General features: G+C 32.5%; 10 protein-coding genes and 1 long non-coding RNA gene across 14 annotated transcripts in view; 6 read left to right on the top strand and 5 right to left on the bottom strand.

Annotated features, from left to right (window-relative positions):
• Window positions 1-5,533, top strand: part of LOC18611691 (Ras-related small GTP-binding family protein) — a 5,564-nt gene extending 31 nt beyond the window's left edge. Inside the window, exons 1-7 of the mRNA XM_018114109.2 lie at window positions 1-682; window positions 1,769-1,860; window positions 1,945-2,086; window positions 2,841-3,145; window positions 4,663-4,716; window positions 4,812-4,942; window positions 5,070-5,533. The exon at window positions 1-682 is cut by the window's left edge and continues 31 nt beyond it. Coding sequence (XP_017969598.1) covers window positions 592-682; window positions 1,769-1,860; window positions 1,945-2,086; window positions 2,841-3,145; window positions 4,663-4,716; window positions 4,812-4,942; window positions 5,070-5,265 — 1,011 coding nt within the window. The 5' untranslated portion in view covers window positions 1-591 and the 3' untranslated portion in view covers window positions 5,266-5,533. The remainder of the gene's footprint in view (window positions 683-1,768; window positions 1,861-1,944; window positions 2,087-2,840; window positions 3,146-4,662; window positions 4,717-4,811; window positions 4,943-5,069) is intronic.
• A 2,505-nt stretch (window positions 5,534-8,038) lies between these two features.
• LOC18611689 (thionin-like protein) lies at window positions 8,039-9,913 on the top strand. 2 transcript variants are annotated; one of them, XM_007048078.3, is made up of 2 exons: window positions 8,039-8,158; window positions 9,262-9,913. In XM_007048078.3, the coding sequence occupies exon 2, from the start codon at window positions 9,316-9,318 to the stop codon at window positions 9,694-9,696; it is 381 nt and encodes a 126-aa protein (XP_007048140.1). In that variant the 5' UTR covers window positions 8,039-8,158; window positions 9,262-9,315; the 3' UTR covers window positions 9,697-9,913. The 2 variants fall into 2 exon arrangements, with proteins under 2 accessions (XP_007048140.1, XP_017984463.1); XM_018128974.2 differs by having other exon boundaries at window positions 8,046-8,158; window positions 9,269-9,913.
• Window positions 9,914-10,595: 682 nt separating this feature from the next.
• LOC18611688 (uncharacterized) lies at window positions 10,596-11,347 on the bottom strand. Its single transcript, XM_007048076.3, has 2 exons — window positions 11,075-11,347; window positions 10,596-10,975 (listed from the first exon to the last, which is right to left on the bottom strand). Exons 1-2 carry the CDS (start codon window positions 11,308-11,310, stop codon window positions 10,762-10,764), a joined length of 450 nt encoding a protein of 149 aa, XP_007048138.3. The 5' UTR covers window positions 11,311-11,347; the 3' UTR covers window positions 10,596-10,761.
• Window positions 11,348-29,123: 17,776 nt separating this feature from the next.
• On the top strand, window positions 29,124-31,159 carry LOC18611687 (alkane hydroxylase MAH1-like). The gene has a single exon (XM_018114128.2). The coding sequence runs from the start codon at window positions 29,227-29,229 to the stop codon at window positions 30,754-30,756; it is 1,530 nt and encodes a 509-aa protein (XP_017969617.2). The 5' UTR covers window positions 29,124-29,226; the 3' UTR covers window positions 30,757-31,159.
• Window positions 31,160-32,589: 1,430 nt separating this feature from the next.
• NRPB4 (RNA polymerase II, Rpb4, core protein) lies at window positions 32,590-35,284 on the top strand. The gene is made up of 7 exons (XM_018126659.2): window positions 32,590-32,721; window positions 32,799-32,869; window positions 32,973-33,081; window positions 33,747-33,824; window positions 34,194-34,227; window positions 34,321-34,389; window positions 34,889-35,284. The coding sequence occupies exons 2-7, from the start codon at window positions 32,821-32,823 to the stop codon at window positions 34,964-34,966; spliced, it is 417 nt and encodes a 138-aa protein (XP_017982148.1). The 5' UTR covers window positions 32,590-32,721; window positions 32,799-32,820; the 3' UTR covers window positions 34,967-35,284.
• Window positions 35,285-35,710: 426 nt separating this feature from the next.
• Window positions 35,711-39,465, bottom strand: LOC18611685 (programmed cell death 2 C-terminal domain-containing protein). Its single transcript, XM_007048072.3, has 9 exons — window positions 39,208-39,465; window positions 39,003-39,100; window positions 38,820-38,903; window positions 38,598-38,695; window positions 38,159-38,463; window positions 37,587-37,821; window positions 36,940-37,144; window positions 36,608-36,739; window positions 35,711-36,018 (listed from the first exon to the last, which is right to left on the bottom strand). The coding sequence occupies exons 2-8, from the start codon at window positions 39,093-39,095 to the stop codon at window positions 36,617-36,619; spliced, it is 1,143 nt and encodes a 380-aa protein (XP_007048134.2). The 5' UTR covers window positions 39,096-39,100; window positions 39,208-39,465; the 3' UTR covers window positions 35,711-36,018; window positions 36,608-36,616.
• Window positions 39,466-40,926: 1,461 nt separating this feature from the next.
• ABCF5 (general control non-repressible 5) lies at window positions 40,927-46,139 on the bottom strand. Its single transcript, XM_018126582.2, has 9 exons — window positions 45,180-46,139; window positions 44,372-44,713; window positions 43,216-43,356; window positions 42,954-43,133; window positions 42,668-42,823; window positions 41,938-42,039; window positions 41,699-41,827; window positions 41,304-41,408; window positions 40,927-41,197 (listed from the first exon to the last, which is right to left on the bottom strand). The coding sequence occupies exons 1-9, from the start codon at window positions 45,999-46,001 to the stop codon at window positions 41,102-41,104; spliced, it is 2,073 nt and encodes a 690-aa protein (XP_017982071.2). The 5' UTR covers window positions 46,002-46,139; the 3' UTR covers window positions 40,927-41,101.
• A 6,254-nt stretch (window positions 46,140-52,393) lies between these two features.
• On the top strand, window positions 52,394-55,668 carry LOC18611682 (sorbin/SH3 domain protein). Of its 2 annotated transcripts, none has more exons than XM_018128516.2 (3): window positions 52,394-52,645; window positions 53,973-54,209; window positions 55,040-55,280. In XM_018128516.2, exons 1-3 carry the CDS (start codon window positions 52,628-52,630, stop codon window positions 55,073-55,075), a joined length of 291 nt encoding a protein of 96 aa, XP_017984005.1. In that variant the 5' UTR covers window positions 52,394-52,627; the 3' UTR covers window positions 55,076-55,280. The 2 variants fall into 2 exon arrangements, with proteins under 2 accessions (XP_017984005.1, XP_007048129.2); XM_007048067.3 differs by lacking the exon at window positions 55,040-55,280 and adding an exon at window positions 55,320-55,668 and having other exon boundaries at window positions 52,397-52,645.
• LOC148764471 (uncharacterized) lies at window positions 55,651-56,125 on the bottom strand. Its single transcript, XR_016024149.1, has 2 exons — window positions 56,052-56,125; window positions 55,651-55,964 (listed from the first exon to the last, which is right to left on the bottom strand). It is a non-coding gene; the product is annotated as an uncharacterized LOC148764471 (long non-coding RNA).
• A 354-nt stretch (window positions 56,126-56,479) lies between these two features.
• LOC18611681 (GTP-binding protein-like protein) lies at window positions 56,480-62,592 on the bottom strand. 2 transcript variants are annotated; one of them, XR_016024237.1, is made up of 11 exons: window positions 62,423-62,592; window positions 61,792-61,845; window positions 61,453-61,626; window positions 60,908-60,979; window positions 60,282-60,341; window positions 59,650-59,759; window positions 58,564-58,863; window positions 57,748-57,939; window positions 57,087-57,160; window positions 56,921-56,972; window positions 56,676-56,763 (listed from the first exon to the last, which is right to left on the bottom strand). XR_016024237.1 is itself a non-coding variant. In XM_007048063.3 (10 exons), exons 1-10 carry the CDS (start codon window positions 62,462-62,464, stop codon window positions 56,713-56,715), a joined length of 1,107 nt encoding a protein of 368 aa, XP_007048125.3. In that variant the 5' UTR covers window positions 62,465-62,590; the 3' UTR covers window positions 56,480-56,712. The 2 variants fall into 2 exon arrangements, 1 of the variants encoding a protein (XP_007048125.3); XM_007048063.3 differs by lacking the exon at window positions 57,087-57,160 and having other exon boundaries at window positions 56,480-56,763; window positions 62,423-62,590.
• Window positions 62,593-66,750: 4,158 nt separating this feature from the next.
• LOC18611680 (uncharacterized) lies at window positions 66,751-67,722 on the top strand. The gene is made up of 2 exons (XM_018114721.2): window positions 66,751-67,023; window positions 67,178-67,722. Exons 1-2 carry the CDS (start codon window positions 66,901-66,903, stop codon window positions 67,433-67,435), a joined length of 381 nt encoding a protein of 126 aa, XP_017970210.2. The 5' UTR covers window positions 66,751-66,900; the 3' UTR covers window positions 67,436-67,722.
• The last annotated feature ends 900 nt before the right edge of the window (window positions 67,723-68,622 follow it).

Here is a 68,622-nt window from a genome sequence, read left to right as displayed (position 1 = left end):
ACCTATGAACCTGACGCGCATCTTAGAGCGTGACCGACAATTCCATCCAACTTCAAGTTTCTCTGTTTAATCACATCCGTATCAGCACATGAAAGAAGAACCATATTCAATCCATCAGAAAACTAATTTTGAATGCTTTAACCTTTTTTTTTTTATCTGATTGATTTCCCCTTTTTTCTAACTATCTTATAAACCCCACTTAAAGCATTGATTTTTTTCTTTGTTTTTTTTTTTTTAAATATAGTTTGAACCAAAGTTTATTCGATTGAGATTTGGAAGCTCTAAACAGAAATTTAGATAGATACCCACTTCTTGTATTTCCATTTCAAAGATACCCATTTGGAGTACTCTTCTTGTTAGATCCAATTTCATTTAGAACTGATTAGTCTTGGGGTCATGGATTTGGGTATAGATCTTGGGTGGATTTTGGTGTGAGATGGATTTTGGATGGAAATTTTGGATACGCATTTCGAGAAATTGTACCTGTTTGACGGGACTTGATTAGTCTTCTTATTGCTTGTATAAGTGTTGGGTTATTTTTTGGAATAGATTTTTTCCTTTTTGGTTTGAGAGAGGAAAAGAGAAACAAAAATGTTTTGGAGGGAACGTGAGAGGGAGAACAAAGAGCTTAACGGAGGACCTCCTTGTGGGCAGGTTAGAGTTCTTGTTGTTGGTGATTCAGGTATTGGATTTTACTCTTTTTCTTAAAAAAAATTATAGAATTTTTTTATTCATCTATAATGTTTGCCTTTGTAATTTTGTTTGCTTTTTGCTGTATGCTTTTTTTTGTATGTAATAACTGTTTTGGGTGTTTAGTGGGATTATATGCTATGAAGTTGGATTATTGTTGTAACTATATCAGAAGGAACTTACTTGATAAATATATTGGTCTACAAAATTATTGTTTAGTTGTTGCTGATTTTGGATTGGTTAAATTTATGAATTTTCTGTTTAAGATTCCTGAAGTGTAACTCTGGTGGACAAAGAAGAGCGTTGGTTTACCTGCCAAAATGTAAGGATAAAAGGACTTAAAGTAACAAATGATTTTGTTTTTGCATCAAAAAACTGAGAAATTGATTAATGGTCGATCGTAATATCAATGCTAGAAATGAGGGATGAAGCATGGTGTGAAATAATTGCCTGATTAGCTAATTTTTTGGTTGAGATCTAGTGTGTGATATTTATGTGCAAGGAACAAATTTGGAGCTGTTGGAGAAAGATTGCAGATGATGTATTAAGATTTGAAAGACATGGGAAGGTAGAGTTTTAAGTAGGTTTATTACATAAACCATTAATCTTAAGAGCTAACTTGGTACACTTTTCTTTTTGGGTACAAGAGGGAGCATTACGGTTTGAATCTAAGATCTCTACCCATATCTCCTCCCACCCTTACCACTTGAACTAATGGTACCCTTTAATTTACTTTTAAGGGAAAATATGCATGGCCTGGGTGAGGACACTTAAGTAATTCATCAATGACTGTTTTATTACTTTCTCTATCAAGAGAAGAAATCTTTACGAAGGAGTCATTGGTTTCATGTTCCTTTGCTTTTTCCTTTGGATGTTATTGATTTGTTTTTGACTGCCTGAGTGTTTCTGACACTGTGTTGCGCCATCATTGAGCAATAAGCAGGCTCTTGATCTGCTGTTCTGATTTGTTTACTTCTCATGCTCAAAAATTAATATCCTGCTCCAAGAAAATATTCATTTTACAACTTCAAATATATTAAATGCCGAACTTTAGCTTTAAATCATAGTCATTTGGCAGGTGTCGGGAAAACTTCTCTTGCTCATTTGATTGTGAAAGGTTCTTCTGCTGCTCGCCCTCCTCAAACAATTGGATGTACTGTTGGTGTGAAGGTAAGACTTGGTCCTCCTTTGTTGCTTTAAATAAAGTTATTGTTGATGTTTTTACACCAAGTAGTCACAACTATCTCTACACAGCATACTACATATAGTAGTCCTGGTAGCTCTTCAAGTAGCGTTAAAGGGGATGCTGAAAGAGATTTCTTCATTGAACTCTGGGATGTGTCAGGACATGAGCGATATAAAGATTGTCGGTCTCTTTTTTATTCACAAATTAATGGTGAGTACTAATCCTCTTTGCTTGAGCAAATGTCCTTTAAGTTCTTGATAATTGTTGGTAGGCAAATTTTCTGATGCTTAATTTGTAAGTCTAGTAATCCGCAATCTTTATTGTGCTTTTGATAAGTATTGGATGCCTTGCTGTGGCCATGCGCAATTTAGTTCTATTAGAAATTGAGTTTTCGATTGCATGATTAACAAAATCATGGCTATTTCTTGGTCGAAATTATTCCAACCACTGCCCTGTTGCATTTACATGCATAAATATGAAGTGATGGTTACTGTCATTACTTGTTCTATTATCAGCTTTTCCATATAGGATATGCGGTTATTTAATCAAACAGAGATAGTGGCAGCTACAAACTTCCCTCAAATTTGTTATTAGCCTAAATGTGTATAATTTGTAGGCTGCCCTTGGTTCTGCAGGGCAGTAGATGTAAAAGATGGTTTATATGATTGTTGTTTCTTCTCTATAGTATCCCTGCAAGTTTGTAACTGGGATGCAAATTTGCGAAATACCAAAATGAATGAATTTATTCCTTGTAGATCTTTGCAATATAAACTGATTGTTCATATTACATTTTTAACTTAATGATCTTAAATATTATCAGCATGCGATCATTAACATCCTAATGATATGCTCCTAATCATCAACATGTGGAAGGTTTTTCCTGCTTATTTTCCCATAATAGCCTTTTTAGTTACTGGAAGCTCTGTGATTTTCACTCATGATTCTGCTTTGAAATCTTGTGCAGGTGTTATTTTTGTTCATGATCTTTCCCAAAGGAGAACAAAAACAAGCTTGCAGAAGTGGGCAGCTGAGATTGCAGCAACTGGGACATTTTCAGCTCCTCTAGGTTCTGGAGGTCCTGGGGGACTCCCTGTGCCATATATTGTTATTGGTAACAAAGCTGATGTTGCTGCTAAAGAGGGTACAAAGGGTAGCAGTGGCAATCTTGTTGATGTAGCTCGTCAGTGGGTTGAGAAGCAGGGTTTGCTTCCATCTAGTGAGGAGCTTCCACTGACTGAGAGTTTTCCTGGTAGTGGAGGCCTTATTGCTGTAAGGATTTTAACTTATGCATTGACTTGCTTATATGTCAGTTCGAGTAAGAATAATTTTTTTTTTATTCTTTCCTCATTATATCCTTGCTGAAATTTTTGGGGGAAACTTGGGTGTTTCATTGTAATTGATCTATTTCATTGTAGAATTGTAGTTGCAATTGGATTAGAATGCTGTAGGCAACATTTTGGTTTAAAATAAGGGAAATGGTACATTTCAGTTCATATTTTGACAAATTCAAGTCTAATAGGATTGTTTTGCTTTTACATTAATTTATGTCTCAAATTGCTGTGTGAAGAAGGATGAAGTGTGAAAGTTTTTATCAGTTGTCCACAATTTTCTTGCACTTTAATTTGTGAATATTTCAATGTTTCTCTCACATCTTTACACATGTGCCTTGAATTTATGGTTTAGTTGACTGATAAAGCCTCGTGATTTAGAAATTTTACTGTGGTAGTTGTCCATTTCCTATTGTTACTGGTGTTGTTATTTCCAGATTTGCTTCTTTAGTTTGTTCAATGCTTTGCTTTGTACTTCTTGATTATTTTACTTAGATGCCTACCTATGTGTACATGACAACTTATAGAAACTCTCAAAGTCTTTACATGAAATGTTTGCCATTCTATTGTTAATTTTCCTTTTGTTTGAACTCGACGTGTGGGACTATTTTAGATGTCATTATGGATGCCGTTGTTATTTTTTATGCTTTGTTATTAATAAGGATATTTGCATTCAAAATTAGTAAATTCTGGCCTTGTTTTGGTAGACACACAAAGCAAAAACAAAGCAAAGTTAGGAACCCTCACTTGTATGTCAGAACCTTCTCTGACTCATTACCTCCCTCACGTCATTAAGTCAGCCCTTTCCATGCGGTCCACAAAGATCTCAAATCGATCTATATATTTTCTTCCTTGACAGATGCCAGTTTCTGTCTCTGGTGAGCAGATCTCTCTTCCTTTCCCCCTTCTTTTTCTTTTCTTCCTTTTGTCTTTTTTCTCCCCTGTGCTTCTCTTACTTCTCTCTCTCTCTCCCCCCGTCCATTCTAAAACTAACAGTTTCAAACCTTTGTCAACACTAATATCAAATCTCAACCCAAATGGTCTCCAATTTGCATACAAATACTGTGATGTTTGGTTGATTATGTAAGATCTCTGGATGTTTCTGGTGGCTGGTTGTTGGTGCTGTGGATGGGGTTAGTTTTGGTTCTGAATCGGCATCCTTGCAGTGGCAGGAAAAGGGCAAACCTCTTGGTTTTTGGCATGCACACAGAGCAAATAAATGTTATCACTGATTGTTTATGAAATCTGTGTTTGAGGTTGGGAATGGTGAATTGAGGTCAGAGTTAATTGAGTTTTGAGTAAATGGATTTGGTTCTTCTGAGGGAAGTTATGTTCAGTGCAAGTTTGAGTTGCAGAGGGTGGTTGCAAAGGAAAATTTTTCTTTGGATAAAATGTCTATTAAAGTTAATTTTGGCTTTGATAAGTGAAGATGTCTAACATTTTGCTTGATGTTTACAGGCTGCCAAAGATGCAAGATATGACAAGGAAGGTGTAATGAAGTTTTTTCGCATGGTATTATTGTCCTCTTTGCTTCTTTTGTATGGTATTTAGCCTCTCAAATTTTAGTGGGTTTAGCTGTTGTTAAACTTATATTGTACTTGTTTCAGTTGATCAGGAGAAGATATTTTTCAGATGACTTACCAGCTCAAAATACATGGTCCATATCTCCTGTTCAGAGACCTTCTCGACGTTTAGATGAAAATTCCAGTGATGATGATCAGTTGTACAAGCGTACGAGGTAAGTCAGGCAAAGGAGTTACCTTAGGAAACTTTATGTGAGGAATACCATTGTTCTTCTCTCTCCCCTTGTTTGTGGTGCCCTATTTGAAAGGACGCTTCCTAATTAATTCTTCTGTTGATTGCAGTTTGAGTGGCGATCCTTACAAGTACAACATGCTTCCTCCCTTACCAGCTCAGCGAAATCTGACTCCACCTCCCACGCTTTACCCGCAGCAGCCAGTTTCAGTGACTGAGAATTACAACCTCCCAAGATTCTCCTTTACTGGCTCCCAAGAAATCAGCAGCACCACCAGATCGAAGCGCGCAGATATTAATGTCTGATGTAATATGGTTTCCAATGTTAGCTACACAGTCACCATTGCTGGGGAGGGAAAATGTTGTGTTGGCTGTATGATTCTTTGCTCCATTCTTTTTTTCTTTACCCCTTTTTCGTTTTGCTTGTAAAACTGGCATGCCAATTCTTTTATATCCGATGGCCCTCTGGTTGTAAGGGGTTTCTGGGTTTTACAGTTTTACCGGATGTATAATTATTGATTGTTTATCCCCAAAATATAGGCAATTCTTTTCAATCAAAACCACTTTTCTTTAACACTTCCCCCCCTGATTGTATTTCTATTCGAGTCATGGGAAATAAGAACTTCCAATGATCAGTAAGGAAAATTGGTGTATCTTAATTTTCAACCAGATGGGGAAAAAATGTAAAACAAAACAATTTATCTTCCATAAATCCTTCATACTTTTTCATCCTATCTCATCAAATGTGAATTTTATCCATTGTGTCAGTACACGTATTAAGCTTTGAATAACAATTTAGGATAATTAATTTGGGAAGCATGACTGATGGATTAACAAATAGCCGGGAGAAAAAAATGATGAGAATGGGGACTATTTTCCATTGGCAACCAACACCTAGTAGCATTGCACACCTCTGCCTTTTTGATGAATGATGACTGCCCTGACCCTGACAACCATTCATGGGAATGGTAGGAATCCAAGTCTCTCTACCAAAAACAATCAAACTGTTGGATACTTCAACATTTTTTTGCAATACAACCCAACTCAGTACATAAACAACCTTAGAACACGTAGGATTAGGAAATTGTGTTCATAACTATGCTACCAAATCATTATCAAGGCATATCTCTATATACTTGTACAACTCATTTTCTTAGAGATAGATTTTGACATTGGACAACTTACAGCATAACTGAGTTAAATGTAAATATTATAAACCAAGTTTCCTTTGTTTTAGATTTAAGTTTATCCGTACTTGTATATACATATAATACTTGTACTGTTAATGATTGAATGAAAATTGGTTACTTGAGAGTTGGATTGAGTGTTTTTTTCACATAATTAACACACCTTTTCTTTATTAATTTTTTTTAAATTAAAGAAAATGATGTATTTGGTTAATTGGGATTGCTTAGCATGATTGTCCAACTCAAAATTAATGCAAAAAAAAAAAAAAAAAGAAGGAAAAGAGAGAAACATGGTGTTCAACTGTTCATTCATATATATAACCTTCCTATTGGAGCATGAACCATCATAAAAAATGAATGTCACTTTCTAGTTCCTACTCTTTTAATTTCTGGATTATTAATAGTATAATATACTAAACGTATTTCATTGATATTTATGTATATTTCAAAATCTAGCAGTCTCTTACCACCTTTAGGAGGGAATTGTGGAGTTGAGCCTTCATCGACTCCTCGTCGCCTCCCCATTCCTCTTTGATGGCTCAACTACGTCGTTGGATGATGGTGAAGAATAGGTGCTACCAGGCCATATTTCTTGGAAAGCCTTAAGCCGTCTAGACTCGTAGGAGGTAAAGCGTGCGTCCATCGTCGCCTGCTCAGCTCTTGATGGCTCGGGTAGCCCGTCCATAGGTGGTGACCAGGTTGAAGCATTGTCTGTCGTTGGCTTGGTTCCGCTCATCTTAGCTTGCTTGCCCATTCTTGTTAATTTTTGTCTCGTCTCATATATCTGTTCATGGATATTGTATGTCACAAATCTTGAATAAGGTTACTGAGTTTATACGAAAACCATAATGCGATCATTACTGTCATATGTTCTTATCGAGATGCTTAATTATATGTGCCTAGATAAGGTTTTTCAAGGACTGGTTTTAGCTTAAACTCCGAAACTTGTACATGGTTGAGTCCTTTCATCAATCGCACTTGCAATTCATTAAAGAATACAGAAAACAAGGCTTAACGTACGTTAATACTTGTAACTCAATGATAAATAACTAATTTGACGATAGGGTAGAAAATTGTACACAAAATTTATAAAAAGAAAGAATCAAGAGGGGTTTAACGTACCTGCAACTTATAGCTTTAAAGAAGAAGAGGATGGGCGAGAATAGGGTTCTTTGGTGTGTCGTATAAATAGTGTTGAGATTAGCACATACGTGGGGGGTTATTAAGTTAATGTGAAATTCTGATTAATTGAAGGTAAAGAAAAAATAAAAAAATAAGGAGGGGAGAGGAGAGGACTGAAGTTTATAATTTTTAAGTTGTTTTGACTGTGAATCTCTCGTTTTATTTGAATCGAGACGTATTTCACAGAATAATTATAGTCCAATTTTATATATTTTCTGTGGATCGTAATAAAAAAAAAAGAAAAAGAAACTACAACATTAAAGTTTAGTGGTCCTTGATTTCTTGACTTTGTGCTTTTCCATCCTTTGGTTCTCCATTGCCATTGAGATCTTGTCTTAGTCATAAAGGAGAAAATTTTAAAATTTTGAAAATTTAAATATAAGATTCTTCGTATGTGAATTTAATTCAATTTGATATTAGATTTAATTTTATTTGTTAATTTATTTATTGGTTCATTTGTTTGTTAGATTATTGATTTTTTATATGAGATATAATACTTGATAATTATAATTTTATTTGTATTTGTATATTAGCTTTATAAAAAAAGAAAATATTTTAACATAAAAGAGGATATATTAGAAATTCAATAATTAAAATAGGTTAAAAACTTAAAATGTGATAATCAAGTTTATAATAATATAATTTTTTGTTAACACGTTAATTTCTTTTAATTAAAAATTTGTTTCTCCCATATCTTAAACACTAAAAACAAACAAGCCCTCTTTTAATTTTTTTTTTAGAGTCCAAAATTATTTAACTCACGTTTTACGAAAGCGAACGCATATCGGCGCTGCTCGCTTTGCTGAATTTCCCTAAAACCCTGCCAGAAGGTCAGCCCTTTCTTTCTTTCATTTCTCTAAAACCCTAAGCTTTTTTTTCTCTTTTTTCGTATCCTTATCTTTTTGTTTGTACAAATTAAACCTGAAATATTAGCTGCAGCATTCGGCATATCTTCTTTGTAATTTGATCTGTAACTTGTAATCTAGATACATTTTTTTTTCTATTTATCTCACTATTATGAACTTTAATTTATTTTGGGGCTTTTCATTTCTGTTTATTTTAATTTTTCTTATACATAATTACATCGTTCCATAATGGGTTTATGTTATTGCATTTTGCGATGCTTTTGTTCTTTTTATGAAATGGGTAATTAGCTAAACTATCGTTATTGAAAGAAAAGAAAAGAATAGTTGTTAAAATTCAAAGCTTTTTGGCATTTTACTCACTCTGAATTTTTTTTTTTTTTGGTTTTTGAAGAACTAAAGATTGATTTTGGGCATTGAAATATGTGATGGTTAAGAAAGCTGTGGTTTTTTGTTCGCGGAAATAGGAATGTGGTTTGCACTAAACTGATATTTGGAATTAGCCATTTGTGTTTTATGTAAAAGAAATCATAAAAATTGGGGTTCTGAGATTGCTGTTGGTTGTGGTAATTCTTTCCCTTTGGTTTAAACTCTTTGGGTATTAGACTGTTAGCTTTAATTTGTTGTTTGGAAAATCAATCTGTGGAAAATTGGGAGGTTAAATGTGTAGGTTTTTAAGCCTGATAGCGGCAGCATTATGAAGATGCTCTTCTTGATTGCATCTCTCTGATGTTCACAGTTGAGATTGTGATAGTGGCTCTTGTTGGGGAGTCTGAAGTGCTACTTATAATAATGCTAAGTTGAACTCATAATGTTTTATTGTTTTGAATGCTAGACCTACTGGAATTTTATACGGTAGGCAGCCTAAAATCCTGCCTTCTAGCAGCAGATTGTAAATATTTTGTTGTTTATTTACCTTTAAAGTGTTTTTTATTTTCCTTTTCAGCTTTTAGTTGTAAGACATAGAACTGATCACCTTTGCCACTTAAAAATTTAAATTAACTGCTATCTGTTCAGTGAAGAAATATATAAAATTACTTCAGCTGCTGTTTTTTGTTCTTTCATTGAAGAGTGCAGATAAGGAAGTAAGGGAAGAAGAAAGAGCTTGCCTACTGCAATTTGTGATGGTGGAAGTTTGGTGGTCCCTTCTTGGGGCTGCCATCCCAGCAGTTATTGCAGGGCAAGCTTTTAGAATGAAGAAGAGGCGTGCTGAAGAACAAAGAATTAAGAGTGCCAGGGGAAGGGAGAAATCATCGGATGATATTTTTGTCTGTGAGAGAGTCTGCACATCAAAGAGAATGTTGAAGAAGGTTGGGGCATTTTCAAAAGATCCAATTCGCGACACTTGTGTAACTGTATGTGGTGTGTCTGAGCTTGATGCTTGCTCTGATGCTTGTGCTCGTACTGTTTGTGTCAACCAACATCAAGTACCCAACTGGAATGACATTTGCCTTCGAAGGTGTCAGAGTGAATGTCTTAGACTCTCTGCTTCCCATTCTTCTTAGTATAATTTTCTTCAGGTTCGAAGGTGATACTTTTAGTGGTCAATTATAAGCCGATTGTCAGAATGGATCCTTGTTTGGCAAGTGGTGATTGAAGGTTGCTTGACCTTTTTTTGTACATTGTTCTGCCTTTTTCTGGTCTTCTGTGCTGGGATGGTTGATCTGCCATGTCCTGAATTGTATTAGTCCTTGCAATTTTTGTTCCTTGCGACATGCTTAATACTGTGATGGTCTCTCTCTCACTCTGCCTTTATTCTTGTGTTGAATCGAGTGACTTTATGATCTTTCAACCAAACGTCTTCAATCGTACTTAAGGAGATGGGATACAAAAATATTTTAGCTATAGGCTTTGAAACTCACAATATGAAACATGGATTTGTGCTGTTTCCTTGAGCTTTTAATTTTGAACTAAGAAGTCTTCTGAGTTGTTTTTTCATTGAACAAATTCAGATCAATCAAATCTGTTGCTCCGATTTAATTGATGTTACCTCTTTGCTCTCTGATTGCTTTAGCATGTGCAAACGGATGGGTTTCTTAATGGTACACAGCATTGTCAAGCTGCCTCTTCACGCATAATTTTGTCAATGACTCTTACCAGCAGACTTGTCTGCAAGTGGAAAAGAAAACTATGCTTATTTCATTGGTTTTTCCATGCAAAGTTCTTGCAGTTTTGGAGATTGGACAGAGTTAAACGAGGAAAACTAATGCTTTGGTTTTCCTTTTAATTTGTTCTACTTGGTAGGTATGACACCATTTCATGGAGAGCTTTTGCTCGGAGATTGTTTTGCATGATACTTCGTAACCGAGATCTGAGTAATAAAAAGCGACTTGGGTCTACATTTTCACAGGCATTATAATAGTTCAGAATCCAAAGTTTGCAGAACAATTGAAAGTGGATTTGGAAACAATTCCTGCTATGAATTCTTTAACCAGTAACGTAAGCCAATAAAAATTAAGTACATCAGAGATTGAGAAAGAGTGCGTAATCATTAACAAGTTCATATAACAAAAGTTGACTTACAAGCAACACACTAAATTGCTCACACTAATATAGTTTCCGGATTTAGTTCAAAGCTCATCTTGAGATTCTTCTTTATCAGAGACAATCTCTTTCACCTTCTCTTTAGTCTTGTGGACAGCTCCTTCAGCAATTTCTGCAGCAGATTTGGCAGTTTCTTCAACCGTTACTTTACTTGTTCCGATGCTTTTCTTAACTGCTTCTTTCATATTCTCTCCTACACTATCAGAACCGCTAGCTGTTGCTGTGCCCATCCCTCTAAAACTGACACATGACAAGGAACAAAACGCGTGTTAATGATGAAGGTACAAGAATTCAACATTCAAATGTATGACACAGAGAATACTTAAAACGCAATCTTACTCTAAATTCGGAGGGGTAAACTGCAACTGAAAGTCATGGATGATGGTTTTGATCTTTTCCCAAGAACTTTTGTGAGATTTCTTCAACATTGAAATGGTGCTTGATACTACCTGAAAGAGAGATGGTTTCTCTTCATTATACTGCGCTCTTTCACAAACTACAGATAGAATCTGATGCGAGAGAACGATGAACCAAAGAAGAAACAAAGTAAAGCTTCTTATTCTAGATTTGTTCATGCTTAAATTTGGGGAAAAAAAAATGTAAAAAGGAAGTGGCATTTCGCATTTGCGCTAGGCTTTGTAGTTAGGGGGTGGTTTTCAGATTCTACACGTTCTCAACAAAGAAAGGAAACGTGGCGTTAGCACCTTGCTTCTTGCTTCTTGGCATCCGTTTCTGAACATTTCAAAAGGAGAATGATTTTCTTTCTTTCTTTTTTTTTTCACTTTTTTCAAGCTCCAATGAAAAGATGAAACAAAACAAAAACTAACCAACAAATATGTAATTGGAAAAAAAAAATTTAATATAAGTTGTGAGAATTAAACTCCTACAATATAAGACTTGATCGAAGTTGAAACCTTGTGGTTCCAACATCTTTGCCAATTGCCATACCCACACATATACATTTAATAATAAGTTAAAAAAAAAGAATAACATACAATCAAATCACTATTAATGGCTCGAATAGTTAAATATTTTTTTATTTAACAAGACTAAATTGTTAGAATAAGTTCCAATTTACACGTCAAAACTTTTATCTTATAATTACATTATATAAGTATTGTAGAATCATTCTAAAATGATACCTTGAAATAAATTTCAATTAATGTAAAAAAATCACGTCAAACAATTATTAGTTTGTAACAACAAAGTGATCAAAATAATAATTTTTGTAAATATTGGTGATGAAACGTGATTTTTTTAAGTTAATAACCGTAACAAAATTTCCCAAAAAATTAAACGATGGAATAAGTAATTTACCCTAATTATAATAAAAAAGCTTCTAATCAGTTTATATATAAATGAGTTACATACAAACGTTATATATAAATCAGTTTACCTAATTATTTATTCTGCTTGGTTGGCTGACGCCTTAAGAGTGGTTAGGTAAACCATATATGCATGTGTGGGATTACACAGTACAAATCAAGTCATTGCCATGCGGCTTTACAAACCGGAGGAAACGATCACTAGCGCATTTTTTATATACACGGTTAACAAGTGAAATTACGAACAATATTAAGTTGGGTGACCGATTAATTATCACGAAATAGGATACACTCAATTACTATAGTTAAACAAATTCTAGTAAGTTATGTCACATATAAAATTATTCAAGGATCAAACTCGGGGTGAGCATCCAATCAGTTTGATTGGTCCAATTTTAAAATTTTTAAAATTGAATTAACTAAATTTATATAAAAAATAATTGAAATTGATCAAATTATCTTTTAAAATAAAAAAAAAAAACTTATCTTGGTTGGTTTGATCGGTTTTAACTATTAATAATATTTAAAAATTTTTGTTTAATATTGCAAAAATGTTTCACTAATAAAAAATAAATATCTTTAATTTAACTGTATATATAAATTTTAATAATATTTACCATGTCATGAGTTGTTTTAAATTACTAAACACTGTATCTGCTAAAATTGACTCTATCAATGCCAGCTACTGGTAAAGAGGTGATGTTAAAGATTATCAAATTCATTGAAAGAGTTGGAAATTTATATGCATGTCAAAACATTATGGGGGCATGAGTCCATGATTGTCAATGAATTTATTGATCTACAATTAATGAGATGGGATAAAGATAAGGTACGTAATTGCTTTCCTCTGCATGAAAGTATGTTGATTTTGTCTATCCCTTTAAGCATTCGGCAACTTCCTGATTGTCAACTGTGGTTTGATACTAAGAATGGTAGTTATATGGTAAAATCTAGTTATAAACTATTGGGCTCTACCTTGGATAATGTAACTGGTGCTAGCTCTTCGGTTCAAGGCAATTGGCTGTGGAAAAAAATTGTGGCATTGTGCAGTGCGAAAGAAGACAATGCTGTTTATGTGGAAAGTAATTAATGGCATCCTTTCTACGAGAAGTGAATTGATTAAAAATGGAGTAAGTGTCGAACTCGTGTGCCCATTATGTGAGATTGAGATTGAGACAGCTTGTCATTGTTTATGTAATTGTCAATTCTCAATATTGGTTTGGTTGGCTACTAAATGGAGATTCTGAGATATCTCCAACTTCCATGATTTAATTACAGACTGATTGCAGGAAGTTTTTGAAATATTGAATAAAGATGAGATAGAGAAATTCATTTATTTATCATGGGCCATATGGAAAACACGAAATGCGGTGGTGTTTAAGCAAAGTAGATCTAGTCCAATGGTAGTGGTGGTCCACCACTGGAGGGTAATATAACTATGGGGGGGCCCAAAATTTTTAAAATTTTTTTATTATTTATATATATATATATATATTAATGGCCCCTTTAAAATTTTTTGAAGTTTTTATTTATTATATATTTTTTAATGGTCCTTTTCAAAATTTATGAAATTATTTATTTAATCTATATTTTCAATAATTCTCTCAAAATAATATTTTATTTTAATATTAATAAAATAAAAAATAATAAAATGATCTCATAAACGTTATTTAACTTTATCCTAATTTAAGTTCTTTTACACCTCTTTCTCCCTCTTTCTTTTTCTCTTTTGTCCTTTTATTTTACTTTAGTCTTTTCTCTATAACTCACCATTAAAATACATTTCATTTTTCAAAAGGCATTTATGAGCTTATGAGCTCTAATAAGGAATGATGGAGACCACTCACCATCATTGTGTGAAATTAAGAAGAGGTAAAGTTTTTTTTTTTATCTTCTTCTTTCTATTTATATTATTTAACTATTTATATATTTAATTATTATATAAAATTATGTATATCATATTTAACTATTTATATTTTATATATTATAGTTTTATATTTAATATTTTAAATTTAAATAAAAATAAAATAAGAATATTGAATGTTAGTTACACATTGACTAAGATCTGGTTTTAGATTTTTTTATGATAGTAGTTTGATGTGCTTGCCCTTCTTTTTGTTGTTGGGCGTTTTTTTCTCTTTGAGCAACCATTATAAGTTTTCGAATGGTTTTGGAGTCTCTGGTCAATTAGGGGTTCAATAAAAACACTTTTCAAAGAAAAAAAAAATCTAGTTTAATTAAAATATGAATAAATTCTAAATAATTCTCCTACACTTGAACAATCAAACCTCAATAGTTCAAATAATAAAAAATAGTAATATGATTTAAAATGTCCTAAACTCAATTTTGAAGAAACGGATGCTTTTCAAGTAAAATCCGATACTTATAAAACTATTATAAGTCTTTTTTTTATTTTTTTGATTTATATGTTATATAAAAGTATTGTATATTATAAATCTTTTAATTATTTCTTAAATTTAACATATTAGTTTTAAAAAATTTTAATCTTTATACCATTTTCATCTTTGGTCTCCTCAATAAAAATTAGCTAACTCCGCCCTTGGTGGTGGAGATTGGTTTAGACATAATTCATTAGTTTCGCACGGCTTCTTACACGCATGGAAGTTCATAGGATGTTGGACATGAGATTACAAGTGAGGTATGGTGCAAGCCGACTACTGTTAAGTTAAATACTGATACCGCTTTGTTTCATTCAGGTGAAGAATATAAATTAGGGGGCCGGATTCATCATGCAAAACCACAATGGGAATGTGATTTTAGCAGGATCAAAGCTCACAACTGATGGCACAACTGTAGTGGAAGGCTTTAGCTTGGGCTCTATTGATCTGTTATCAACAAGGAATCTATATCCATGAAGCAGACATTGGTTGCAAAGAGGTGGTTCATTGGGTGAAAAACCGTAGAAGTACAGGTCAGCTGGGACGCATCGTGGACGACTGCTTGTTGCTGCTAGAAAGGATTTCTTGTCAAGTAATTACTCATTGTGTCAGAGGGGCCAACAAAGCAGCTCATTCCTTGGCTCAACATGCAAAGACACTGATGAGTGGTGAAGTCTTATGGACAAATGTAGCAGATATGCCAAACAATATTGCAAATATTGTTTTGCAAGATCTAATAGCTTAGTTGTGATGGAAGGGTTACAAGATCCCTTGATTAATGTAATAGATATGTACGAAAGAGTACTCTTTTTCTTTTTCATGAGTTTTATCCTAATGAGTTCTATAATGACAAAGTTTTTTAACGAGGTTCTTTTTTGCATGAGGATAGAGTTGATAAAGATTAGAGTTAAGTTGTTTATGTCTAGTGACAGTATGTTTCATTATATCAATATTTTTTATGATTAATGAAATTTTTCGTCTGAATTATTTAAAATAAAAATAAAATATATGTAAAAATATATTATTAATAGTTGATTTTTTTAATCAAGTCAATTATAATACTATTTATATTATCTGCATTATTATTATATAAAGCCAACTGTTTAGTAAAATTTTGGAGAATTATCAACAAGTGTAAAAGAAAAATTATTTCAATAATTTATAATTTTTAAAAATAATTTTACTTTTTTCTACAGATCTTAATTTACACATGAATCTGAAAAGAGGATTTAAGTTTGCAGCACAAACCGAAAAAGATGTGATTAATCACTTTCTTTTTTTTATTATTTTTTTAGTTCACTTGTTTTTGGTTTATCGTTTGTCATTTCTCGTGAGTCACGATTACTTTCGAGAGACAATAAATAATGATAATTATTCAATCCTTCCCCACAAGAACTGCTCTGCCCATTCTAAATGCATTCAAGAAATGTACCATCACTGATTTCATGTATTTATATTGAAATGAAAGGAGAAGTAAAAAAAGTGATAGCACTATACCTTCTCTTAATTAATTCGCTGCCTAGTGCAAACTCTTTTCAATTGGCTTTTCCCAATCAAAACTTCCTGGACTGCTGCATCGCAAACCGTTTGGCTACATACATTTTTAAGGTAATATTATTTAAAAATAAAAATAATTAAAGTTTTTTTTTTAATGTTATGAGAACAATAATAAACTTTATGTATACATTGAAAACAACATTCCATATACCATCAATAAAAAGGGGCGTTTTTTTGCCTGCATAATGTATTAAAGATAACAGCATCATCATTGCAAAATAAACTTAATCAAGATCAAAAGCTGACTCAATCAGCACAACAAGAAGAGGAGCGGAACCTGTAGGTAATCAAGATTGACACTTGGAACATGAAAGCTAGAATTGACCAAGCCATGAATCTCATCTGTAATTTCAGTTTGTATTCATCTTGTAAATTAATGGCGTATCCTATCTTGTAAACTTATCCTCTCATCGAAGAGACTCAAGCTTGTGCTCTTGTGTTATAAATTCACATCAATGAGAAAGCAAGATGACATCCTGTGGACACTTAAAAAATAATAAATAAATAAATATTTAAATTATAATAAAATAAATTAAAATATATATATATATATATATATATATATATAATATAAAAAAAAAGGAATGGCTGGGCATGATGGGGTTCTGGCTACCAACTCTCTGGTGCCAGAACCCCATCGCTGGATTGTCTAAATTTTTGGACAACCCGACTTTTTAAATATCACCTGCAAAACCAAAAAAAGGAGAGATCCAAGATCCAAAATCCAAAATCTACCAGCAGAGGCGACCCTAGCCAAAAAAGAAAAAATCAAAAAATCAAAAAAACCAAAGCAAGAACCGGCAACCAAAAATCACCCAGCAAACCAAAAGAAAAAAAAAACATAAAGAGGAGAAAGGAAAACCAGTGGGTTTGGGGGTAGTGAAAAATCGTGATTTGGCGGGTACGATAGGCAGCAGACGACAGGAGAGAAGGGTAGTGGGTGGCCGACAGAACAAAAAGGGAAATTCTTGGAGGTTTAGATCGACCGATTTGTGACAGAGAAAGGGGGATTCAAGATCTGATTTCGTCGATCTTCGACAGTAAGGAAAGTGTAGGAGGGGCACCGACGAAAGAAAAGGAGAAGAGAGGGAGTTGACCGGCGACTGGAGCTAGAGAGAAGGTGGAGAGTGCCGCCGCTAGAGAGAGAAAGTGAGGAATGAAAATGAAGAGAGAAAGAGAGAAAAAGGGGTTAAATACCTAGGTTTCGAGTTTCAAAACGGTCCCGTTTTAGAGTCAGAATTTTAAAAAGGGAGAGTGTCAAAACGGCGATGTTTTGAGTGGCTTTGCAGGCACCAAACGGTGCGTTTTGAGTCCTACCTCGTGGGCTTCCAGAAGCAGGCTGGGCGTAGTAGATTTGGGCTTCTGCAGGCCACCGAATTGGGCCAATCGCAGCCCAACAATGTATAACCCTTTTCTTTTTTGTTTGGGTTTGTTTTAGTTAGTGTTGGGTCTAGCCCATTTTAATTAAAATGCATTTATTTTTTAGGAAAGAAATATATATATATAATATGAATACTTATATTTAATATTAAAAAATCAAAAAATAATAATGATAGTAAAAATAAAAAATAATAAAATTAAAATTAAAATTAAAAAATAAATAAAATGATTATTTAAAAAATTTTCACCTATGAGAGGTAAAGAGTTACATTTTCTAAGTGGATTTTTTCTTTTCGAATGCGAAGTTCGAGACGAATTTTCACTAAATCGTCGGGATAAATCCGAACTCCAAATTTCAATACCCATCAACTCATATAATGATACATATTGAGAAAAGTAAATCTACACAATATCACATTTAAATCTAGGTTAGTGTAGTCAGTTAATTAGCAAATAAATATCATTAAATAAAATTAAGTTAACCATTAATTTAATTAATTGTTTATTTGATTAAAAAGGAAAACAATACATAAGATGGAATATTAATTCACTACGCTAGTTAAAGAATATAGATTTAAATAGGAAACTCTAAAAGCAATAATAATAATAAATAATTAATAACAAATAATACTAAGTATATGAACAAAGTGATAAATATTATTAAACACATAATTGAGTGAATTATAAATCACCTAAATCAATAAACGCGTGCATGTAAATATCATCATTTTATCCTGTCATAGCATACCACATTTATTTTGTAAATGGTGCTGGAGTCCCGATGATGGGATTTTCCCGAGGAGCTTGTAGAGACGAGTTCTTCCGAGGATATCTTTAGGTGAGGAGAATTTCGAGACTTCACCAAAGTGTTGAGATGGTCTTCGAATAATTTTTCAATAAAAGATTACCGACTCCATCATTTAAAATAAACAAGTCATGACATCATTTTACGCTTGTATCATGTGCATACGTAAAACCAAATAAAAAAAAACTCAGTCTGTCAATTCAATAAAAATTTAATTAATAAGTAGGGATTAAATTAAAAGTAGGCTATATTAAGATAACTTAAGATTAAATGGTATTGTTCGTGGAACGGGCGCCACGGAGATGCTAACCCTTCTCCGTGCGTAACCGCACTCCCGAATCCATCTCTAAAAATATGGACCAATTCTCGTTCTTTCGACGAACCTAAAATTAATTTAGGAATTCGTCGACTAGAATCGGGTTAATAGGTGATCAATCACACCTAGATAAAAAAAAAATATTGGTGGCGACTCCTAAACCGATTTTAATTTTCGCCCGTGTCTGACGGACGGGTTCCCGAACCCGCACGTTACGACACATCCTTCTCTGTCAAACACTTCTATCTAGTGAAATTTTCATAAGATGCACACACTACGTGCCTAATATGGTCTTCACAACACTTTTTATATATTAAATAATTTTATTGTTTGTTATTACTCATAAATGACGATTACCCATGAAGGGAAGACTTTTAAAGCAGTTCTGTGCATCTAAATGCATTCAAGAAAAGGGCCATGTTGGTAGATGTACCATCATTGACAATGACATCTTTTTATGGAAATGAAAGGAGAAGATCACAAGTGTACCAGTACTATAGCTTCTCTTAAATAATTCATTGCCTAGCTTGCTTTCATGGAGTACAAAGTCTTATTCATTTTGCTCTTCCCATTGAAAAATTATTGGACTGCTGCATCCCAAAATTTTCCGCTAACTAATACACATATTTCAGGTGATATTACTTTGAAAAATTTGTAATTAACGTTTCACCTTTTTTTAATCGAATCCAATATATATACCCTTACACCAATTTATTATAATGAGTAAAAATTAAATTAATATTTTTGACTACTGACCATTTAAATTGGGTTTAAATTTTAATGCATGATTTAAATTTGCATGAAAAAAATTGAAAGATACAACATTCTGATTAATTTGAAATAAATTCGATTTGAGTAAATTGATCAAATTAAATTGAATTTGGTCAGTTCGATTAAAAATATATTTTATTATTAAGTTCAGTTATTCCAATTTGTTTGATTCAATTCGCCCGTCGTAAAATTTGATAACCCAACAACCAAACTTAAATAAAATATTTTAAAATTGTTATATATATTATTTTTAATCATAATTATTGAACCTTCCCTCCAAAAAATATATATTCCCTTCTATTCTTCGATTCTTCGCGGTCGACACTAGAGTCTAGAGTCTAGACCTCCTTTCCTTCTCCGATTCTTCCTCCAACAACCGTGAGCCGCCATTGCAGTTCTACCTTCGATTCTTCCTTCAATGCTTTGTAGTGTTTTTTTCCATTTCCCTATCTGAAACCTAAAAGGCTAAACCCTCAAATTTGAAACCCAAATTTCGAAATCCCAAATCTTCTGCCTTTGGTACTTCCTTCAGTTCTTCAATTAGTTTTCGGGGTAAAGACTTTTTCATTTTACTTTATTTACTACTTATGTCATGAACATTTGTTCTTATAAACAATTTAATGGATATTTGGAATTCCTTTTCTTCTATTTGAAGCCCTGTGATGGTTTCGCTTAAAGAATGAGAGAGTACATGTTCTTTGAATAAATGATAAGCAGCAAGAATATTAATATACATATATATATATATATATATATATATATATATATATATATCCATGTTAAGCATTGTAGAATTAATTAGTTTCGATCAGGTGATGAGTTGTGAAAATTGACTGTAGCTGCATGTAAACATTTTACTGATTCATAGTTAGAGAATTACTGTATGCAGAGGTAAAATTAAATGATTGAGAGAGAAGCAAATGTAGAACAAATTCAAGGTCAGGTTCATCAACTGCGGATTATGTTGGAAAACTGAAGTCTCTTCTCTGGCTTTGCCACGCTACTCCTCTTCTAATCGGCCAAACCAACCGTTTGCACTGTCTTAGTTCTAACCATGACAACTTGTTACATAAGTTATTTCTTTCAGTCTCAAAATTTACTTTGAAATAATGTTAATTATTATCAATTTTTGTATAATTCCATATAGAAAATATTTAGTTTGTTGACTTTGTTTTAATAAACAATTTATGTTAATTACATTTTTTATCTTCTTTAATATGTTAGAGGGCCTATATGTTGGCCGTTGAGAAGGTCCCTCTTCGACGTTTAAGAATAATGAAGATGTTGAACTTGAATTGATTGTCGTTGATGAATGTTATTCGAAAAATGAAGTAGAATTTCTTTGAGAATTTTAATTAATATTTATTTAAATTTAATTTTTCAAGTTGGTTTGCATTTTATGTTTTGTTTAGATGTTAAATGTTATTTATATATATTGTGTTAGAAGTTATAATTTATATATAAATAAATATTTCAATTTCATAAATTACAAAATAATGTTAAATTTTCAATTTTTAAAATAAGTAATTGAATCCCTCGAATTTATTGGATTTTTTATCTGTTCAATTTTTACTTAAATTTTGATTTATTCAATTGATTTTATATTGAAATTCAATTTATTCAATTTTTGATGTATACATATCAAACCAACCGAAACGATTGTTGTAGTTTTAACCATTGCAACTTATTACATAAGTAATTTCTATCAATATCAAAATTTAAAAGATTGTTTCGCACAGGAAACTGCTCAAAGTGTAATTTTTACAAACTTCAATTTATTCCTAGTTAATTTAATACAAATCATTAAAGTAAATTTTTAGGAAGACTTTAATTGAGTGACACGTGTCACTCAATTAAAGGGGCTTACTTTAATTGATTGAAAGGACAGACTAGCCAACATTGGCATGTTAATCTCTTAAGCACTAGCTAAATTTGTTTTTTTTTTAAAAAAAAAAAAGCGTCAATTAATCTCTTAAGCATTATTTAATATACTTTAAAGGAGAATTAACTCAAAATAATGGAATCAAGAAAATTCTGTTATAAACAATGAAATATAAAAGAATTATTTATAAAAATAGTTCATCCTAAACTTACTTGTAACGTAAGTAAATTAAATAAAAAAATATTTTAATTTTATATTTATTTGGAGTGTAAGAAAAGTAAATTATATAAAAATAAATATTCTAAAAATTAGGCTTACATGTTGTGCAAGGAGAGCAATCAACAAATAAGCAAAACTTAAATATAAAAAATATTCTAATTACCTTAAAATATTTTACTTGACTGCTATTCTTCTTAGCAGTTATTAAACTCCTTTCATGTGAGTTATCCTGTGCAGACCGTGCTCTCTTGCGTGTGTTGCTTATACCCAAAGTTAATTCTCCCTTATTTCATATCTTAAGTTAATTCTCCTTTACATTACATTTGTACAGAAAATTAATTATTTTATTTTTATATCTATAATGTAATATGTTTATATGTTTATTATATGATAAATGTAATATACTTATATATTTATTTAAATAGATTATATGTTTCATTAAAAAATATTTTATGTCATGCTATTATTTTTATAATCTTAACAAAGAAAGAAATGAAAGTGGAAAATTGTAACATTATATATAAACCTATCTGAATTGGAAAAATAGAAAATTCTCATTGACTGTATGTTAGATCTTAAATATATACAAATAGAGAGACTCAAAGAAAATCTATCAGAGGAAGCTGTCTGTCTTTGTTTTTCTTGTTGAACTGCGATGACTGGGTGGTTTTATGCATGGTGATGACGTGCAGGATTTGTATGACAAAGGCTGTATTGTGCTGAATGATGAGTTGTGCTGCCGGTCTACTTGTTTTTTGTTGATAGAGATGGATGACTGAGCTGGTGCGGTCTTTTTGAATGTATAATGCCTGTATATATGTTTTCTTGTCTTTCACCTGCAGAATAGTCTTTTTTTTTTTTTTTACCTGCAGAATAGTTAGAGCAGGGGAGATTCATTTTTTGTCTTTAGCCTTTTCTTTTTTTTTTTTTTCAAAATTAGGGGCTGGCATAGGATACACATAGATAGTGCTGGGTTTTTTTGAAAAGTAAATAAACACATTTATATATATATATATATATGTATGTATCCTTCTGTACCAAATGCAACTAATTTATTGAACTCATATGTGAACTGTTAGGACTCTAAACTTAATCCAAGAGCAAAAGTGCAGTAAGAAGTAAATTGCAGATGTGCCGGAACAATAAAGTAAGCTATTGTGAGTGGACGCAATTTACAAACGCCGACAAAACCCTTTTACACCTATATTTGAAAACATTAATTTTAGTGTTTTTATTATATTTTCAAAAAAATATTTATAACATTGATATATAAACTATAATTACTAATGTCACAAAGTAAAAAAGAAAGAATGAACAAAATTTTAGAATAAATAAAAAAATGTAATCGTTCGATTTAAAATTGAGAGTCACTGTTGGGTTTGGTTCAGGAAGCATTAATTCCTTTGATTCGTACCAATTTTTCAGACATATATTAAAAACTTGTTCTTCTTTCCAGAGATGAATAATAATTGTACACCACCATTGAAACCAAATTTAATTGGTCTTCCCCGAAAGCCAACTAATCTAATAATGACAACAGAAATTGAATGGATGCAAGTATCAATTCATCTTTTAGAGAGGTGCGGGTTGAAAACTTTCCTGCAAATTGACACTTACGTGACGACTGTGAACATTAAATGGTAGATAACCACAATTTCTTGATATTTTCTAAGTCTAGATTAGTTACATCATTCAAAATCACATGCCAGGTTCTACTCTTTAAGTTTTTCTGAAAACCATATTCTTGACTTTTTTTTTTTTTAAAGTCTAGATTAGATTAGTTAACAGTTGCCGTCATAGGCAGAGGGAGGGGCCAAGTAGGATCCCCCTCTTCAAAAGTTTTCAAATTTTGTAATTTTTTTTTATTTTTTAAAATTTTATAGTTTTGTCTCTATATATATCGAACACATTATTTTTATCCTTACAAATTTAAAGTCTTGATTCCGTTGTTGGTAATCCTTGTACCCAAAAATAATGATACAATAAAACAAGTCTAATTAATGACATTGCCAACTACTCCAAATTTGATCTTTGATATAATTAATGAAATCCTCATCGTTTTTAAATGCCAATAGTTTATGTAAAAAATAGAATTATAAGATGTACCATCTCTAGGATTTCAAAAACTTCACTTATCGTTTAAGTAATATAAAAGTATAAAGTAAAATAAGAATAAAGTTTAATGTGGTATAAAAAGTTTAAAACTATACATATATTTAATATTATACACAAATTAATTTTTTTAAAATTACAAATTAAACATACCTATCAACTCAAAAGTCAAATTTAGATATCTTTCAAACATGATGAAAAATGTACTTATTAATATATATTCAAGTATTTAGCTCAATAATAAACATATACATCTTCGTCTTTTTAAAAAATCAAATTTAAATCTCTATTTTCTTAAATTAAAAAAATATTTTAAAAAATAGACAAGGAAATTGGGGAGTTGATCCCCATCAAAAGTATCAATCCAATACTCCATTTTGGCCACAAAATTAAAAGCCTTGCCCTATCATTTTTATGATTGGAGGTGACCGCTTTGCTGTACATTAAATCCCTCGGTATATGTTATCAACAAGAATGTGATCTGGTGGACATCAATCTAGAAGATGTTATTTGGAAATGGACCGTCACCCGATTTCTGTCATGTGCATTTGTTTGTTTCCTTTTCTCTTGCTTTCGTTTTTTGATAGATATAAGTTCAAGGAAGAAATCATCATCAATTGTTCTCAAAGGAGTCTTGATTTATAATAAAATAAAAATAAATCACAACAAATTCAATATATATGTACTTCTCTTTTGTGTCACAACTTATGCTCAGTGTGTAATTCAATTTCATGTGACTTTTCTTCATATCAAATCCTCTTAGAAAGCACAATAATAACCTTATATATATACAGAGTTCTTTTTTAAAATGGACCCTATGCATAACGTGTTTTTGACAATAGATCTCCTCATAATTTTATATGTTTTTAACCAAGAGAATTAAAATTTAGACAAAATTACCTTTAATGAAATCGATCTATTTATTTAGCTCCGCATTTCAACCCGAAACCTATTAACGGGTCAAGTATGTTTAAGTTTGTGCCTCAAACTGACTCATATTTTTTTAACTTTCCTCACCAGACTATTCATCTCTAGAGTATTTCTTACTAGAAAGAAAAAAGTTTAAGCATTTTAAGCATTTTGCAGTAGTTTTTTGTACAGGAAGAAAATCTGTGAGTGTTTTGAGTATTTTTAAGCATTTTTGAGTGATTTTTGATATATGAAAAAAAAATGTTGAACATTTTAAGCATTCATATTCGTTAATTATGTTGCTAAATGGAATTCAGTAGTTTTGGTGATTTTTTAGAATTATATGATTAATTTTTAGACATTACGTGACTGACTTTGGACATTGCGTGACTAGTTTTTGATAAGGCATTGCGTGACTAGTTTCTGATAAGACATTATGTGACTAGTTGATAGGCATTACGTGACTGACTTTGGGTATTGTGTTACTAGTTTTTGATAAGGCATTGCGTGATTGATTTCTGATAAGACATTGCGTGACTAGTTGATAGGCATTGCGTGACTTGTTAGTACGACATTGCGTGACTTGTTAGTAAGGTATTGTGTGACTTGTTAATAAGGTATTGTGTGACTTGTTAATAAGGTATTGTGTGACGTAGGTATTACTTAAAAATTAGTCACGCAATGCCTAAAACCAATCACGTAATGCCTAAAAATCAGTCACGCAATGATTAAGTCACATAATATCTAAAAATCAGTCTCGTAATACTTAAAAACCAGTCTAATCAGTTTCAATTCTTTAACTTTGAGATTCTATAAATAAACCAATAAACTCAAAAATCTAAAACACATACTTTTTTTTTTTTGTTAAACCATGAAATTGTACATTTTATAAAAGATAGGTTACAAAACTCCATAACCCTTCAAAGTAAGACAAATAAATCTCTATAGGGAGGGCCTTGCTCACTCCCCTTATGCAAAAACAAAATATACTCCTTTTACAAAATATTCCTCGAACAATTTCAATTCAAAATCTTATAAAAAAATCAAAATCCCCAGCAAACATGCTTAACAATCATCTCAATCCCAGACACAACAAAATCGTGAACCACCATAAAACCCATCAAACATACTTCAGCTATTTCTTTTCCCTGAGCCCATCATCTTAACCAATCTGATCCAACTCATCAACACAGGCATCTCCATCGCAGCACATGTTTCGAAACAAGTCATCACCAGAAAGCATCCAATTACCAAATTCATCATGCTGCCTGCAATCACCATAGAAGAGTAAAATCGTTGTTCATCGTCCTTGAAAACCCCAAGATCCACTATCTAAAAAAATAAAACAAAATAAGAAAGAACTTGATGTCATCTCCGAATGACGAGATAGACAGTATTTGACCTGAGAGAGAAATTGAGATTTAATTTTAAAATTTTTGTCTGGATGGTCGGATAGAGAAAACTAAAACCATTTTAACTTGTCTGAAATTGTTTAAAAGATATTGTTGTCAAGTCATGCCAAAAATTGATTAAAAATAGTTAAAATTATAAAAAATGATATTTTTGAATTGAGCTTATGAGAAAGGTTATTTCTCATAATTTTCTCATATATATATAATTATGAAATTATTAAAATTAGACTTGATAATTCGTATTTTTGTATCTTAAATGTATCAGATACGATTAAAGATGAAACATGTTAAGGTTAAACACGAACATGACACGAATAATATTCGTGTCTTAAATCTAAAACACATACACGTATACTTTTAATAACCATGTAACACAACACGACACGATTAATAACACAATTAACATATTTAACACCATTAAATAAAAATATTTATAATTAAATATAATTTTATTATTTAAATTTAAAATCAATAAATATAAAAATAATTATAACAAAACAAAATAGTAATAACATCAAATATAATAAAACAAAAGTTCAAAATTAGGGTTTGGGCATGGGGTAATTACATTATTATCTTTATAAAATTTAAAAACCTTATTAAAATAATTGTTTAAAATTATTTAAGTAAGGTTAAAATAGTTTTTGATTATTAATTTTTACAACTTGATCAACGTGTCACATATACACATTTACAAACGATAACACGATTAAACACTTTTATATGTTTAAACACGATAACACGATTAATTAAATGTGCTATTCGTGTCTGACACGTTAAGATATGAAAATTTTCGTATCTTAAACGTGTCAGACACGATTAAATACTAAAAAAAGTTAAAATTAAATACAAATTTATTTAATTCTATATCTTATCGTGTCGTATTTAAAATTATTAGGTCTAATTAGAACAAATAAAGAAATGATATTCAAAAGAATTAACAACAAGCAATAGCAATTTAAATTCAAGTAAAGCCATACCTATTAGGGTAGACAGCCTTTTTGTCTCCTAAATAAATTTGGGAGTAATATGCATTAGACTCTACTTAAGTATTATGATCCATCTACAACCTACCTCGAGAAATTGTCATACAGATCAATCACGTGGAGTTTAACTAGAGAACTTATTCGGATACGCCAGAATTGCTTGAAGGCAAAGGCGGACCCAGGTGCATGGGAGTGGTGTCACTTGACACCACTCAATTAGAAAGTATTTATTTATTATATAATTTATTTAGAGTTTTATATACTTAATAATATTATTTATTAATTTTTTTACAATTTTACAGAGAATGGGATCAAAAGTAGATTTTATTAAAAAAATTATATTAATAATATTTAAATATTATCAAAAAATAAATTTATTAAAAATAATTTATATATTAATACTTAAATTTTAGTTATAACACTAGTTAGAAGAACTTTGGGTCTGCTCCTACTTGAAGTCATACATTTTTTTAATTTTTTTAAACTTAAATTATTTGAGTATTTGATTTGATGGGATATACATGTGTTTGATCACTCAAATATTTGAATTCAAATCCCTTCCATGATTGATAAAATTTTATATTCTCTCAATTTTTTTAATTATTTGAAATCATTATATTTTCAAAAAAAATTAAAAAAGAGAAAAAAAATAAAAGAAGCAAAATATTTTATATATTTGTAGCATTGAAATTTTTTTTCCATTGTTTTGTCTTTTTCATCTTTTTTATTCTTTTTTAAAAGAAATCATTGTGTTATGAATAAATATGTGAATATCCATTATATTATGACCCAAAAAGTACAGACCAAGTCAAACAGCCCAGTGGACAAGATATAAGAAATGTAATATGATTTTAACTCTTAGATAGAATTATATTAGAATTATGATTCAAGGGGTTGTTGGACTATAAAAATAAGTCTTTCACTTCATTTGTAAATTGTAAATACATACTTGAATAAAATCTCTTTACTTTTTCTAAATACTGTCTTTCCCTTTAAATACTTTCTCTTATATTTCTCTTATAGTTGTTTTTTTTCATATTTATTTCATAACACATTGAAAATTTTTATTCAATTTTTTCATATAATACATAGTAATTAAGGTAATTAAAGAAAGAAGGCGGTTTTTTCATTTTTATTATTTTTCTTTATCCAATTATATGCTCATATTTATTTTCTCCCTTTGTTTTCTTTTCTTTTCGTCCTTTTTCTTTGCTTTTTTATCCTACACAAAATGCGAAAGAAAAAAAAAAGAGTTTTTATTTCAATAACAATGAGATCTAAAAATTATTAGATGTCAGACTCTAGTTTATTATATATAGATTTTGATATTTTATTTATTTTTAATATTTTTATTTGATGCATTGTTGACGGTATATATATTTTACACATTATAATTAATAAACTAAATACGAATCAGTTGATTAAAAGTAAATGTCTTTCCAAATAAAATAGAAAATTTTATCAAAGCATCTTCTTCCATAAATCCAAAATTTAGACGTGATTCACCTAAACAATCTCGATTTAACTTTGTTTTACAATTGTAATATCAAACTAGGCCAAGTGGTTTGACCTCTTTAAAAGGTAACATCTCACAGCTACAAGAGTTCCCAGTGAAGGAAATTTTGCTATATTTTAAAGTAGAGCTTTCTTGTTATTCCATCATAATCAGAAAAGTCAGTTGAAAGTTTGGCCAAGTGATCATTTGGTAATTCAATATATAATGCTGCAATTGTAACTGAATAGTTATCCCAATCTTCAATTGTAAATCCATTAACATAATTCAAACGGCATTATGTATGCAACTATTAATATTTACAAGCAAGTTTTGATACTTTAATCAAATGTGCAGGGTTCATTAACAATTGATCAACTTGTATTAAACTCTGATATACTAATTGAATTTAATCGATTTTAATTTTCATTTAATCATTTAAGATCAGAAATTTTATTAATTTTATGTAAGAACTTCACCTAAATTTTTTGAACTTTAGAAAATTTATGAATGGTTAACGTTCCGAATATGAACTCATTAAATATTAATCGTGCAAAACTTGTTCTTTTAAGTTTTTATATTTGCAAACCTAAAACAAGAAAGATAAAAATTAAAGAAGGAAAATCCTCGGTTGTCCTTCAATTCTTTATCGACTGAAAATCTTATTCTGGGCCCCACCTCTATGTCACATCCATTGACTGCTCTCCTTTCCTTTCTATCCCAAAAAACGTTTACACTGGTATTTTGGCACTCCATGGATTGTTGTTGTTTTCCATTTGACAATGAAATATTGTTAATCTACCATACATAGCTTTGACCTCTGGTTTTATCTTATCCAATTTGAAAGCTCTACGTTTTTCCTTCTTAAATTGAGAAAGCTTTCTTTGGTTGATACTTGAAAATCTCCCAAACCTTTGCAGGTTTTCATGGCTTTTATCTGTATTTTTGAAGTTCTCTTGGCTATCATTTGCTTTCTATTTCTCTTCTGCTTGAGAAATAATGTTCATGGGACTCCAAAGAATTTCCCTCTTGTTGGGATGATGCCAGGGCTTCTCCTCAACACCCATCGGATTCACGACTGGTGCACCGAAATCCTTGAAAGATGTCAATGCAGCACTTACCTTTTCCAAGGCCCTTGGTTTGCTAAGATGAACATGTTGGTCACCTGCGACCCTGCCAACATTCACTACATAATGAGTTCAAACTTCTGTAACTTCCCCAAAGGGTCCGAGTTCAAGGAGATTTTTGACATCTTGGGAGATGGGATTTTCAATGCTGACATGGATTTGTGGAAAAAACAGCGGAAAGCTGCTCAAGGATTCATGAGACATCAGCTGTTCTACCTATTTTTGTTACGGACCAGCCGAGCTAAGGTGGAAAAGGGGCTAATTCCTGTCCTTGAGCATGTCGCCAAACGAGGCTTGGTGTTGAACTTAGAAGACGTTTTCCAAAGGTTTGCATTTGATTCTACATGCATCTTGGTTACTGGCTACGACCCCGAATGCCTCTCCGTCGAATTCCCTGAAGTTCTTTTCTCCAAGGCCTTGGATGATGCAGAGGAAGCGATATTTTATCGGCAGATCAGGCCACAAAGCTTTGTTAAGTTGCAAAGGTGGCTGAACATGGGGCAAGAGAGGAAATACAGAAAGGCTTGGGAAGTTCTTGATGATATAATACCTAAATATATATGCCAGAAAAGAGAAGAACTGAACAAACTGAAGGAAGGGTTCGTATCAGAAATTGATGAAGAGGGCGTGGATCTCTTAACATCATACATAACTGAAGAGAAGACAACAGATTTGAAATGCGACGACAAGTTCTTGAGAGACACCATTTTAAACATGATGCTTGCAGGGAGGGACACAACCAGCTCTGGTCTCACTTGGTTCTTTTGGCTTGTTTCGAGGCATCCGAAAGTGGAAAACAAGATCATAGCAGAGCTTGAATCAATAATACCGGCAGAGGAAACCAAAAAGTGGCGACTATTCAATGCTGAAGAGGTAAAGAATTTGGTTTATCTACATGGAGCATTGTGCGAGGCATTAAGGCTGTATCCCCCGGTTCCCTTCCAGCACAAGGAACCCTTAAAACCAGACAGTCTTCCCAGCGGGCATCCAGTTTATCCGAAGACGAAAATCTTGTTTAGCTTGTATGCACTTGGAAGAATGAAGTCAGTCTGGGGGGAAGATTGCTTTGAGTTCAAGCCTGAAAGATGGATCACGGATCGAGGAGGGAATAAACACGAGCCATCATACAAGTTCTTGTCTTTCAATGCCGGGCCAAGGACCTGTTTAGGGAAGGAAGTGGCGTTTGTTCAGATGAAATGTGTGGCATCTGCTATAATTTACAACTATCGTATTCAAGTACTGGAAGAAACCCCTGTTGTACCGGCTGTGTCCATTATACTGCACACCAAGAATGGATTGATGGCTAGGGTCTCCCGCAGATGGGACTAAATGCATGCTACAAGCCTGCTTGAAGCTTGAATGGGTAAAGTAATCTCAAACCAGGTGGAGGCATATTTAGTTTCGCAAAGCATATCATACTTTTCATCTCCACTTCTACTCTACTTATGATTAGTAACTAAGTCGTTGAAAGCTATGTTTTCTGTTCTATTCTTTAAAAAAAAATAGAAATAATTTAAAGTAATAATCTAGCTTCCTGGTTATTTATCTAGGAACATCTATGTTTGCTAAGATGTTTGTGTGTCTACTCTTATGGTATTTGCTATGTAGACATGAATCAAAGCTGGAGGAAGTATGCCTCTGTCATGTTAGTAAATTTGGTTTGAATCCAATGTTGTTGTACTTGATATAATTTTATCTGTTTCTATCAAAAACAGATTCCCTTTTTCACTCAGGAATTTGATCGAATACAAGCTAGAAAGATCCCCAACCATTTTTTCCCCTTGCTTTTACGTTTCACATTCGTAGTAGTTGCCCTATAAACACCCTTCAAAGTGCTTGATTAAATGAAGGGAGAGGGAAACAGCGACGAAGCTCGAGTAGAACGCCACTATTTGTCTTCATAAATGCCACGGGTGCAACACGCTTCAACCCTCTTCTAATTTTCTACTACTTTTTGTCCGTCAAACGCTGTTGTGAAGCTGATTTGTATTTAGATGTTGTTTTATTGGTGTTTTTGCCTTTTCTTTTTTTTTTTTCTTCTAAAAGCAGAAAAATAAATTTTTTGAAAGATTATACAAAATATAAAACAATAATAATTTTTTCACATCACAAATTATGTAATTTTATTTTTATATAGATTAATTATGTTATATTTTAATTATTTGTTCTTTTCAAATAAATTATGATATTATTTTTTTATTTTTCTAAAAATAATAAATAATAAAAACAACAATTAAACATAACCTAATCATTATAATAGCCAAAAGTATTTGTAACTGCCACACTGATTTGATCAATGCCCTTGGGTAATACATGCTACCTTGCTGTCCCTATTTCACATTTTTGTCAAAATTACCCTACATTTTTTGTCCTTATTTTATCTCCCTCATGTTATGACAAAATAAAATTATTGAATAAATTTAAGGATAAGATTTATTTTTAGAATATGTTTATTTATTCATAAGTACAATCTTTAAAATTAATCCGATAAATTTATTATATCAAGAGAGACAAAACTATAACATCAAAAAGCCTTTTATATTGACATAAGACAATATAAAAGTTAACAGTAATAAATGCTCCTAATCTCCTATAACGTTAACGTTCCTATCTTGGAAAAAACAAAACAAACTTTAATGTAACCAACCATTGGATACTCATCTTTTAAGCAATTAATCAATTATTGCACTCTCATGAGAAATAACAAAAAAGACACGTGACAATGTTTTTTAAATGGGTTTGTAGTTAAAGGGTAATGTCCATATTCCATAGAGTAAAAAATGATAAACTGTTAAAAATATGATAAGATAAAAAAGAAAAAGATACCGAAGTAGTTATTAAAATATATTTATATATATATATATATATTATATGATCGTTGAGTATGTTATGTTATTATTTATTATAATATATTAATATATTATATCAATATCAAATATAATAAAAAATATTTTGATTAATAATTGTTAATTATAAAAATTTACATAATATTATTTAGATATTGTGTAATAATATTAAATGTGATTATTAATAAATTATATAATTTATATGCTATTTTACTTAATATTTGAAATTGTTAAAAAAAAAAGAGAGAGAGATGCGTGGGGTAGGGTCAGTTGGCTGGGGAGTCAAAGCCCAAAAACCAAAAGGCCTTCGGTTATTATTATTACTATTAATACATTAATATTATAGGCTATAGGACATAAATTTTTAGTTTTAAGAAACAAAACTCGAAAGCAAATTTAGGTTTCTGCTGCTCTGATCTCATTTCATCGATATCAAGCAGGGTAACAAGTAAGGAAATTTATAACTGTTAATGCTTCGATCTTTGCGCTTTTTTATATGATATCGTAAAATGAAATTGCTTTCAGATAGAGCCCTCGTTTTCTAATTATGTCTGGGGAGGAAGAAGAAAACGCTGCGGAGCTCAAAATTGGAGAAGGTAAACCGTTTTTCTATATTTTTTTCGCTTTTTCTTTATACATAAGTGATTAAAATTATTCAAACCCACAAGCTAAAGGGTTAAATTTTTTTTTTCTGGATAGAGTTTTTGAAGGCTAAATGTCTGATGAATTGTGAAGTGGCTCTAATTCTTGAGCATAAGTATGAGCAGCTTCAGCAGATGTCTGAGGATCCCATGAATCAAGTTTCCCAGTGAGTATCATAATCGCAGTTAATTGTTTCTTGGGCCTTTTCTCATATTTGATGATCTCAGTGTAATTGGCTTACGGGGGTCTGTTTATTTAACCGACATGATTTTAAAAGAAGATTAGCCGTTTTTTAGACATACATTTTGGACCTGGGGATAAAACTTTGTGCTTCGTGGAATTATTTTATTTGTCTAACTGTTCTAACATTGTCTCCAGGATTATGAATTTTGTTGTATTTAGCAGCTAGCCTGAGGTTTGTTTGGTGCATGTGATAGAATTGGATAGGATATAGCGTCTTATTACGTTGCTATATTTTTCATTGTCTCTAGTCTTTTAGTAGAACAATCAGAAAGTTAGTTGGATTAGATAATATTGGATAGATGATTATATAATTCTATTAGAGGGAGAGAGTTGGATAATCCTAGGTTTATGTAGGATAAACTGACTGCACTTTTCTTATGAATGCACCAGAATAAGATAAAACAAAGGCAATTTACTTATAAATTTTATTCTATCCTATCATAGCCATAATTGTGCACCAAATGGAACCTAACTGTATAAGATGGATTGTCTGGTGGGATGTGGTATTTGAAAATTTTGCATGCCTTTATTGCTATTTCTCCACTCACTGGATGTGGCGAATGATTATTTTATGTGTTTGTTTCACAGGGTATTTGAGAAGTCACTGCAGTATGTAAAGCGCTTTAGCCGTTATAAGAATCCCGATGCTGTTAGACAAGTTCGAGAGTATCCTCTAAAGTTTTGAAATGATAAACTGACTTTATTTTTAAGCATATGTGCACATATATTTTTACTGCTCTATGCAAGCTTTGTTGGCAGTCCCTGGCTCCTATCAATTACTATCTTTTGGGAATTTATCATAGCTAGGACCCTGTTTGCTATCTTGTTTTGTTTGCATCAATTTACAGTGGGACTTAGGTGTTGGCTAACTTCAGCTGACCTTGGTTGAAGGGAATCTTGAACATATTGTGATTCACTTCTCTGGGATCTGAATAGGGCAGATGGTATTGCTTTCTCTACAATTACCATTTCCTCTTATGACATTCTTTAAATCTTTAACATGCCTCTTTAATGTGAACCTTAACAGACGTTTAGAATTCTAAGTAGATATCAGCTAGCTGAATTCGAGGTGAGGGTCTCTATACTCGATAAAGCTGTAAACTTAGAATTAGGTTGTTTATTATCATGTTGAAAGACTCTTCATATTGTGCTACTCATGCAGCTTTGTGTTCTTGGCAACCTGTGTCCTGAAACAGTGGAGGAAGCTATTGCTATGGTGCCTTCCATCAAGGTAAAATTATTTTAGCGCACTTTATTCTGTAACTTACCTCTTTTGCATCCATGTTTCTTTTCATTGTTTGAATTGTCATAGGGTGATCTACTAATTCAAATTGATTGTTCATTCTTCTTCACATGCATTTCTACCGAATAATTTGGGAAAGATCTATTTGGCCTCTCTCTCTCTCTACAGTTGTAAATATGGAAAGAGACTCATCAGATACTCTTTATATTGTATGTCCTTTTTCATATGCATTGTCTAGCACATAAGTATAGGGATTTTTGTTGGCATCTCTCTCTCTCTCTCTTTTATACACACATACACTCTGATACAACAACACAAGGAAAAAGACCCATCAGATGCTGTCTCAGCTCTCCAAATGTTTAAAGGATAATTTGATTTCTAGAATTCTATTTGGGTATCTTGCCTTTTTAGTGAGAAGTTCTGAAAAATTAAGATAAATTGTTGATACTCCTTTAGCCTCTAGTAACAAATTGTCTTTGTAATGCAGACTAAAGGACGGGCTCATGATGATGATGCCATTGAGAGAATGTTAAATGACCTGTCCCTGATCAAGAAATTTGAGTAGTGGCCACCATATGTCTAATATCTACCCACCCTAGCTGACCGTATTTGAACTGGCTCCTGATGCTAGGCAATTAAGAATGAATGTTAGAACTTGAATGTCCTGCCCCTAACCCAGCAAATTCTGTCGGAACCATTACATTTTTACCTACCCATGTCAACAGTATTTAAAAATGTGTGGTACAACCAGTTTTGCATTGACCTTGAATCTTGGTATGCCAAATGATTTTAAGCAGTAGATTGCTATATTTTGTAATTGTCCCATTAAGGTATATGTCAATCATATGTTAAAATAAACGGCTTTAGCTATGCTTTCTGGTGAGACGATGACATTTATACTTGACTGGTTTTACTCTGAGATTCTAACGGGAGGAAGTCTGACTAATAATTACAATCATTCAGCCAGTCCAAAGCTTTGATGACTCCTTGTTGTAAGGCTAGGTAAAAGGAGAGACATGAGCAGGGTCTCCTCACCCCGTGAAAGAGTGAAGGATTGGGAAGAATTTTATTTCTTTAATTTTTGTTTTCTTTGAGCAATAATCCCAATCTGTTTAATTCTTCAAATCTTACAAAACATAAATTTTTAAACTATTTAACTCCATTTCACAGATTTCAAGCACAGCAATATATTAAGTTGAAATAATTTCCTCTTTCTACCAATGTCAGAAATCTTATAATCCGGTGCCCAAGCAAGTAAAGTGGGCTATCTTGTGCTGTGACTATGTAGAGACATCCAAACAAGAAAAGATTTTTGCCAATGCTTTTCTCTATTTTCTGTAAGCTTGATACCTTTTCTCAAACAAACTCGCAATTGGAAATTTTTGAGCAAAATCAAACGATTATCCTTCCGGAATTTAATGCTATGTGAACAAAGTACATAGGATATGCTAACTGATTCAGCTAACCAATCTGAACAAAAGAATTTAAACTAAAGCAAAGAGGGATCATAATGTTAGCAGTAGCAGAAAGATTAGTCAAATGCTACCACCTAAGCAAATAGAATTTTACAAATTTAGACAGTCCCTAACATGCCAGTGCGTCATGGTCCACGTCAACCTACAAAATATTATCCATTTTGAGTTGTTAGCTTCACAATTGTGAAATTCATGACTCTCCGTTGACACCATAACATCCTTCCCATTTCAATTGTCACAATCAACATCAACCTATAATGTATTATCTGTTTTGATCCCCTGACCTTTTATAGATCGAAAATGATGTGAATCTTTAAATGTTTAATCTCACTCTAATAAATTATCAATATGAAATTCATAACTCTCTAATAAAATTATAACATCTTTCTTAGATGTGAAATTCATGACTCTTTGTTGGGACCACGATATCCATTTTGATGTGGGACTAATGATTCTTCGTTGGTATCATGACACTGTACGTCACAGGCTACGAAAATTAACAAAGAACACTTTCTTGAAAGACAATACAACATTTCAGAGAACCGTTCTGGATATAATTGTCTTCCTAGAAAACAGATACACTAGAGTTTTATTAGAAACTTGTCAAGGTCACAAAAATTTGACAAACTATCCTCTATATGAGTAAAATCCCGGGATCCTTATAAGCGATGTATAATGTTGACTATCTCTGTATATTCCAATAGACAATTCACACTTAAATAGTCGCTTACCGTAATAAATCATGAGAAATAGCGTTGAGCACACTCATTTAAGGGTTTCTCAAATTGCACGATAACGGTCTCCTCCACCACAAACCAATCACCACTGTTGGACTTCTCTTTATCAAATGGCTTAGAACAGCTCTGCAAAGAAACATGGCACAATTGTTAACACAAGATGGAAGCCTTTTTCACCCAAACTTCTAATTTTAGAGGGGAGGGCCAGAGAGGGAGAATAAAAAGTGGAAAGGGGTGTTAAAGGAGCCAAATCTACCCATGCATCATTCCCCTCTTCCTCACAGGATATGTTGTCGCTTAGATTAATCAAAGAGTTGACAACTCACCTTGGAACAAGTATAGACAGCAAGCATCAGCCAATTCCAGTTCTCTAGAGAAGCTTTATGACAAGCATCAGCTTCTTCTTGAAGAAAATATATTAATGGGGGCATAAGCTGCATCTCAAAGTGCCTTGAAGCACCACAAAGCCTACACTTCCCAGCATCTCCCACCTCTGCCACAGCCAGAAGAGGCTTCCCTCCAAATGCATATCTGAGAATATAAAGGACATTGAGAAACTTTTATTAATGTACCAAGAAGCTAAAAAAACAATATTACTATCATTTCTCCTTTTTTTAACTCCTTTTACTTGCAGTGGCAGATTGATATTGAGCGTAACAGTGCCTAACTCAAATTACTAGAAGAATCAATGTTAACTAAATAAATGTTCCTGCAGATATCTGGTTGATTGTTCCTCCATTGTTTCCCTTTTGGTACACTTATTATTCCACCTTTACTGAATTTTTGGAGATTAACCAGGTCCTAGCAATGATGAAATCACGAAAATATAACAAGGAACAAAATTATCATTCCATCCATGCCTTATCAACTTAGCATTAGTCCTAGTGATGGTACAGAAATGGGAGGAAGTACATATATGCCAGTCTAAGCAAGGTTTGTCAGCATAGGCATTCAACAAATAACCCTCAATGACCTGAAACACTGCTCTGGAGATGCATCCAATTGTTTCTTGAACTTGAGGTAAGTCCTGTCAGCAGACAAAGCTTTATCGTATTCATAATTTTCTGCTTCCCATGTTTCTTCTTGTCCATGATCATCAACATCACCTTCTTTCTCCTTGACAGAAAGTGATGTGTAATTTGAATACATAGAAGCAAAATTCTTTGATGACGGTTCTGCCTGACTATAAATGTAGAAGCAAGGCATCACTGCAATAAAGGAACAAAATGAGTCAAGCACAAGCCTTTTAACACAACAAAATTAGTATAGAAACAATATGAGTAAGTAATTTAGATGTCAATTTGAAGCTACTTCAACTCCCCAGACCAGAAAGTATAAGGAAAATGAGTTACTGCTTTCCATATCAAACAGAAAGGATGACAATCATTGTTTGCAGCAATGCAGGGAACAAGTTGGTTGTCATGCGACTTGTTAATACTAATGTCACTTGGAACAAAATAGATTGCACAAAGTCAAAGTATCACATACGATATATACATAAAGGAATTTTGAGGAGCAACACATTAACAAAAAGGGCAACCTCACCAGGTGTATCAGTATCTATCCTTATTGTCTGTGCAGTTAAAGGCGAAGGATGCTTCACAGCAGTCTCAGAATTCCGGTTGCTGTTTGTCTTCTTGGGTTGAGAAGTCAAGCTTGCTGCTTCAGAAAATGCTTTACTCAAATCCTCCAGATCCACATCTTCGTCATCCTCATCACCCAACTTCTGCCACCAGTTAGTTTTTGAAACAGAAACTGGAGATGCAGCTGCAGGAACTTTTTCCTGAGTAGCAGTGGAGGAAAATTCTTTTGCATCATTTTCCACTTTCTGAATTCGAAGAGCTCGCCAACTATATAGTCATATTTCATCAAAAAAGTACACTTCTAGTTATTATTATTGTACTAAAAAAACATAACACATACAGTTAAAGAATTACATTTCATTTACAAATCAATGGTCAAAAAAACAATTCAGAGTAAGAACCTGAGAGGAGTGCTACCACAAGTTGGTGTCACACAACCAAAAACAAGAAGAAGACGCTCCTCTATCTTTAAAGTTTCACTTGAAACTGGAGCATAAACCTGGAGAGAAATTTTAGAAATAAATATTATATACCAATTATATAATTCCTATGTTGCAACTTTTTTAACCATATGAAGAAAAAGCATTAGAGTTTAAATATAAGAGTGTAAAAAAAGTAAAAACCTGAGCAACAAGACACAGTTTACTTCCACATTTAGTGCAGTGAATAAGACTGGGGTTTAAAGCCTCAATGGGAAGAGGCCAGTCCTGTTAAAACAAAGTGAAGAGTAACTTATACAATTCATAATAAAAACATAACTAACAACAATGGAAACCATATAAAGATGAAAAGAGAAAGAGAATTACAGGAAGTCCACCAATTTTCGTAGTATAATGATCAGAGGGCTCACGATAATGCTCAGCCCATGGCCCTGGCAAGCCTAGCACCACTCCACTCATATCAGCTGTGCCACAACATAAACATGATTGAAAAAAAAAAAAAAAAGAACTGAGTAATTCAATTATTTCCCAAGAAAACCAGTGACGCCTTTGAAAAAAAATCTGGGCATACCTGTAACTCTAAGCAATAATTAAATTTAAAAAAAAAAAATCCTTGTCAAATGGGATGCTTGTTTTTAAGGTTGGATGTTTTTGTTTGGGAGATTTGAAGGAGCGGTGGCTCAACTTTCTGCACAAACGGCGGATGCTTGCTTTTCTCCAGTTCTCTTTTTCAGAGCCTCGAACAGGGGTCGGGGGTGTTCTGGTTTTGATGGAGGAAAAATGGATTTGAAGGAAGACACTAAACTACCACGTTTTGGCGTTTTGTTCGCTGCGTTTATGGATTTAAAGTTGATGCAAGGACAATCGGTAGTTTTTATACAGTCATTTATTAATTAGATAAAACTAAAAAATTTTTGGAAAAATTAAATATAAAAAATTTTAATAATTAAATAAAAAATTAAAAAAATTATTTTTTCTCTCTTTAACTCCCTTACAAGTTACTTGATTGCTCTCCTCCTTTTTATATCTCTCCATTATCTCCTTTTTTCTTATTTTTCCATTAAAATTAGATTTGTTAAAATTGTTTAACCACAAGATATTTCAAGATAATTTGTACTTGTTGACTCTGTGTATTTGTTGAGTTTTAGTGATGTATTTTTTAAGTAATTTTTACATTTGATTTAAGGTTATAATGTGATAATTAATTTTTTTAAATAAATAAATTAGGATTTTACTTGTTAAGTTTAATCTAGGGTTATAATGTAGTTAAATAATAAAAATGGTAAAAGTAATTAATTAACATCAATTTAATATTAAATTAAAATTTTAACAAAAATTGTGATAATTTTTTCAACACTAATATTGCCCCCGAAGATCATCCTGTCACAACTTAATGAATGATTCTTCTATCACAATAGATGATCAGATCGGTCAAATGTCCACCCTTCTAGTTCCAATGTTAACTAATAAAAAAATTACTTCTTTGTTGAGGAGCACTTTTTCTCTCTCTTTCCCTCAACAAAAGGAAAATCCTCTCATCAAAATTTTAGTTTGAATGTCTAACTTAAGAACAAGAAAAGAAGGTTAAAGAGGTCTTGAGGAAAAGTTAAAATATTTTAATTTTTAATTTTAATTGAGGAAGAAGGGGGAAGAAGATGGAGTTAGACAAAGATGTATAAAAAAAATTAAAGAATGATTTGATGTAGCTAGAGAGAAAAAATTATTTTTTATTTAATTAATTTTTAATATTTAAATTTAAGTTCTTAAAAATTTTTCTTTATTAATAAGATAGTACCATTTGGTGAGATGACATTGTATAAAAACTATACACTGTTAGTGTATTAAATATAAATCCATTATTATACTTAAACAAAAGTCTCAAATTCACTCCATAATTTCCTTACTCAAGTTGGAAACCCTTTTTCCCCAATCAAGAGAATATATAATTTTTAGAAAAATTCATTCAATCTATGAATAATTACAAATACTGATAAATTTCTTTAATTTATGATCTTAATAAATACATTCAGATTTTTAAAGTCCAACTTTTGTTTAATAAAAGATGCTAACAATGATTCAGTCAAGCCTAGAAAATTCACATTTACCTTGATTTTTGGAGAGAAAGATGAAGAAATACTAGTATTTGTTTGCGGCATGCATGGCCATGGATTTTTTCTTTATTTTCTTTTTAAGCATCAAAGAGAGGCTGCCGGATTCAGTTTTCACTTCTCAGTTCAATTTCACCCTGCATTACATTTTTAAGGAAGTATGAATTGCTATGGCCAGGAAATAAGAAGAACTCAACTCTACCATAACTCGTGTAAGAGCTTCAATTTAGAACTGTATTTCTATCAACATTATATACAGATGGTGCTGGTGGTCATCCACATCCTAGGCACTTTACACTGTAAAATTGGTTTAACAATTGGTCATTCTTAATCAATTTCATGTATAGATGGAATATTTCATTTCCATCTCTTGGAATTCTTCAGCCCTTTCGACTTTTGTTTAGCAGCTTGAAAGGCCTGCATTTTCTGTTTCTTTCGAGCTTCCTTCTCAGCCTGTCAAACCAAGGGATACAGAATTCGTTAGCTAAGGTTCTGTAAACCATGTGACAATAACCTCTCCAATTTTGAAAGCTAGGAATCACAAGAGTGTATTGCTTACCTTTGACATCTTGGATTTGGCTTTCACTTTGGGAGCTTTCTCTTCAAGGTCTGCCTCACGCTCCAGCTCCTTAGCCCTTGCCTCAAGGTTTTTCTCTAGATAATACTTTCCATTTGAAATTGGTACAAACAGTTAATCAGGAACCAGAGAAGAAAGATTCGATGAACAGCATATTTTGGGTAAAAGACCACCAATAAACTTAGCAAACAAGCATCTGAATAAACTCATGGATGAAAAGAAAATTTTCAGTTTTTTACCAGATGATAAGCCAAACAACAAATAGGCAAAGAAAATAAGGAGTTTGGGAGGGATTGGTAATAAGAGCTATGCAAGAAGACATTCCATGCAGCAATGGGAAAGGATGAGAAGGGTTCAACCAATAAAGTCATACTCACATTGTAATCACCCATGTAGTCCTGCAAATGTCCATCTTTTACTTCCACTACTCTGTTAACAATTTGCCTAATAAAGTATCGGTCATGTGAAACAGTAATTATAGTGCCACTGTACTCTCTGATTGCCTCCTAATAGAATAATGAGAAATTGCAGAATTATTCAGTGACAAAGCTAAATGCTGAAATATTGAGTTATAAAAATCAAATGGACTATAGAGAAAGGTAAGAAAAAACCAAACCTCCAGCATTTCTTTCGAAGGTATATCGAGGTGATTAGTTGGTTCATCCAAAACTAGTAATGTTGATGGTTTTACCATAAATTTGCAAAAAGCAAGACGTGCCTAAATGTAACAAGAAAATACAACAATCAAATTCATGACTTCAAAACAAAATGGAAATATAATACATGGTAGTATCTAATAAACATGCCAGTGCACTAGGACATGATAAACAACATGCAAGAGCCATCAATTCACAAACCACAAATTTCTACGCTTAAGAACAGGAAGTATCAGGCATGCAGGTCGTGAGACACTAACGAGAAGCATATGCTTACTTTTATATTATTCATTAGCTCATATAATGTTAAACATTTGAATTCAATATGCATCAGGCAATCTACAAACTTCAACTAAAGTACCCCAAAATTATCAAATTGTCCAGCAGGTAATGAATTAAAATCACTAAACTATTATGAACCAATTAGAATAGGCTGCCCCAGAAACATTGGATTTTCGTCTCCTTTCTTTTTTTCTTTTTTCTTTTTTTTTTTTTTTTTGATTTGGGGGAAAGAGGGACTAGAACCAGCTCTTTGAACAGGGGGATACATGCACCTAACATTGAGCTAAATGCTCAGAAACATTGGAGTTAATAATGAAAGATTCAAAGCACAAAACAAAATTTTTGAATGAGATCCATAAAAGCAAAAAGAGTACTCAAAATATAAAATGAAATGTAGAATGTAATTACCTTCTCACCACCACTCAAAAGGGAAACCTTTCTTTCGAGCATATCAGCTTTGAAGTTGCAACGACCTAGGAGTCCCTTAATATCATCAATTCTCCAGTCTTCTGCCACTTCTTCCACTGTCTGAAGCACTGTTTTATCCAAATCAAGAGCCTCAGCCTGAAAGAAAAGTTGATTAAATTCAGTCAGTAGTTTGCACTTCGTTAGCTCCAAAGGGGAGCTTAGCAACTAAGCGGCAAGATCAGAAGTACCTCACATACAAATAATATTATACACAGAGGCCAAATACCTGATTCTGCTCAAAATAATTTGGTAGAACGTTATGCTCCCCAAGTACCACTTCACCTCCTCTTGGCTTCTCCAAACCCATTATCAGTTTCAGTAAAGTACTCTTTCCGCAACCGTTTGGACCAATAATGGCAATTTTCTCTCCCCTTTCAATTGTAAGATTCGCCCTGTTAAATAGCAACTGATACAAACCAATTTTTTGTCATAAATGAGAAGATTAAAAAAAATAATTACACCATCAATCAATAATCATCTCATCTTACCTCATCCTCATAACCAAATTCCAGATTCTTAACAGTAATAACAGATCTGCCGCTTCTTCCACGCTCAGGGAACCTTATCTTCATTTGTTTCCGCTGAAATGGCTTCTCTAATTGACCCTCTTCTTGAAGTCTCTCCAGCTTCTGTTACCACTCAGCAAGAGGAGAATTTAAGTAACCAGAAAAATAAATATGCAGAAGCATATTAGAGCTTAAAGAATGAATCCCAGTACAAACACAAAAGTCTGAGGAACCTGTAACTATCTGAAGTAGCAACCACCATCAAAATCCAAAGAAAAGACAAAAAGTTCAGGCAGCAAGGACTTTATTGAGAAGAAATTTCAGGAAGATAGAATATTGATGTAGGTAACTAAGAGAAGTGGTTTTTGTGAAATAAATAAAATGGAAAAAGTAGATAAAAGAAAAGAAAAGCCAACCAAGTGATATACAGGCATGCCACTATCCATTCTGTTAAAGCAAAGTAACTCTTCTGACCATCATATCAAGAAAAATACGAGGTTCCATCCTCACAAATTTTATACGGATCATGCAATCCAAATTGCAAATCATTTGTGATCCAGAATAGAAAAAGAAACACTCAATCTGATAAAAGTGATGAGAAACCTTGATGAAAAAAAGAAGAAATTGTACCTAGAAATGAAAATCTTGTGGTATAAGATATCAAGGAACCTTAGTTAAATGATATAAAACTACAACTGAATTTCTACAAGTTCTAATTAATCATAATTAACCTAAAACTTCAGATTAATCCACTTAAAATAAAGGGAAAAGAAAATTATACCCACCGTACCATATTTCAATATAGATGGTGTTTTACATTCTGGTTCAAGTTCCACAAACAAAACCCACATGCTAGGTAACTCGCTTCATTATTTAATTAATTGTATAGAGTAAAATCATCTATGATTTACCAAAATATGATGAAAACTTAGGTCATTCATTTGAAAGAATACTGCAAGTCAAGCAGGTTTGGCAATCGGGTAGTAATTTTATCGTCAATTTATGCATATTTAGTAAATAACTTAAAATGAAAAAAAATTATACATCTGCCATCACTACAAATTGACTAAAGAGGGCAGCTTGCATTCGTCAAAGATGAAATGGAATATATTTCAGAACTGAATGCCAACATACATACCTTTTCAGCAGAAGAAGCACGGCCAGAATTTGCTCCTGCACCTAATCTGTTTATCAAGTCTTTTGTCTGCTCAATTTCCTTCTGCTGCTTCTCCCATGCAGCACACTGGTTTTCAACCCATGCTGCCTTTGCTTCAACATACTGAGAATAATTACCCTCAAACGTCCTGGAAACACCCATATCAGTCTCCACTATCTTTGTACACAACTGATCTAGAAAAGCTCTATCATGAGATATAATGACCATCGGCACTTCTTGCTTGTCGAGATATCCTTCAAGCCACTCAATTGTATCAAGGTCAAGGTGATTTGTAGGCTCATCCAAAAGCAACAAATCAGGCTCCTGCAAATTTACATTTACATCAACAATCAGCAAGTAATGCCAATATATTATGCTACATGTCACACACATGAACCATGAATTAACAACTAACCACAACATAATAAAAAATGCATACAAGCTAAATATTTTGTCATTCAATTTAAAATTTAAAACTTATAAACAACAAGTGCCAAAGTCATTTCAGCTGTGAATAGTCAAAATTAGAAGCCGACCTCCAATCAAAACTATCACTTCTTCAAAAGTAAACAATCTCATTTTGAACATTACTATTAATATATAGTGATCAAATATAGTGGCAATCTCCTTGCAATCCTACCAGGAAACTTCTATATATCTTTAACGCTCATAGTAAGGCTCAAGAAATTCATTGCCCCAACTTTTTCTTAACAAAACAATATAGAAACATCAATGAAACTATCAATAGAACAATTTTACACCAAGATATGCATCAAAATAATAACTTTACCTGCAATAAAATCTTCCCAAGTGACATCCTCATCTGCCACCCGCTACTAAAACTCGCGACCAACCTATCCGAATCCTCAGGGGAAAACCCGAGCTCTGGCATCAACTTACTAACCTTAGCATCAACCTCATCCAAATCCACAGCCTGAGCTCTCCTCTGCAACAAATCAAACTCATCCAAAAGCCTTCCCATCAACTCCAAATCCTCGGTAGCCCCTTCAATCGCCTTTTGAACCCTCTCTAACCTGTCTGCAATCTCCATTTCCTCTTTAAAAGCACTCATAAACTCCTCCCTCACCGTCCTACTCATCGAAACCTCAAATTCTTGGTTCAAAAACGCAACTTTCATGTTTGGTTTCGCCTTTATAACATTCCCCGAATCAGGTTCTTCTAGCCCCGTTATAATTCTCATCTGAGTCGTTTTCCCTGCTCCGTTTACTCCAACCAATCCAACTTTCTCGCCTTTTTTCACTTCCCAACTCACATTTTTCAAAACCGTTACTCCTTTATAGCTCTTGCTTATGTTTTCGAGCTTTACACCGGAGGAAATACCCGAAGAGCCGGTGTTGGACCGCTTGTTGGCGCGTTTTCGATCAACTTCTTCGACTGTGTTGGTGGAAAACAATGACTCGATGTCGTTTTGAGGGTCTTTAACGGAGGTTTCAACGCTGAGAGTGGAAACCTGGGCAGTTATTTTAGTGGGTCTAAATTTAAGGGTCTTGGGGGAGATTAGAGAGGAGGAATTCGGGGTGAAAGAGGGGCGAAGAGAGGTGAAGAATGTGGAACGAAGGTCTATACGGTGGAGTTTTGTGGAGAGGCCCATGTCTGGGTAGTGGGAAAGTGAAGGAAAGTGTGGGAAAATGAAAGGAAAAAGAGATGGAGGATTTCTGAAAGCAGGCAATGGAGAGCTTCTCAGTGAGAGAGAATAGAAGAGAAACTCTCAGCCCAGGGCAGAGAGAGAGACTGGTGAAGGAGGGACCTTTTCTAGTTGTTTGTAGTCCATCCAAAAAGGAAATGAAAATCCTAAATTTTAAATATAAAATAAATTATTGAAAAAATTTTCTCTTTTTTTTTGGCTTTTTCTTTTTTTGTCAAAATAAATACACACACATCAAGAACATCATACTCATTGAAAATGAAAATCTGCCAAGGAAATATGTAAATTCTCAAGGATGGGAACACCTATAGCAACCTTTTCAGGTTTTTAAGTTAATTTTGTTTATTAAATATTTTATTTTTAGTTTGATTATTTATTATTTTAAGTATTAATTTTTGAATGAGTATTTAATTTTTTTATACTATAATGTTTAAAATATGAATAAGTATTTAATTTTTTTGGCTGTCTAATGGTAATGAAAAATGAAAACTCTAATTAAGAAAATAATTAGATAGTTTAAACTGACTTTCTTTCCCTTTCTTTTTTAGCTTAAATAAAGGAACCTATCAGACTCATTGAAAATGAACATCCAACAAAGAGAAGAATGTAAATTTCTCAACGGTGGGGACACCGGATGGTAACCATTTTTTATTTTCACTTTTTAGTTAATTTTTCTTATTAAATTTATTTTTTTTCTACTTTTTAAAATATTATATTAATTTTTTGAATTTGCTTATCCTGTTCTCAAGAAATAAAAGTAAAAAAGAGTAGGGGCAACTTCTTTTATTTTATTTGAAGAAAGATTTATTTTATGTAATGCAAAATTAAAAAAAAAAGGGTAAAGTAAGTGAAAAGATATAAAAATGAAATTAAAAAGTCGAGAGTAATAATAAAATAAAAAATATTCCTTTCACCATAAATATATTTATTTCCAACCCCTCATTTTTTTGCCACCCACCAGTCGTTTTCACCGAACGAAAAAACAAAAAAGGAAAAGAAAAATATTGTGGCCCAAGAGTGAAGAAGGGAAACAAGGTGGAGAGTTGGGATAGACAACGCACGTTGATTAGTATGAATAGAATTTGTGGTTTCCGTTGGCCAAACACTGGAATCGAAGGGAACCCGCCTGCCACATATCGCCACGTGCAATCTTAAGCCTGATTCTACGTAATCCACGTATCCAATCGGCAATCAGGATATCTTCTATTTCATTTTATTTTTATAGTTAGAAATTTGATTTTCTTCTTTTAAATCACACGTAAAAAATTTTATTATGTACTCTGAATTTTATATAATTGTTTATTTTAAACCTATCAACTTTGAAATTGAATAATTCAATAGCTAAATGATGTGATTTAATCATGGGAAATCACTACTTAACAACGTAACCTATCACGATTGAGTGCATATGATGTTTTCAAATTCTAAGTTAAATTATTTAAAAATTTAATGGCTGGAACATATTTAAAATAGAATACTATGATTGGGTTAATCTTAATATAACTAAACATTAATAGCTGACAATTGAAATGGGCCATTACCGTGATTGATTCAATTCAACTTGGAGAAAACAGAAGTCTCGTCCTCACCGAATGGACCGACGATGAGCAAACCTGTTCCAAACTCATTGGACCTAAAACTTTGTTCGTTCAATAAAAACCGAAGACGTCACTTTTTTTCATTTTATATTTTATTGTAGCTTTTCGTCATTTTGTGAGCCAAAGCATACCTCAGAAGTTCGAGTATTGTCAATGATTATACCAGTCGAAATGTGTAGCATTTAAAACACCTTTTAAAACTCTATTTGATTAATATTTTTGTCATTTGCTTTTAGTATTTGGTTCCATTATTTTTAATTTTTATAAAAATTTAAAAACAAATAAAAAATTTAACCAAATAAAACCTTTATTTTTCTACAATAAACAAATAAAAGAAAATTTTGGTCGACGAATTTTCTACAAATTTTGTTTTGGTATTACTTTCAATAGTTTTCTCACAGGTGGTGCTATTTTGAAACTGAAATGTTCTCAAATAATACCAAAAAAAATAAATTAATTTTTTTGTAAATAAAAAAAACCCCTCTAATATTTACCCCAAAATAAAAAGGGAAATATTGACTCAATTTAAGCCATAAACTTACGTATGTCAAGGCCCAAAAGTTGGCCCATCTGAGCTAAACTTAAACCCATGCTCAATAATTAATGTTTTGCTTAATTGGTGTTTTCCTTCTTATTTGTGTTTTAATCCTCACTGTAAGAAATGTAATATATATATATATATATATATATATATATATATATATATATATATATATTAGAATTAAGATAAGAAGATTTGAATTCTATTCTTTAAATAAATAGATCATACACCAACTAATAAATAAAATATTTAAATGCAAAATATAATAGTTTTAATTATAAATATTTTACAGAGTGTTGTGAGAAGCTATAAATAACATTTGCAAAGAATTTTTTTTTCCTTCAAATATGTAGTAATGAAATTTTAAATAACGGGTTGACTAACCAAACGGCTCCTAAGCAAATGATTAAGGAGTTGATTTCGCATATATTGTCCCAAGAGTAGACGGCAAAGTTTGCAAGAAAATATGTACTTTTTTCTTTCTAGTACGTTGGGTGTTCTTGTTTTACTATAAACTTCCAAGAGTTCTAAATATATGTGCTGTTGAAAGTTTAATCTAATCAAGATGACCTATAAAATATGATATATAATGCGTAAAATTATCTAGATATGATTGCATACTATATTAAAAGACTCTATGTTATCCTCCTCTTAATAAATTATTTATTTTAAGAAATTCTTTGTCATGCTTTCGGCTATTTTAATGGGTTCCAATCCAAAGTAACAAGTCATCATGGTTGTGACCCATTACAATATGATTTACGGACAGCAAAGCATTTTCGTTTTCCTCTGGACCATATTCTGAACCTTCAAAATATCTTATTCAAATTTCAAGATTTTTGATAAATTATAATTTTATATTTTATCGAATAATCTAATTATATTTTAGACTTTTTGAAAATTTCTCCATTTATTTAAAATTTCTTTAAAATAAAAATAAAAATCCCATATTCAAATCTCTAGATAAAAGATGCGTACTCTAATTAAAATAAAAAAGGGAAATAAAATCTGTTTACGGCATTAGGGTCAAAACACTAGAAAATGGGAAAAAAAAAAAAAACAGAAATTCCAAAGGTAGAGGTAAAATAATATATATAGAAATGTGATTTGAGAAAACCATTGGTTTCTTTCGGTGGATCAAGTCGGATCCAGTTAAAAAGAGTCGTTCTTGGACGGCAGATAAGCAGTTAGATTATCAATAAAATATTTCTTAAAAGAAGGAGAGTTAGTCAACGTTACTGTCACTTTCAATAATCATGAAAAGTATAATCCTATCCCTTCAGAGAAAAAATCAAATTGTAATCTTAATCACCCGTTAGCCTCATTGCTTGGGTACATTGGTTTTCCACAAATTGTTAAAATTCGAAAGAATAAGAACTAAGAGAAAGAGAAAAATATGATTCACGTAATGTTTTAAAACAATTTGAATTATTTTTTTTATTTTTTATTAGTTCAATTAACGTTTTATATATTTATTTTAAATTAAATAAACTTTTATAACTAATTATCGTTAATCAAAATCTCACTTGTCATTTTTATGTTCACTTGATGTTAACATGAAGAAAATAAAAATATCTCGTATGTCACTTCATCATTAATTATGACATATTAACATATCACGTTAGCACTGTGCGACATAAAATATTAAATAACATTTAAACTAACATTAGTCAACTATTAATTATAAAAATTTATTTGATTCAAAATAAAAAATATACAATTTTGATTAAATGTAATAAAAAATAAAATTTATTGAATAGTTAAAAATTTTTAAATATTAAATTTCAATATAATTATTTTATTTTTATATATATTTTATCAAAAAATAATTGGAATTTAAATTTTTAAACAACCATACATTACTAACTTTTACATTTATTATAATGTTTAGTTTAACTATAAATTATTTAATAACAATAATTGATGATATTCATACAAGTTAAAAAAAAAACTAAATATGCAAATAAGCCCCCCAACTATATACAAAGAAAGCCAATTTAATCCTTATCTTTTTATTTCATTCAAATAAGCTCCTAACCTTTTATTTTGAGTTAAATAAGTCATATTTACTAACTTTTGTTAATCACCAATATAGTCAACAATTTTTGATACAATGTGATATATGGATGTGTCATCTTGATGATATTAATATTACATAGCAAATGACGCGACATTAAAAATTGCTGACTAAAAATTAAGTTTTTTCCTTTTTGCAATTCTAAATGTTCAAAAATTATTGATTAGGGATTTGAAATAAAAAAAATAAAAAATCTAATTGCTTTAAGTTGATTACCATCATTTCTTAATTGAAGCTATCATTCCTAACAAAAAAACATAATCTAAGCCATTCTTATTGAAAGTTGATGTAGAGAAATAAAAAAATACTCAAATACGATATTGAGAAAAGAAAGTCAATAATAGATTATTTCTTCACTTATTTCACATTTTTTGAAATTTTAAGATTACCCAAAGAACTATTTTTAGACAAAGAATAGGAATTGTAGATAGGGAAATAACATTATGACTATAACGTACGTTGGTTTAAAGAATGTGAAGAAATCAAAAAATGCTCAGATACGATTTTAAAAAGAGGAAGTCAATAATACATTATCTTTTCACATTTTTCACAATTTTTAAAAATTTAAGACCACTCAAAAAACGATTTTTAGAATATAAATAGGAATTGCAGATAAAGATAGGATATTTTAATTATAAGAGATGTTGTGTTTAGAGAATATTGAAGAAAGTGAATATTTTGTTTATGAGCAACAGTGGTTTCAATAGAATAAAAAAAGTTATATTAGGTTTTTTTTGTTAAGAATGATGGTTTCAATTAAAAAGATGATAATTAGTTAAGAAATGATGGTAATTAATTTGAAGTAATTAATTTTTTTTAAAAAAAATTAATTTCAAATCCCTAACTAATAATTTTTGAGCATTTAGATAAGTAAGAAAGAAAAAATTTAATTTTTAATTAATAAATTTTTATGTCATATCATTTGTCACATGGTATTAATGTTATCAAAATGACACGTCGATATGTTACGTGACAGATAACGAGATATAAAAATTATTAACTTTAATCAACAATTAGTAATATTTGACTATAATAAAAAGATAGAGATTAAATTAATTTTTTTGATATAATTCAAAGACTTATTCAAGTATTTGATAAAAAACAAGTGAACGGAACGTTTAGTCTCATGTGAAAAGTCCTTTATAGTTACTAATATCATAGACTAATTCATGAGTGATACTTAACAACATTAAACTTATATATAATTATTATTTTTTTAATAAAAGGAAAATTAAAGCAGTGAACAAAGTAGGAGTATTAAATATGATGATGATGTAGGTGGGTTGAATGATCTTGTAGCGAATCCTCCGTTTTGTTTCAGACTTTGGCCTAAAGCACACATTCGAAGAAATTATTTATGAGTTTAATAAAAGTGGCGTCACCACCGTTTGTTGGATACTTTTCTCAAGGACATGTGGACTGAATTATAATATTGACGTCCTTGCACTATTTTAGAAGAGAGATTCTATTTCCAATTCTAACTCATTTTCCAAATCAACTTAAAGGACCCAATCAATCAATCAATCTGTCACTTCTGGCTGGCTCAACCTCCCTCGGGGCAGTGAGTGAAGGACAGGACAGGGTGAAGCCACTGAGAGGGCAAACAGCGTATCCTTTGGCCCGGTTTATGTCTGGCGTGGGGTGGGGACGCCCTTGCTCGTTAGGTTGGCTGCTACTTTCTACCATTTTCCATTTTTTCATTCCTACCCAAAGGGTGTAGGCCTATTTGGTTGATCAGCAAATTCTTTTGAATCTGAATATATGAATAAAGGATGTTACAATCTCTTACTTACGGCAGAAGCTAACTTCCATTTGCCTAAATCAACAGTTCTTCCTAAGTCTTAATGTATGGTGGCACGAAATCGAAGGAACTCAAAAGCGTATAAAACGACATCGTTCTAACACCTGAAACCGCGTTGCGGAAAAATGTTGGATTCTTCCCTTCTAGAGACAGCTAGCAAACTGCGCCACGGAAAAATGTAAGAAAAGAGAAGTACAAAACGCTAAAACGACGTAGGTAAAGCGTGTCCAAAAGAGTGGCATTCCGTGTAATTTCAACAAAAAGTCAAGCCCATTATTGAGAATTGAAACGTATATAAAACAAAAGGCAGAAAGAGTGATTGATTTCCTTACGTGCTGGTTAGTGTTCCCATCAGAAAACCCCATTTGGTGCTGTCATTGTGCTGTAAGGAAAGAGCTCATTCAATCCCACAATTCTCTTTTCTCTTTCAAAACAAAGGCGCCTTTCTTTCCCTGCTTCTTGTTTCTCTTTCGTCATAGCAGTTGATAGCTTAGATTGATATAACTCTTTCAAACGTTGGGAAGTTCACCTTTTTTTCTTTTCTTTGTATCAAGCATGGAAGATCGTAAGGAGGTGAGTTCTTTTGTTTATAGCTCTTTCATATGTTGTTGAGAATAAGGGAGGTAAATGAACTCAGGGAAAAGGCTTCTGGGAAGCTTTTTCTTTATCTATATAAGAACTCTTGGAGATTCAGATGTTTTAATAATCAGTTGAAGTTGGAGTCTTGGAGTTGCAGTTCCTTTGAAATCTTTTTTTTTTTTTTTGATATTTCAATATTTAGAAGTTCAGTCATGGATGAAAATGATTTCGATTTTTACATATTCAAGTATTTTTTTTCTTTTTGCTTTGGCTAATATTATTTAAGGGTCACTTTCTGATTTCCTTTCTAGTCTCAAAAGTCGATATTCTTTTATTTTTCTTTCCCTTTTACTTTTTTTTTTTCAGACATTCAACCAAGTAATAATGTCACTTTGTTTAAAGCTGTGGACCAGTCAAAGCTGCCACCTTCTTTTTCTTTTTAAATAAAAAAGCTAGTACTATATGTATATTCTTCAAGTTTATTCGACGAAAAAATCGATAATGGCAGAGTTGGGATAGGGAAAAGAAACGGGAATGCTTAGAAACAGTTTTTTTGGAGATACGAGGACTATTTTTTGGGTTTCCTTCGGTCGATTTTGTAACGTTGTCTCCAGAGTTGTGCCATTCGGCTTATACGGCACCTTAATGAATTCTCTGCCATCTAATTCATAAAGTTTTTTGACTTTAAAAACCCAATGAACATTTTCTCGTTAAAACTGAAAAAATTGGTTCATCGAGAAGATCTTAGCATTGCGATGACGGGTTAATTGCAGCTTTTGCAGACCTGTTTCTTCGTTTCTGCTTCTTAGGAGACTTCTTTAAGCAAAAATGGTGAAGGTTACAATACTTTGTTAAGGTGTTATTATGAAGAATACTTTCATATCAATTGAAATGCATTAGATTGTGAATGTGAAGTTTCATAGTTTTGGACAAACATATGTAATTTTTTAAATAATATTTTTAACAAGTAGCAATATTTTTAAGGATACTTGCTAGTGAGGAAAGAAAAAGAGCCACTTTTTCCTTTAGGGTTTTGTTAAGCTGTTGCTATTGAATTTTCAGGCCAAATTTTGTAATTTGATAACAGTTGGACCACTCAGGATTGGCATGTACTTTATTGAATTAAAATTTAGTGGCACTTGTGGTCGGGCAGCTGTCATTTCCCCTTTAAGAAATAGTTTTCACAGTTTATTCTGTTTCCATATGTGGTGTAGTTATTGATTGTTTGGCATGCTTTGTTGGAGTTAAAACAAGCATTGATACATTTGCTGAGGTTGATGAAATTGATGTATTGTTTTGGGTTGTATTTGAATTTATGCAGAAAAATGCTCCATGGCTATCAGTGCCACAATTTGGGGACTGGGAGCAGAAGGGACAGCTGCCTGATTACTCTCTCGACTTCTCGAAAATCAGGGAAATGAGGAAGCAGAACAAGAGGGAAGTTTCAAGAGCCAGTCTTGGAAATGAAGAAGAGTTCATTAATCCGACTGCAACCAGTGTTAGCACTGCCCCTAGCGATGATCATCACCATTATCCCCAGAACCATCACTCTCCAACTGTAAGATTCCCCCTTCCACTAACTTCCCAAATGCTTTATTTATTAAGTTTTTTAGATAATGTACATTAAATATGGCTTTTCTATTTTTGGTTAGTAGCTTTAAAGAGGAATTTTGCCGTAGGATGGAAGAAAATAAAGTCATAAACTTTAGTGGCATCCATGTGCTAGGGTGGTGGGGAAGTTGCTTAGCTGGATCATTTAACCTTTTGTTTGATGTTTGCTAGCTGAGTCGGTAGCATTTACTCTGTAGCACATATGGTTTGGCACTTAATAAAGCCCGGTTAGATTTGGTCAAGGCAGCAGGAAATAGGATTATTTATCGTGTTGATTTGATTGACCTAGTTGTTGTAAGAATAAGTTTCCAATTCCTTTATGACAAATTAAAGATAAGAACGTTGAAGATAGTAAATCAATAATAATGTTTCAATGTTGATTTATGATATGCAGTGGTCAAGATATGCGTCTACTTTTCTCCACTGGACTTTTTCCACTTTGACAAATTTTGTGATAAGCATTTCTTTTGGAGCATGTTGTTCTGTTTCTCTGATTACAGAAATCAACTTTGAGAGTTCATGCGGACATTTAGAATCTCTTTTTAGGGAAAAACTGATCTTAATTTATAATAAGGGGACGTAAATCTCTCAGGTCGGTATCAGTTAACCCTGCTGACAACAGTCTCGTGACTCATGGGGTCCGGTAGTGGTCTCAAATATTTTTAATGATTTATACCTATGAATGCATGATGGAGATGTGTGCCAAAAGATTGAAGAAAGTTTGCTTAGGATTAGATCTCAATAACTAATATATGGTCCATATTACACCTTCCTTAGGTCACACGTAAGTGCAAGTGGTGCACATGCAACTGATGTGTTCATGGCAGTGGGCACTTTTGGCTCATTCTGTGTTTATTCTTGGTATGTTGTGTTGCTGATTAATTAATTCAACACAATTGTTTTATTTTGGAACATTCTCTGTTCATTGATGCACTGATAGATCACTCGACTTACCTTTTAACCTTTTACGCCATTTTGATGCTACGATTTTTGAATGGTGGTTTTTAGTTTCAGTTCATTACCTCATTGCCTTTTGATATGTTTTTTCTTATAACAGACAAGGAGGAGTATCCTCAGCTACTTCAACTGTTGCGTCAAGGCCTGAGGTTCACGGACTTAATGTTATAAATGATTTTAAAGCTTCGTGTGATGACCATGTATCTAGAGAGCACTCTCTCTTTCCCTTTGTATGTTTTTGTGTTCCCATCATATTTATTCTCCTGCTTCTCTTCATCAACCCCTTCGTTTTCTCACATAGGAAAAGATGCTATGCTTAGTAAATTGGTGATGATTTATGTTTATCTCCCGCATCCTCTTTTATTGGGTGCTAGCTTACATAACCAGAAATGATGTAATTTGAATGAAAAGTAATGGAGAAGTTAAAAGGGGGAATTGAAGTCTTGAAATATGTGAATAATTAGGAGATTAGGGTGAGATCCAGGGGGATGTGACATGAAAGAAAATCTGGTTGGAAAAATGATAGTCATGTGGCTCAACCACGAGTGATTAAGGGGGGGAGGATGGGGACCAATTCTTTTGCCCGTGGCTTCAATTCCGCACTGCCTGTCTGGTCCATTGCTTAGGATCTTAATGCTGATAGGACGGGCTGCGTAGTACATTTAAAATAAATTAAAACAATACCTTACGGAAGGTGGATCTTAAATTTGCTTTATCCGTTGAACTCGCTGGTTTCTTCCTGCCTCTGCAATTGGCCAAAGTTGGTAACCCACAGTGGTTATATTCAAGGTAGAGAGAGAATTTTGCAACTTGTGGTTCAACCTTTACGTACTTCTTGCAAGTTGCATAAGAGGTCAACTACCATGAAAGACCAATTCCTCAGCTACCGTGAAAGACTTTAAACCTACATCATGTTGCAACAATACTAGTAAACGCATTGCTAAAATCTGGATTAATAGGCTTACAAGAACATGTTAACAGTGAAAATAATACTAAAAATTTTTAACACTCTGACAAAAGTGATTAGTCTTATTCTTATTAGGAAACCTTTGGCAAATGTTGTAAGGAGCCTTTACTCTTATAGAAATAAGTAGATCTCTTAAACAAAAGCTAATAGCGTAGCTGTTCCGCACTCTGCAATGTGGAGGTATCCTCGTTTAGCATCTTGCGGCAATGCACGGGTGAGACAAGGGCTAATCTCTCAAAGTCATCAATGCCTAATCTCTCAGAAGTTAAAACAAAAATTTTCCCGCGAGGCCATTTGCACTTCAAACTTGTTCTAGATTTCAAGTATAATACTACCATAACAAAGCAAACATACAAGTAAATCAAAGCAAATGAGCTTCACAGCAAAACAGCAAAATTACACATCAGGTGTCTCTTCCACCTCATTTCCAGCTGCAGAAACCTCGCTGGCAGCTGAAAATTGGGCACGATGGATTCCTAAAATGTTGGCATACTGGAGAGTTCCAGTATAATTCCATATTCTGTAATCACACCTTCTTGATAATCTGAACAACATCTTCATCCTCAAGTTCATGATCCTGGGATAAAAAGCATGATTTATCCAAGCAAATCAGCAGCATAGAAGAAAAAAGAAGAAAGAAAAAAAGAAAGGTAGAGTAGGGAAATGGGGAGGAAAATGGTTGGAAATGAGATGTTGTAGCTGATAATTATAGAAATCATGTTTCTAGAACAAACCTTGCCAACCCTTTGGGGCTTGTGTTTCACGCTCGATCCCCATACCAATGCACTGTATCATATGACCACATTAAGAACTTACGAACTAGAAATTTAAATAAGGTAAAAGAGTAAAAGAATATAAATTCAAAAAAAAAAAACAATTCAAATAGAAAAGTACTAATACCCTTCTCTGACTGCATATTTCCCTTGTCAACAAACCAGTGACTTGCAACAAACAGTATGACTAATCCAAAATACCTGACAGACTCAAAAACAATGCCAACATAAGCTATGCTCTTTATGTTTTGGTCTGTCTCAAAACAAAGCAAGCAAACAGCAAGGTGCATATGCTTGGATATACCGTGTTCTTTGATAAGCATTCAAATTCCTTACTGATTGTTCAACTATGGACAACATCATAAAGCTTTGAACTTAACCATCCGTGTAATTTCATTCATTACAAGATTCATTGCAGAAGGTAAACGGAGAAATAACATACAGTCCCAGAATAGTAGTCCAAAATAAGAAAACAACTGAAATGACACATTGCTACTTAGAGCTTTATTATAGGCACCCTAAAATCCTGATGTTCTTGTGAGAGTTTCCTTTCTAGTGGCTGAAATTGGTTGGAATTTGCTTATGTTCAAACATATGCAGGGCATTTACACAAAAAAAGTATAAGCTAGCATGCAAATATGTATGATATTTAGTTTTTTCCCTCCTGCACTCTCAAACAAAGTTTCAGGGCAGACTTCTAAAACACCTTGCATCTGCAAAATGTGCAAGCACGGAAATGGCTATGACTCAACAGCATACTGCATTAGAGATTTGAAGAGGATACTTACTACTTAAATTGTTTAAGCATGTCTTTATGGATTCGGTTGCAGAAGTCCTCAACTGTCCTCTTCTTTGATGACAGGATTACAGGATCTTCATAGTCTGGATTCATCCCCTTTGGCTTTGTATAAATGCGAGTTAAATCAAGATACTCCCATATCTTATCCAGGAGACCATCTAGGTTCCACTCCAGGTGAGCACTACAGATTAGTCAGAAAAAGAAGTATATAGAAAATTAGACCATAAATGACAAAGTAGATGATCAGGCAAAGAAAGAAATAGCCATCACCATAAATTACAACAAGACAACATAGTTGCTGTAGACCACTCAATCATACCAAGCAAATCCAATAGGAGTAAAAATGACACTTTAAGGGCACAATCAAAACCAAGCATAGGCTAATATTTACAATTTACTTTAAGCTGTTAATATTGTTTCAAACCTGAAGAAATATAGCCCTATAATCACAGGTTGATGCCACGCTACAACAGGGAAGGACCAGCATAACTATCCTCATCTTTAAATTATTGCAAAAGCTACCGCAGACAATATAAATTCACCATCTGAGAGTTTTCATCTGGTAGCAAATTTGATTGTTTTTATTCAATCTAAATATGGTTTGTTCACATCTCCTATGTGCTTGTTATAAAACACTTAAGCTGCTCTAAAGGAACAACTATTATCTGAAGTCTAAATCACAACATAAAGATTTAACATCGCATACTTCAATGAAGCAGATCAACTTTATTATGATAACTTTGATTGAAAAAGACATTAGCAGAGAAGAGTCAGCCTAGTTCCCAAAAGATCAAGGGAAAAGTACCTGACTGGGCAGTAATGGGGAAGTTTATCCAAAATCTCCAGCTCTTCAAGTGTAATCTGATCAATCTTGTTCACGACATAGATGCAAGGCATATATATCCTACTGCCCTCAATGACATCTATTAGATCATCAGCGGTTGCATCATATCTCAAAGTGATATCAGCATTGTGAATTCTGTATTCACTACATATTGCCTTCACAGTTTCAAGGTCCAGGAGAGTATTTGCAACTGTGGAGGTGAAATTAATACCACCCTTGTCTTTCTTTCTGAATGTCAAATTAGGCGGTTCCTTGTTCAACCTGTGCCCACAAACTACACTTTTCAGAGCACTGGCAAGGAGCCAACCACTACAAAGATGCAGCTCAAGAACGGTAGCAACAAGACATGGGATGCTCCAACATGTGATCTATACTAATTAATTAAAAAAAAATCAATATGTACAAGGAAAAACCTTAATATCAAGAATATTCTACATATATATAATTACTCCATCAAAACACTAAATGATACCACTAGATTGAAAGCCATAGCAAGTAACCCATGTTATACTAAATTCCAATGAAATTAGCAAACCACCTTGCCCTATTTTGACATAAACAAAACTGTAGAAAACTAGAAGTCCTTCAAGATAAGTTCTAACAGCATTGAGATAGAGGTGCTATAGGCATGTATATTTGCTTCAAAATGTCATTACCATACTTTTCTGTGATCTGTGATCTCCATGTTGAAGAACCAACAAGTCATGTGTCTAATGCTCATTCAAGTAACTGCTACCAAATTTATGCCATATTAAGGGGAAGGATTAAATTTAGCAAACACTGATAAGAAACAAACAATAGTTGTCAGGGAAAACCAAAATCAAGGATGTGAGTAGACAGTAAGAAGCTAAGAGACTGAAACATAATTTTTCAAAGAAAATATATTAAAAAAAGGAGACAAAATACTCTTAGATTCCACAATAATAGCACTTTGGATACAAGAAAGATCAGCATGGCTAAGAAATACAGGCAGGCAAATGCAAAAGAGGCCAAAATGACATCAAAAGTGAAACCACCAGGAGGCAGCAGAAGATTAGCCAATGTTACCTTATGCCAAATCCTTCAAGCTCTTTCTCAATAAGACGCTTGTGAGTTATTGGCTTTATCGCATCAAGAACAATCAATATACAATTGCATGTCCTAGCAGTGCTGATGACCTGGATAACAATGGCACTTCTTTCAGCATACTTGTAACAACAGATGAGCATGAGAAAAAAGATCAGAAACTGGTACAAGCCAATAAAATTTTCAAAACAGGTTTGACCTAGAATTATACTAAAATGATTTCAATTCTATGACATTAATAAAATCATGCCCAAAAATAAAATTAGATTGAAAATATCCACTCTGCTGAAGTGCATAATCTTTCATGATACTTTAGTAGGCATAGCATAAACATGGGAAAAAAACATTCTAAGTTGTAAAATTAAATTTAAAATTAAAATTCATACAAGCAATAATAGCATAAAATTAATAGAATATAAAATTAAAAATAAATAAATAAACATTAAACAATAGAAATGAACATTAACATAGTTTCATCTATATAATAGATATGATTATGCTTAAGCATTTTCTAACGCAAAAATATAATCAAGCACTTTGAACATGCAATTAAAAAAATGCCAAAAAAAGCCCATAAATTATTGGTTATATCTGACAAAACTAATTGTGTTTACCTGTCTTCCTCTACCCTTTCCATCTTTAGCACCCTCGATAATACCAGGGAGATCCAACAACTACAAATCACAATAACATTGGCATTATATCCAGTTTGTTATCTTCCAGAAAAAGCTTATCTCAACAAGTCATTCAAGCATCTTGATGTAGTAATAGGGAAAAAATATCCGTCAAACTTAGCACAGTTCTTCTACATAAGTTCATTCATCAAGGGGGCATTTGTTTTTCGACACATTATAATTTACAACAAATTCAACACAAATAGGATAGCTCTTATGACAAGATAGTTAAGGCATCAGACAATAGCAAATACTTGACAACCAAAATTTCATGAGACACTGATTAAAAAGCATGAACTTAAACAATATTTCACAACATGATCCTTAAATTCATAAAATCTTGAGTTTATAAATTTATGGAATATATATGTAAACACAACCAAAGAAACAGTATAAGAGCATCGAATGAACCACTAACATCCTGCTTTATTACATCCCTCCCAAGGGTAAAATGGTACGTACGACAAAAGGGAAAGATCAATTATTCAACTGCTATTACTAAAATTTAATCCATGACTAAAGCAAAAATTCACATTCAAATTAAGCTTTGCTAAAGAAAATAGTACCTGAATTTTAGCCCCTCTATACACGATCACACCTGGGATACAAGTTAATGTAGTAAATTCGTAGGAAGCAACCTATAAACCACAAAGAATACAAGTTCATCAGTCCTCAGAAGATCCTGGGCAATATTGCAGCACAAACTTCCAGAGAGAACATGTTTTACTCAGCCCTCCCATTCCCTTCTCACCCCAACAAAAATTTAAGAAAATGTGAAAAGTTATGCTAAACATTCTTCTCAGTCAAAGACCAGTAAGACCAGACAGACAAATAAATTTACATGTCAACTAAAGCATGGTATACTTCACAGTTCACAACTTCAACCATTCTCAATTCTCAGTCTTTAAGGCTGGGTTAACCTTATCCCCTTCCAGAATTTGGGATCTCTAATGTTTCAAAAATGTATTTTTGGTAGAGAAGAGAAGAACCAGAATTCAGAAAATTTCGAAAAACATTTTCTTAACACAATCAAACTCTAGCATTTGTGATAACAGAAGATAACCAGAGGCGGCATTTGCACCTTTATGACATCACAAACAGCCATTCATACCTCTGAAAATGTCCCTGTCAATTTGTTTAGAAGAGTAGATTTCCCCACTGAAGGGAAACCTACTAGACCAACTCTTGCATCTCCACTTTTTGTAACATCAAAACCTTCACCCGCAGCACCTCCCCCTTTTGATGAGGGTGTAAGGAGTTCTCTTCGTAGCTTTGCAAGTTTAGCCTAGCACCATATGACCAATGACACAAATCATTTTCATCAACGAACATGAATACCACAAAAAGGAAAAAAGAATCAAACACAGCATTTTTAACACAATAAACACATAATTCCACAAATGAACCAAAACAAAATCAATCAATAAAAGAAGATAAAAGCCATGTTCACCTTCAGCAAACCGAGATGATGAGCTGTTGCTTTGTTCTTTTGAGTCCTTGCCATCTGTAATAAACAAAAGGACAACATTTAAATACAGAAAGCCAAGACTTTAGACGTTGCTCAAGTTTCATGGACACGTTTTGCATTTAGCCAACAAAGCTTTGAAATTTTAGAAAATACAAACACAATTCTTACGAACACACCTTTATTCATCAATTCATTTCCATTCAACAATATTTCAAAATGAATAAACCGATAAAAGCTAGAAATTCTAAGCATTATTCATTTTTTTCTCCTACATATTAACCCGAAAAACTATACAACGAATATTCAAATTTTGGTCCTTAAAAAATAATTCAAAGCTTAATATTTTTTAAATAACTCAAAGCCTAATCTTTTTAAAAATAATAAGAAAAATAGGAAGCTATCTTCAATTTTCATTGGAAAATGGAAAAATATATTCGACTTTACATTACTCGGAAAGATATTCAATAATTGAGCAATTACTAGGCTAAGTAATAGACAAGTAAATTAAATATAAAAAATTCAATTTTGGATTATGAGCTATTATGAGCAGCCGAACGGAACTGAGAGATTATTCTACGAACTAAAAGCAAAAAGAAAAAAAGAAAAAGCTAACCTCATCTTCGATGTCTTTGATTTTTTGCATGACAGTCGCCATTGTCACAGAAGAGAAAGAGTGATTCAGATCACGGTGATCGGACGGCGGCGACTGGGCTGCGACGGTTCGTTTTTTCTACTTAAGGGAGGAAGAAGAAAAGAGCAACAAGTAGATGCTAGAGAAAACTAAGATAGTTGAACAATAGGGCTTAGATTTGGTGTGACGTAACTGGGCTGTGGACTGGATCCAATAAGGATCCGGCCCCTCTCCTCTTCGACTTTTCAAAAGAAGATATCTACGGTTATATAAGAAGCCACCTCATTAAACTTGAAATCTACGGCTCTTTGATATGCCACATCATAGAACAATGAAATTTTTAGAATAAAATACATTTATCTTTTCTTGATCAAAATTATATAAAAATTTATTAATTTTCAAAATAAATAACTCATTTCAAAAAAATATTTTTCTCAAAACAGGTACGTCCAGCCGTTTGCTAATAATTAATATTTCCTTCAACGTGCTAACATGACAAAAACAAAAAAATAATTTTATTTTTAATTAATTTTTAAAATTATTATTATATAATTTTTTATTTTTTATTAATTAAAAAAAATCTCTCAAAATGGGAAGCACCTGGTGCTCTTTTGAGAAGCCTGATGTTCCCTTAGAGGGGGAGCACCGATGGGTGCTCCTCTCTCTTTTTTTTTTTTTTTTTTTAAATTTTTTTAAATATAATAATAATTTTTTAAATTAACAAAAAAAGAAAAAATATTTTAACTTTTTTTAATTTTTGTTAACAATATTTTTATTTTTGAGATAAAGTATTTATTTTTATAATTAATAAACATACTTAAAATTTTCACTAAAACTTAAAAATATTGAAGCATTTTATCCAAATTTTTAACGTAGTTATTTCCCTTAACTTTTTTCCGATGACGTGGTGTATTTAGAACCGTAGATTTCAATTTTAATGAGATGGTGTACCATCCACCGTTAACTGGACTCTCCAGTTAAAATGCTAACAGGAAAGTAGCCGGATCTTATTAATAAATAGTGATCTTACACTGTTGTTTTGGGTTGGGCTAATTGTAACCAGCCCGTTATTAGCGAAGTGGGCTCGAGCACCGGCCTAATTACTCTTATGTACTTGTTAATATTTTGATATCAAACAAGCAATCATGTTTACAAAAATATAATATTAGACCAAAAATTGTGACTGGAGTTAGAATATAAATTTCATTGATTTTTTATTTATGGTTTTTTTTTAAAAAAGTTTTTATTCTTTTATTGCATTCAATTAAGTTTTTATATTTTTAATTTTAATCAAATAAACCCTTATGATTAATGATTAACAAATTATCATTAGTTAAAATGTCACATGTCATTTTATATTCATATGAAATTAACATGGAATTGATGTGGAAGGTAAAAAATGTCATATGATCAAGTTATCATGTCAAATTAGCATTTTACATTATAATCAGTTATGATATATTAGTATGTCATTAGCGTCACACAGCATAAATTGATAAATAGTATTTTGATTAAGTCAATCGTTAATCATTAAGACTTATTTGACTCAAAATAAAAATATAATGGCTTATTTGATTTAAAATAAAAATATAAAAACTTAATTAAATGTAATAAAAGTATAAGAGCTTATTTGAATTTTTTTGAATAATTAGGGATTTTTCAAATATTATGCCTTTATTTATTTAGGTCCAATTCTGAAAATTTTCTTTTATATTATTTTAATTCGGTAATTTTAGTTAATCAACTCTAATTTTAAAGAATTTAATCCCTACAATTTTGTTATCAGTTAATTTTAAAGATAATTGATAAGGGTATTGAAATCCTGCACTTAAATTCACGTAATTAGCTTTCTCATTGGTGACGTGATATGCCATTTGAATTTTTTTTACCATGCGGTATAAATTTGTAAAAAAGACTTTATTTTTAACAAAAAAGTACTATTAGTGTTTTTAAGAATTAAAAAGTACTAATTATTTAATTACATTTAATTATAATTTTTCAGATTGATATGTGCCAAGTAGTAAAAAAAAATTCATCTCAACATACTAGATGATCACCTAAATGCCACATTATCCACTCTCAAAGGTAAAATTTAATAATATTAGTTTGGACATGGTTTAAATTCTTTAAAATTAGAGTGATGAACTGATTTGGTACTAAGTTTGGACATAGATTTTAGAATCCTTTTAACAGGACATCAATCAAGACCTTAATCTTTATCACTAGGATTTAATTAATAATAACTACATTCGAGTTTATTGCAGTCATAAATAGAGGTATTTGATGCAGTGATAAATGCACGTATCCTTTTCACACAAAAAGTTAAAAAAGTTTGATTCCGAACTCCCTTTCTTCAGATTAAATATGTATGTCGCAAAACTCTGGCCCTTTAGGCAAGATGTGTTATCGATTTACTCTTAGGGAACTAGCTGGCAGTACCTGCTCAATTTATACTTTACCAAGAACCATGTGGTTGTTGATATTTAAGAAAAATTCTGGTTAACTGGACTTTCCCTTTGCCTATCAAGCCAACTATAGATGGAAGTTCTAAGGGCAATCCAGGATTGCAGGATGGATGGGCTCAAATTGAGATGGGATTATTGCTATGCTTCTGCAAACTGCCCTTGCTTTCTAACATTTGGCTCTGGTTTGTGACAATCGAACCCACTACCAGATGGCGTGATCAGCCCTGATAAGGCAATGCTGACAAAATCAAGTGAGACAGGGAAAAGCACAGCAAAGAAAAGAAAGTGTGATACCTCATTAAAATTGGAAGGAAATAAAAAAAAAAAACAGTTGGGAAGAACTCAAATTTTGGGTCTGATTGCTTAGAACCGAAAAAAAGGAAAACCTTTGCATGTATGGTTGAGTTATATCACTTTGTTTTCCGATATAGTAATTCATTGCTAGATTCCATCATCAACCAAACCTAATCCTTTTGCATCAGAAAACCCTATCACAAATGTCTGCTGCTGGTACGGAAAATAGAAAAGAAAAAAAAGAATCACTTTAAAGAGGCCTCGCCACCAGCAAACAACAAGCCATTCCGACATGCTGATTAAGTACATTTAATGCTATAAACAAAAACTAATAACAGCATTGTTTTATTGTACAGCTCCAGGGTCTATAGTACTCTGCATATGAGAGCGGGTCCCTTAGCCAGCCAGCAAACCGTGTGGACCAAAATCACACTCATAATTCAAGAAGTATTTGCTTTCCTTATTAAGACTGAAAGAGTATCTGCAGCTGGACTATGAAAATCTAAAGCACTAGTTGCAAATGCTTGTCATGTAATCTGTGTTCATCACTTTATGCCTATACTGACATGACATCCCCAAGTAGGCCATAAATGCTTTTCTCCCTTCTCCCTTCTAATCTCAAGCTGGTTTTCAGGTTTCTATTTAAGATATGTTAAATGGTTGGTAACCTAAAGTAAAAAGATTAGAAAAAAATGATAATGTGTTTGGTCCTTTTTTTTTTTTAATTATTGACTCTTCAGCAATTTCCTTTCTATTTATTGTCTTTATTTTGTTTATCATCTGAGAGTGATCCTTCCACTCAGCTTAATTTCCAAAGTGGGAGCATTCACTCAAAGAATGGGACATGTTTTGCCATTTTCATAAATTATGTTACTCTGAAATGAAGATGACAATTAATCAATCTCAAGCCTCAACACAATTAGTCAGGACTTAAATGCTAAGACTGACATTTATTACAAGAAACTAGTGGTAATGACACATAACCTTTCAAATTCTGTGGAGCTGGACAAAACAAGTCTCAGTTCTGGAGTAATAAAAGCTATGGCCCTACAACAAGATAGAACCTCTGGTTACTAAGTTTTGACTGTCCTTTAGCTTAACCATTACAAATGACACTAGTATCTTAGCTAGATACCAGATAAGAGAGGGGTTTAATTTGGTTGCAAGTAGTGCTGCCCCTTGTATATGTGCGAGGATTGGTGGACTATGAATTTTGAGCCATACCGTGTTGCCTTAGAGATGGAAGTGATAGGAAAGTGAGGCTCACCGAATTACAGCCAAGCACGCTAGGAGAGAATTGGGTCTATCTTGGATTAGATATCTGGGTGTGGGCTTACTGCTTGCTACTCCTCATCCGTTGTTCCTGCTGGATAACATCATAACACTACTTCATGATTCTTGTGGAGATGTGGGACTTAGCCAGATTGGCTAAATGCCATTAGGACCCCACCACCCCACATGCACTTCCCTATATGCTTTAACTCGCCCCTTCCTTTTGCCTTTCTCTATTTATAACCCGATACATCCCCATGGCTCGGGAGAAAAGGAGAAGGGGAAAGAAGGGAGGTTTCAACTTTAGAGACTATAAAGATTTCCTTTCTCGGTTTCTTGCAAAAAAAAACACACACTCACAAACTCTCTTCCAAGTTCTAGTTTGAGTATAGTCTAAACAAGGAGGAAGTATTTCTAGTTTGAAAAGACATGGAAGTGGCTGTTGAGCTTGAAGATGATCTGTTTTTTGCAGACTTAAGCAAGCAAATCTCTCTGCTAATCATGGATGATGATGAAGACCCAGTTGCTAGATGTCCTTCAGTTTCTTTCCAGGTTTTTACCAATTCCATGCTTTTCATTCACAACAAACAACATGTTCTGTTGCATCTTCTAGTATTTTTTTTTTTTGTTTTGAAAGATGCATCTTCTGGTATTAACTTCAAAGATTCATGAATATATGACTAAATTTTGTTGTCAAAAATTTCAGGCTTTCTCTGGAGCAAATTATCCAATAGCACAACATTCATATCTTCATGACCAAATCTGCAGAAGAGAAAGCAAAGGCACAGGAGTTTTTATCCCAAGGTCATCACAGCCAAGAAGGAAACACAGGCAAGGGAGATACAGTTCATTTAATACAAGGTCTAACCGGCAGCATGATAAGACAAGAATGGTTTCTCAAGCATCTTACAATAGTTCTTTTTACCCAAGGAAAGGCTCAGGATACACGCCTTCAAGTGTGTAACTTACTAAAAGAATTACTACTAATCCCTTTGTCATCAGTGGCCGAGGCAAGGCAGGTTTAAGGATTTTATAATTATATATCATGATGATATGTACATTAGAAAATAATTGATCCTGCTCCTAATTATTGGGTCTTGAGGAGGTTCACCAAAAGGGTCTGCCTCCCTAAATCATGGAAATGTATGGTGATTGTTATATAAGTGTGATATAGGAAAAATATGTGTTGTTCACTTAAATTAATTGATTTTATATATTAATTTATTGATATTAGATATACTTTTTCTTTTCCTTCCTTTTCTCATTTTCCTATTCCTTCAGCTGTCAAAGCAAATATTATTTGGCCAAACCATTTGCATATCCAACAATGCAACCTTCCACAAAAGACAAGCATTTTCTAGCACAAACTTGATCAGCATGTTGAAAATTCCATACAGAAAGTACTCAATTCTGATGAGCATAAGAAAGATTGATCTGCAACCTTAAGCAATTTAGCATATGATGAGTTTCAACCTTGGTAACAGCTTTGATCAATTCGTTAATTACTTGTAAGAGTGGAAGACAAAAGTAGATCAAAATATGCTTTTATTCATTATTGGACTGTTTTAAGGCCTTATCAGCAGAGCTGTATGATTGGTGAAAAGAGCCTTCAAATGTTTCTTTAATTATGACATCCTTAATCAATTAGCTATTAATCTTCTTTCACAGCGATGTCGACCCTGCCTGGGAAAGTACTTATTGGAGTAGGCTAGCTAAAGCATACAGGGCACCCAAAACCCATTTAAGAATTCAAGAATTTTCCCTAAAAAATTCTGATATGTCATTAGAAATATGCAAGCAGTTTCTCTTATTAGCTTCCCCTTATCTTTCAACCATCCTTCAAGTAGCTATCATGTTTTCCATATTCATTGCCCCAGTCCTTTTCATTTCCAAATTTCATGTTGCATTCACTTTCCTGTTCCCATTCTGGCCAACTCCACATGCCACATGATCATTCATTTCTTTGATAGGGACCCTGTACATATGAATGAATTAGTACTTAAATCCAGAGAATAATATGATTAGATGGCTAATTTTTCTCCCTAATAATCATGAGATCATGCCCTTGGAAATCAAGGGGTCCCTCATGTCACAGACCATGAAAAGAAAAGATGAGAGGAAGTTCAAAGTTTGGGGCTAATTTGATGGGTG

Source organism: Theobroma cacao, chromosome 1 (assembly GCF_053813885.1).
Source record: "Theobroma cacao isolate CCN51 chromosome 1, ASM5381388v1, whole genome shotgun sequence".
In the NCBI taxonomy this organism is placed as follows: Eukaryota; Viridiplantae; Streptophyta; class Magnoliopsida; order Malvales; family Malvaceae; genus Theobroma; species Theobroma cacao.
This window is presented reverse-complemented; position numbering and strand designations above follow the sequence as displayed.

What these genes read in the sequence shown, in the direction of transcription:
- LOC18611687 (XM_018114128.2), top strand. Translation starts at nt 29,227, where the DNA reads ATGGCTTTTATCTGTATTTTTGAAGTTCTCTTGGCTATCATTTGCTTT.
- LOC18611681 (XM_007048063.3), bottom strand. Translation starts at nt 62,464, where the DNA reads ATGGCGACTGTCATGCAAAAAATCAAAGACATCGAAGATGAG. An exon ending in CTTGAAGGATTTGGCATAAG is followed by an intron (nt 58,864 to 59,649) that starts GTAACATTGGCT and finishes TTGTGGGCACAG; the next exon opens with GTTGAACAAGGAACCGCCTA. An exon ending in AGCCCCAAAGGGTTGGCAAG is followed by an intron (nt 56,764 to 56,920) that starts GTTTGTTCTAGA and finishes TTTTTATCCCAG; the next exon opens with GATCATGAACTTGAGGATGA.
- LOC18611682 (XM_007048067.3), top strand. An exon ending in AGAACCATCACTCTCCAACT is followed by an intron (nt 54,210 to 55,319) that starts GTAAGATTCCCC and finishes TTCTTATAACAG; the next exon opens with ACAAGGAGGAGTATCCTCAG.
- LOC18611688 (XM_007048076.3), bottom strand. Translation starts at nt 11,310, where the DNA reads ATGAACAAATCTAGAATAAGAAGCTTTACTTTGTTTCTTCTTTGGTTC. An exon ending in TTTACCCCTCCGAATTTAGA is followed by an intron (nt 10,976 to 11,074) that starts GTAAGATTGCGT and finishes GTCATGTGTCAG; the next exon opens with TTTTAGAGGGATGGGCACAG.
- LOC18611689 (XM_007048078.3), top strand. Translation starts at nt 9,316, where the DNA reads ATGGTGGAAGTTTGGTGGTCCCTTCTTGGGGCTGCCATCCCAGCAGTT.
- NRPB4 (XM_018126659.2), top strand. Translation starts at nt 32,821, where the DNA reads ATGTCTGGGGAGGAAGAAGAAAACGCTGCGGAGCTCAAAATTGGAGAA. An exon ending in CCCATGAATCAAGTTTCCCA is followed by an intron (nt 33,082 to 33,746) that starts GTGAGTATCATA and finishes TTTGTTTCACAG; the next exon opens with GGTATTTGAGAAGTCACTGC. An exon ending in CTATGGTGCCTTCCATCAAG is followed by an intron (nt 34,390 to 34,888) that starts GTAAAATTATTT and finishes TTTGTAATGCAG; the next exon opens with ACTAAAGGACGGGCTCATGA.
- ABCF5 (XM_018126582.2), bottom strand. Translation starts at nt 46,001, where the DNA reads ATGGGCCTCTCCACAAAACTCCACCGTATAGACCTTCGTTCCACATTC. An exon ending in TTGGGAAGATTTTATTGCAG is followed by an intron (nt 44,714 to 45,179) that starts GTAAAGTTATTA and finishes GTAAATTTGCAG; the next exon opens with GAGCCTGATTTGTTGCTTTT. An exon ending in TTTTGAGTGGTGGTGAGAAG is followed by an intron (nt 42,040 to 42,667) that starts GTAATTACATTC and finishes TGTTACATTTAG; the next exon opens with GCACGTCTTGCTTTTTGCAA.
- LOC18611680 (XM_018114721.2), top strand. Translation starts at nt 66,901, where the DNA reads ATGGAAGTGGCTGTTGAGCTTGAAGATGATCTGTTTTTTGCAGACTTA. An exon ending in GTCCTTCAGTTTCTTTCCAG is followed by an intron (nt 67,024 to 67,177) that starts GTTTTTACCAAT and finishes CAAAAATTTCAG; the next exon opens with GCTTTCTCTGGAGCAAATTA.
- LOC18611685 (XM_007048072.3), bottom strand. Translation starts at nt 39,095, where the DNA reads ATGAGTGGAGTGGTGCTAGGCTTGCCAGGGCCATGGGCTGAGCATTAT. An exon ending in TGTGGTAGCACTCCTCTCAG is followed by an intron (nt 38,464 to 38,597) that starts GTTCTTACTCTG and finishes ATGACTATATAG; the next exon opens with TTGGCGAGCTCTTCGAATTC. An exon ending in CTGTCTATACTTGTTCCAAG is followed by an intron (nt 36,740 to 36,939) that starts GTGAGTTGTCAA and finishes GTTTCTTTGCAG; the next exon opens with AGCTGTTCTAAGCCATTTGA.